The sequence below is a fragment of the Somniosus microcephalus genome, chromosome 2, assembly GCF_052327205.1.
Source record: "Somniosus microcephalus isolate GS21.2 chromosome 2, FLI_Smic_1.0, whole genome shotgun sequence".
Classification (NCBI taxonomy): Eukaryota; Metazoa; Chordata; class Chondrichthyes; order Squaliformes; family Somniosidae; genus Somniosus; species Somniosus microcephalus.
In genome coordinates this window covers 391,892,820-391,963,001 of record NC_140988.1, presented here as the reverse complement: position 1 = coordinate 391,963,001, position 70,182 = coordinate 391,892,820, and the positions used below count along the sequence as shown (strand labels likewise).

General features: G+C 54.7%; 2 protein-coding genes and 2 non-coding genes across 5 annotated transcripts; 1 reads left to right on the top strand and 3 right to left on the bottom strand.

Moving 5' to 3' along the window:
* The first annotated feature begins 12,544 nt into the window (after positions 1-12,544).
* Positions 12,545-31,866, top strand: LOC147123881 (isocitrate dehydrogenase [NAD] subunit beta, mitochondrial-like). Of its 2 annotated transcripts, none has more exons than XM_085976479.1 (7): positions 12,545-12,873; positions 12,960-13,093; positions 13,207-13,309; positions 13,802-13,948; positions 21,584-21,678; positions 21,939-21,999; positions 31,624-31,866. In XM_085976479.1, the coding sequence occupies exons 1-7, from the start codon at positions 12,577-12,579 to the stop codon at positions 31,699-31,701; spliced, it is 915 nt and encodes a 304-aa protein (XP_085832605.1). In that variant the 5' UTR covers positions 12,545-12,576; the 3' UTR covers positions 31,702-31,866. The 2 variants fall into 2 exon arrangements, with proteins under 2 accessions (XP_085832605.1, XP_085832600.1); XM_085976474.1 differs by lacking the exon at positions 31,624-31,866 and adding an exon at positions 23,086-23,832.
* A 3,630-nt stretch (positions 31,867-35,496) lies between these two features.
* Positions 35,497-54,397, bottom strand: nop56 (NOP56 ribonucleoprotein homolog). The gene is made up of 12 exons (XM_085976467.1): positions 54,349-54,397; positions 53,309-53,398; positions 49,901-50,015; positions 48,832-48,999; positions 48,332-48,530; positions 47,563-47,750; positions 46,019-46,170; positions 45,008-45,108; positions 44,288-44,436; positions 38,072-38,193; positions 36,304-36,450; positions 35,497-36,223 (listed from the first exon to the last, which is right to left on the bottom strand). Exons 1-12 carry the CDS (start codon positions 54,349-54,351, stop codon positions 36,038-36,040), a joined length of 1,620 nt encoding a protein of 539 aa, XP_085832593.1. The 5' UTR covers positions 54,352-54,397; the 3' UTR covers positions 35,497-36,037.
* On the bottom strand, positions 42,030-42,103 carry LOC147123880 (small nucleolar RNA SNORD56). Its single transcript, XR_015075152.1, has one exon. It is a non-coding gene; the product is annotated as a small nucleolar RNA SNORD56 (small nucleolar RNA).
* Positions 47,901-48,037, bottom strand: LOC147123879 (small nucleolar RNA SNORA51). Its single transcript, XR_015075159.1, has one exon. It is a non-coding gene; the product is annotated as a small nucleolar RNA SNORA51 (small nucleolar RNA).
* Positions 54,398-70,182: the final 15,785 nt, after the last annotated feature.

Here is a 70,182-nt window from a genome sequence, read left to right as displayed (position 1 = left end):
TGGTGAATGGGGACAGGGCGGGAGGAGGTCTGTCGGTGCGGGGCGATGGTGAATGGGGACAGGGCGGGAGGAGGTCTGTCGGTGCGGGGCGATGGTGAATGGGGACAGGGCGGGAGGAGGTCTGTCGGGGTGCGGGGCGATGGTGAATGGGGACAGGGCGGGAGGAGGTCTGTCGGTGCGGGGCGATGGTGAATGGGGACAGGGTGGGAGGAGGTCTGTCAGGGTGCGGGGCGATCGTGAATGGGGACAGGGCGGGAGGAGGTCTGACAGGGTGCGGGGCGATGGTGAATGGGGACAGGGCGGGAGGAGGTCTGTCGGGGTGCGGGGCGATGGTGAATGGGGACAGGGCGGGAGGAGGTCTGTCGGTGCGGGGCGATGGTGAATGGGGACAGGGTGCGAGGCGGTCTGTCAGAGGGTGCGGGGCGATGGGTGAATGGGGACAGGGCGGGAGGAGGTCTCGGTGCGGGGCGATGGTGAATGGGGACAGGGCGGGAGGAGGTCTGTCGGTGCGGGGCGATGGTGAATGGGGTCCGGGCGGGAGGAGGTCTGTCGGTGAGGGGCGATGGTGAATGGGGACAGAGCGGGAGGAGGTCTGTCGGTGCGGGGCGATGGTGAATGGGGACAGGGCGGGAGGAGGTCTGTCGGTGCGGGGCGATGGGTGAATGGGGACAGGGCGGGAGGAGGTCTGTCAGGGTGCTGGGCGATGGTGAATGGGGACAGAGCGGGAGGAGGTCTGTCGGTGCGGGGCGATGGTGAATGGGGTCAGGGCGGGAGGAGGTCTGTCGGTGCGGGGCGATGGTGAATGGGGACAGGGCGGGAGGAGCTCTGTCAGGGTGCGGGGCGATGGGTGAATGGGGACAGGGCGGGAGGAGGTCTGTCGGTGCGGGGCGATGGGTGAATAGGGACAGGGCGGCAGGAGGTCTGTCAGGGTGCGGGGCGATGGTGAATGGGGACAGGGCGGGAGGAGGTCTGTCAGAGGGTGCGGTGCGATGGGTGAATGGGGACAGGGCGGGAGGAGGCCTGTCAGGGTGCGGGGCGATGGGTGAATGGGGACAAGGCGGGAGGAGGTCTGTCAGGGTGTGGGGCGATGGGTGAATGGGGACAGGGTGGGAGGAGGTCTGTCAGAGGGTGTGGGGCGATGGGTGAATGGGGACAGGGCGGGAGGAGGTCTGTCAGGGTGCGGTGCGATGGGTGAATGGGGACAGGGCGGGAGGAGGTCTGTCGGTGCGGGGCGATGGGTGAATAGGGACAGGGCGGGAGGAGGTCTGTCGGGGTGCGGGGCGATGGTGAATGGGGACAGGGCGGGAGGAGGTCTGTCAGAGGGTGCGGTGCGATGGGTGAATGGGGACAGGGCGGGAGGAGGCCTGTCGGTGCGGGGCGATGGTGAATGGGGAGAGGGCGGGAGGAGGTCTGTCGGGGTGCGGGGCGATGGTGAATGGGGACAGGGCGGGAGGAGGTCTGTCAGAGGGTGCGGTGCGATGGGTGAATGGGGACAGGGCGGGAGGAGGCCTGTCAGGGTGCGGGGCGATGGTGAATGGGGACAGGGCGGGAGGAGGTCTGTCAGGGTGCGGGGCGATGGTGAATGGGGACAGGGCGGGAGGAGGTCTGACAGGGTGCGGGGCGATGGTGAATGGGGACAGGGCGGGAGGAGGTCTGTCGGTGCGGGGCGATGGGTGAATGGGGACAGGGCGGGAGGAGGTCTGTCAGGGTGCTGGGCGATGGTGAATGGGGACAGAGCGGGAGGAGGTCTGTCGGGGCGATGGTGAATGGGGTCAGGGCGGGAGGAGGTCTGTCGGTGCGGGGCGATGGTGAATGGGGACAGGGCGGGAGGAGCTCTGTCAGGGTGCGGGGCGATGGGTGAATGGGGACAGGGCGGGAGGAGGTCTGTCGGTGCGGGGCGATGGGTGAATAGGGACAGGGCGGCAGGAGGTCTGTCAGGGTGCGGGGCGATGGTGAATGGGGACAGGGCGGGAGGAGGTCTGTCAGAGGGTGCGGTGCGATGGGTGAATGGGGACAGGGCGGGAGGAGGCCTGTCAGGGTGCGGGGCGATGGGTGAATGGGGACAAGGCGGGAGGAGGTCTGTCAGGGTGTGGGGCGATGGGTGAATGGGGACAGGGTGGGAGGAGGTCTGTCAGAGGGTGTGGGGCGATGGGTGAATGGGGACAGGGCGGGAGGAGGTCTGTCAGGGTGCGGTGCGATGGGTGAATGGGGACAGGGCGGGAGGAGGTCTGTCAGGGTGTGGGGTGATGGGTGAATGGGGACAGGGCGGGAGGAGGTCTCGGTGCGGGGCGATGGTGAATGGGGACAGGGCGGGAGGAGGTCTGTCAGAGGGTGCGGGGCGATGGTGAATGGGGACAGGGCGGGAGGAGGTCTGTCAGGGTGCGGGGCGATGGTGAATGGGGACAGAGCGGGAGGAGGTCTGTCGGTGCGGGGCGATGGTGAATGGGGTCAGGGCGGGAGGAGGTCTGTCGGTGCGGGGCGATGGTGAATGGGGACAGAGCGGGAGGAGGTCGGTGGGTGCGGGGCGATGGGTGAATGGGGACAGGCGGGAGGAGGTCTGTCAGGGTGCGGGTCGATGGTGAATGGGGACGGCGGGAGGAGGTCCGTCGGTGCGGGGCGATGGTGAATGGGGTCAGGGCGGGAGGAGGTCTGTCAGAGGGTGCGGTGCGATGGGTGAATGGGGACAGGGCGGGAGGAGGTCTGTCAGGGTGATGGGTGAATGGGGACAGGGCGGGAGGAGGTCTGTCAGAGGGTGCGGGGCGATGGTGAATGGGGACAGGGCGGGAGGAGGTCTGTCAGGGTGTGGGGTGATGGGTGAATGGGGACAGTGCGGGAGGAGGTCTGTCAGAGGGTGCGGGGCGATGGTGAATGGGGACAGGGCGGGAGGAGGTCTGTCAGAGGGTGCGGGGCGATGGTGAATGGGGACAGTGCGGGAGGAGGTCTGTCGGTGCGGGGCGATGGGTGAATGGGGACAGGGCGGGAGGAGGTCTGTCGGGGTGCGGGGCGATGGTGAATGGGGACAGGGCGGGAGGAGGTCTGTCAGGGTGCGGGGCGATGGGTGAATGGGGACAGGGCGGGAGGAGGTGTGTCGGGGTGCGCGGCGATGGTGAATGGGGACAGGGCGGGAGGAGGTCTGTCGGGGTGCGGGGCGATGGTGAATGGGGACAGGGCGGGAGGAGGTCTGTCGGTGCGGGGCGATGGTGAATGGAGACAGGGCGGGAGGAGGTCTGTCAGAGGGTGCGGGGCGATGGTGAATGGGGACAGGGTGGGAGGCGGTCTGTCAGAGGGTGCGGGGCGATGGGTGAATGGGGACAGGGCGGGAGGAGGTCTCGGTGCGGGGCGATGGTGAATGGGGACAGGGCGGGAGGAGGTCTGTCGGTGCGGGGCGATGGTGAATGGGGTCCGGGCGGGAGGAGGTCTGTCGGTGCGGGGCGATGGTGAATGGGGACAGAGCGGGAGGAGGTCTGTCGGTGCGGGGCGATGGGTGAATGGGGACAGGGCGGGAGGAGCTCTGTCAGGGTGCGGGGCGATGGGTGAATGGGGACAGGGCGGGAGGAGGCCTGTCAGGGTGCGGGGCGATGGGTGAATGGGGACAGGGCGGGAGGAGGTCTGTCAGGGTGTGGGGCGATGGTGAATGGCGACAGGGCGGGAGGAGGTCTGTCAGAGAGAGGGTGCGAGGCGATGGGTGAATGGGGACAGGCGGGAGGAGGTCTGTCGGTGCGGGGCGATGGTGAATGGGGTCAGGGCGGGAGGAGGTCTGTCAGAGGGTGCGGTGCGATGGGTGAATGGGGACAGGGCGGGAGGAGGTCTGTCAGGGTGATGGGGACAGGGCGGGAGGAGGTCTGTCAGGGTGATGGGTGAATGGGGACAGGGCGGGAGGAGGTCTGTCAGAGGGTGCGGGGCGATGGGTGAATGGGGACAGGGCGGGAGGAGGTCTGTCAGAGGGTGCGAGGCGATGGGTGAATGGGGACAGGCGGGAGGAGGTCTGTCAGGGTGCGGGGCGATGGTGAATGGGGACAGGGCGGGAGGAGGTCCGTCAGGTTGCGGGGCGATGGTGAATGGAGTCATGGCGGGAGGAGGTCTGTCAGGGTGCGCGGCGATGGGTGAATGGGGTCAGGGCGGGAGGAGGTCTGTCAGAGGGTGCGGTGCGATGGGTGAATGGGGACAGGGCGGGAGGAGGTCTGTCAGGGTGATGGGGACAGGGCGGGAGGAGGTCTGTCAGGGTGAATGGGGACAGGCGGGAGGAGGTCTGTCAGGGTGCGGGGCGATGGTGAATGGGGACAGGGCGGGAGGAGGTCTGACGGTGCGGGGCGATGGTGAATGGGGACGGCGGGAGGAGGTCTGTCGGTGCGGGGCGATGGTGAATGGGGTCAGGGCGGGAGGAGGTCTGTCAGTGCGGGGTGATGGTGAATGGGGACAGAGTGGGCGGTCGGTCGGTGCGGGGCGATGGGTGAATGGGGACAGGGCGGGAGGAGGTCTGTCAGGGTGTGGGGTGATGGGTGAATGGGGACAGGGCGGGAGGAGGTCTGTCAGGGTGCGAGGCGATGGGTGAATGGGGACAGGCGGGAGGAGGTCTGTCAGGGTGCGGGGCGATGGTGAATGGGGACAGGGCAGGAGGAGGTCCGTCAGGGTGCGGGGCGATGGTGAATGGGGTCAGGGCGGGAGGAGGTGTGTCAGGGTGCGGGGCGGTGGAGAATGGGGACAGGGCGGGAGGAGGCCTGTCGGGTGCAGGGCGATGGTGCATGGGGACAGGGCGGGAGGAGGTCTGTCGGGGTGATGGTGAATGGGGACAGGGCAGGAGGAGGTCTGTCGGGGTGCGGGGCGATGGTGAATGGGGACAGGGCGGGAGGAGGTCTGTCTGGGCGCGGGGCGATGGTGAATGGGGACAGGGCGGGAGGAGGTCTGTCAGAGGGTGCGGGGCGATGGTGAATGGGGACAGGGCGGGAGGAGGTCTGTCAGGGTGCGGGGCGATGGTGAATGTGGACAGGGCGGGAGGAGGTGTGACTGGGCACGGGGCGATGGTGAATGGGGACAGGGCGGGAGGAGGTCTGTCAGGGTGCGGGGCGATGGGTGAATGGGGACAGGGCGGGAGGAGGTCTGTCAGAGGGTGCGGGGTGATGGGTGAATGGGGACAGGGCGGGAGGAGGTCTGTCAGAGGGTGTGGGGTGATGGGTGAATGGGGACAGGGCGTGAGGAGGTCGGTCGGTGCGGGGCGATGGTGAATGGGGACAGGGCGGGAGGAGGTCCGTCAGGGTGCGGGGCGATGGTGAATGGGGACAGGGCGGGAGGAGGTCCGTCAGGGTGCGGGGCGATGGTGAATGGGGTCAGGGCGGGAGGAGGTCTGTCAGGGTGCGGGGCGATGGTGAATGGGGACAGTGCGGGAGGAGGTCTGTCAGAGGGTGCAGGGCGATAGTGAATGGGCACAGGGCGGGAGGAGGTCTGTCAGAGGGTGCGGGGCGATGGTGAATAGGGACAGGGCGGGAGGAGGTCGGTCAGAGGGTGCGGGGCGATGGTGAATGGGGACAGGGCGGGAGGAGGTCTGTCGGTGCGGGGCGATGGTGAATGGGGACAGGGCGGGAGGAGGTCTGTCGGTGCGGGGCGATGGTGAATGGGGACAGGGCGGGAGGAGGTCTGTCGGGGTGCGGGGCGATGGTGAATGGGGACAGGGCGGGAGGAGGTCTGTCGGTGCGGGGCGATGGTGAATGGGGACAGGGTGGGAGGAGGTCTGTCAGGGTGCGGGGCGATCGTGAATGGGGACAGGGCGGGAGGAGGTCTGTCGGTGCGGGGCGATGGTGAATGGGGACAGGGCGGGAGGAGGTCTGTCGGTGCGGGGCGATGGTGAATGGGGACAGGGCGGGAGGAGGTCTGTCGGGGTGCGGGGCGATGGTGAATGGGGACAGGGCGGGAGGAGGTCTGTCGGTGCGGGGCGATGGTGAATGGGGACAGGGTGGGAGGAGGTCTGTCAGGGTGCGGGGCGATCGTGAATGGGGACAGGGCGGGAGGAGGTCTGACAGGGTGCGGGGCGATGGTGAATGGGGACAGGGCGGGAGGAGGTCTGTCGGGGTGCGGGGCGATGGTGAATGGGGACAGGGCGGGAGGAGGTCTGTCGGTGCGGGGCGATGGTGAATGGGGACAGGGTGGGAGGCGGTCTGTCAGAGGGTGCGGGGCGATGGGTGAATGGGGACAGGGCGGGAGGAGGTCTCGGTGCGGGGCGATGGTGAATGGGGACAGGGCGGGAGGAGGTCTGTCGGTGCGGGGCGATGGTGAATGGGGTCCGGGCGGGAGGAGGTCTGTCGGTGAGGGGCGATGGTGAATGGGGACAGAGCGGGAGGAGGTCTGTCGGTGCGGGGCGATGGGTGAATGGGGACAGGGCGGGAGGAGCTCTGTCGGTGCGTGGCGATGGGTGAATAGGGACAGGGCGGGAGGAGGTCTGTCGGGGTGCGGGGCGATGGTGAATGGGGACAGGGCGGGAGGAGGTCTGTCGGGGTGCGGGGCGATGGTGAATGGGGACAGGGTGGGAGGAGGTCTGCCGGTGCGGGGCGATGGGTGAATGGGGACAGGGCGGGAGGAGGTCTGTCAGAGGGTGCGGGGCGATGGTGAATGGGGACAGGGTGGGAGGAGGTCTGTCAGAGGGTGCGGGGCGATGGTGAATGGGGACAGGGCGGGAGGAGGTCTGACCGGGTGCGGGGCGATGGTGAATGGGGACAGGGCGGGAGGAGGTCTGACAGGGTGCGGGGCGATGGGTGAATGGGGACAGGGCGGGAGGAGGTCTGTCAGGGTGCGGGGCGATGGGTGAATGGGGACAGGGCGGGAGGAGGTCTGTCAGGGTGCTGGGCGATGGTGAATGGGGACAGAGCGGGAGGAGGTCTGTCGGTGCGGGGCGATGGTGAATGGGGTCAGGGCGGGAGGAGGTCTGTCGGTGCGGGGCGATGGTGAATGGGGACAGAGTGGGCGGTCGGTCGGTGCGGGGCGATGGGTGAATGGGGACAGGGCGGGAGGAGTTTTGTCGGGGTGCGGGGCGATGGTGAATGGGGACAGGGCGGGAGGAGGTCTGTCAGGGTGTGGGGCGATGGTGAATGGGGACAGGGCGGGAGGAGGTCTGACAGGGTGCGGGGCGATGGTGAATGGGGACAGGGCGGGAGGAGGTCTGTCGGTGCGGGGCGATGGGTGAATGGGGACAGGGCGGGAGGAGGTCTGTCAGGGTGCTGGGCGATGGTGAATGGGGACAGAGCGGGAGGAGGTCTGTCGGTGCGGGGCGATGGTGAATGGGGTCAGGGCGGGAGGAGGTCTGTCGGTGCGGGGCGATGGTGAATGGGGACAGGGCGGGAGGAGCTCTGTCAGGGTGCGGGGCGATGGGTGAATGGGGACAGGGCGGGAGGAGGTCTGTCGGTGCGGGGCGATGGGTGAATAGGGACAGGGCGGCAGGAGGTCTGTCAGGGTGCGGGGCGATGGTGAATGGGGACAGGGCGGGAGGAGGTCTGTCAGAGGGTGCGGTGCGATGGGTGAATGGGGACAGGGCGGGAGGAGGCCTGTCAGGGTGCGGGGCGATGGGTGAATGGGGACAAGGCGGGAGGAGGTCTGTCAGGGTGTGGGGCGATGGGTGAATGGGGACAGGGTGGGAGGAGGTCTGTCAGAGGGTGTGGGGCGATGGGTGAATGGGGACAGGGCGGGAGGAGGTCTGTCAGGGTGCGGTGCGATGGGTGAATGGGGACAGGGCGGGAGGAGGTCTGTCAGGGTGTGGGGTGATGGGTGAATGGGGACAGGGCGGGAGGAGGTCTGTCAGAGGGTGCGGTGCGATGGGTGAATGGGGACAGGGCGGGAGGAGGCCTGTCAGGGTGCGGGGCGATGGTGAATGGGGAGAGGGCGGGAGGAGGTCTGTCGGGGTGCGGGGCGATGGTGAATGGGGACAGGGCGGGAGGAGGTCTGTCAGAGGGTGCGGTGCGATGGGTGAATGGGGACAGGGCGGGAGGAGGCCTGTCAGGGTGCGGGGCGATGGTGAATGGGGAGAGGGCGGGAGGAGGTCTGTCGGGGTGCGGGGCGATGGTGAATGGGGACAGGGCGGGAGGAGGTCTGTCAGAGGGTGCGGTGCGATGGGTGAATGGGGACAGGGCGGGAGGAGGCCTGTCAGGGTGCGGGGCGATGGTGAATGGGGACAGGGCGGGAGGAGGTCTGTCGGGGTGCGGGGCGATGGTGAATGGGGACAGGGCGGGAGGAGGTCTGTCAGGGTGCGGGGCGATGGTGAATGGGGACAGGGCGGGAGGAGGTCTGACAGGGTGCGGGGCGATGGTGAATGGGGACAGGGCGGGAGGAGGTCTGTCGGTGCGGGGCGATGGGTGAATGGGGACAGGGCGGGAGGAGGTCTGTCAGGGTGCTGGGCGATGGTGAATGGGGACAGAGCGGGAGGAGGTCTGTCGGGGCGATGGTGAATGGGGTCAGGGCGGGAGGAGGTCTGTCGGTGCGGGGCGATGGTGAATGGGGACAGGGCGGGAGGAGCTCTGTCAGGGTGCGGGGCGATGGGTGAATGGGGACAGGGCGGGAGGAGGTCTGTCGGTGCGGGGCGATGGGTGAATAGGGACAGGGCGGCAGGAGGTCTGTCAGGGTGTGGGGCGATGGGTGAATGGGGACAGGGTGGGAGGAGGTCTGTCAGAGGGTGTGGGGCGATGGGTGAATGGGGACAGGGCGGGAGGAGGTCTGTCAGGGTGCGGTGCGATGGGTGAATGGGGACAGGGCGGGAGGAGGTCTGTCAGGGTGTGGGGTGATGGGTGAATGGGGACAGGGCGGGAGGAGGTCTGTCAGTGCAGGGCGATGGTGAATGGGGACAGGGCGGGAGGAGGTCTCGGTGCGGGGCGATGGTGAATGGGGACAGGGCGGGAGGAGGTCTGTCAGAGGGTGCGGGGCGATGGTGAATGGGGACAGGGCGGGAGGAGGTCTGTCAGGGTGCGGGGCGATGGTGAATGGGGACAGAGCGGGAGGAGGTCTGTCGGTGCGGGGCGATGGTGAATGGGGTCAGGGCGGGAGGAGGTCTGTCGGTGCGGGGCGATGGTGAATGGGGGCAGAGCGGGAGGAGGTCGGTGGGTGCGGGGCGATGGGTGAATGGGGACAGGGCGGGAGGAGGTCTGTCAGGGTGCGGGGTGATGGGTGAATGGGGACAGGGCGGGAGGAGGTCTGTCAGAGGGTGTGGCGTGATGGGTGAATGGGGACAGGGCGGGAGGAGGTCGGTCGGTGCGGGGCGATGGTGAATGGGGACAGGGCGGGAGGAGATCTGTCAGAGAGAGGGTGCGAGGCGATGGGTGAATGGGGACAGGCGGGAGGAGGTCTGTCAGGGTGCGGGTCGATGGTGAATGGGGACAGGGCGGGAGGAGGTCCGTCGGTGCGGGGCGATGGTGAATGGGGTCAGGGCGGGAGGAGGTCTGTCAGAGGGTGCGGTGCGATGGGTGAATGGGGACAGGGCGGGAGGAGGTCTGTCAGGGTGATGGGTGAATGGGGACAGGGCGGGAGGAGGTCTGTCAGAGGGTGCGGGGCGATGGTGAATGGGGACAGGGCGGGAGGAGGTCTGTCAGGGTGTGGGGTGATGGGTGAATGGGGACAGTGCGGGAGGAGGTCTGTCAGAGGGTGCGGGGCGATGGTGAATGGGGACAGGGCGGGAGGAGGTCTGTCAGAGGGTGCGGGGCGATGGTGAATGGGGACAGTGCGGGAGGAGGTCTGTCGGTGCGGGGCGATGGGTGAATGGGGACAGGGCGGGAGGAGGTCTGTCGGGGTGCGGGGCGATGGTGAATGGGGACAGGGCGGGAGGAGGTCTGTCAGGGTGCGGGGCGATGGGTGAATGGGGACAGGGCGGGAGGAGGTGTGTCGGGGTGCGCGGCGATGGTGAATGGGGACAGGGCGGGAGGAGGTCTGTCGGGGTGCGGGGCGATGGTGAATGGGGACAGGGCGGGAGGAGGTCTGTCGGTGCGGGGCGATGGTGAATGGAGACAGGGCGGGAGGAGGTCTGTCAGAGGGTGCGGGGCGATGGTAAATGGGGACAGGGTGGGAGGCGGTCTGTCAGAGGGTGCGGGGCGATGGGTGAATGGGGACAGGGCGGGAGGAGGTCTCGGTGCGGGGCGATGGTGAATGGGGACAGGGCGGGAGGAGGTCTGTCGGTGCGGGGCGATGGTGAATGGGGTCCGGGCGGGAGGAGGTCTGTCGGTGCGGGGCGATGGTGAATGGGGACAGAGCGGGAGGAGGTCTGTCGGTGCGGGGCGATGGGTGAATGGGGACAGGGCGGGAGGAGCTCTGTCAGGGTGCGGGGCGATGGGTGAATGGGGACAGGGCGGGAGGAGGCCTGTCAGGGTGCGGGGCGATGGGTGAATGGGGACAGGGCGGGAGGAGGTCTGTCAGGGTGTGGGGCGATGGTGAATGGGGACAGGGCGGGAGGAGGTCTGTCAGAGAGAGGGTGCGAGGCGATGGGTGAATGGGGACAGGCGGGAGGAGGTCTGTCGGTGCGGGGCGATGGTGAATGGGGTCAGGGCGGGAGGAGGTCTGTCAGAGGGTGCGGTGCGATGGGTGAATGGGGACAGGGCGGGAGGAGGTCTGTCAGGGTGATGGGGACAGGGCGGGAGGAGGTCTGTCAGGGTGATGGGTGAATGGGGACAGGGCGGGAGGAGGTCTGTCAGAGGGTGCGGGGCGATGGGTGAATGGGGACAGGGCGGGAGGAGGTCTGTCAGAGGGTGCGAGGCGATGGGTGAATGGGGACAGGCGGGAGGAGGTCTGTCAGGGTGCGGGGCGATGGTGAATGGGGACAGGGCGGGAGGAGGTCCGTCAGGTTGCGGGGCGATGGTGAATGGAGTCATGGCGGGAGGAGGTCTGTCAGGGTGCGCGGCGATGGGTGAATGGGGTCAGGGCGGGAGGAGGTCTGTCAGAGGGTGCGGTGCGATGGGTGAATGGGGACAGGGCGGGAGGAGGTCTGTCAGGGTGATGGGGACAGGGCGGGAGGAGGTCTGTCGGTGCGGGGCGATGGTGAATGGGGACAGAGCGGGAGGAGGTCTGTCGGTGCGGGGCGATGGGTGAATGGGGACAGGGCGGGAGGAGCTCTGTCAGGGTGCGGGGCGATGGGTGAATGGGGACAGGGCGGGAGGAGGCCTGTCAGGGTGCGGGGCGATGGGTGAATGGGGACAGGGCGGGAGGAGGTCTGTCAGGGTGTGGGGCGATGGTGAATGGGGACAGGGCGGGAGGAGGTCTGTCAGAGAGAGGGTGCGAGGCGATGGGTGAATGGGGACAGGCGGGAGGAGGTCTGTCGGTGCGGGGCGATGGTGAATGGGGTCAGGGCGGGAGGAGGTCTGTCAGAGGGTGCGGTGCGATGGGTGAATGGGGACAGGGCGGGAGGAGGTCTGTCAGGGTGATGGGGACAGGGCGGGAGGAGGTCTGTCAGGGTGATGGGTGAATGGGGACAGGGCGGGAGGAGGTCTGTCAGAGGGTGCGGGGCGATGGGTGAATGGGGACAGGGCGGGAGGAGGTCTGTCAGAGGGTGCGAGGCGATGGGTGAATGGGGACAGGCGGGAGGAGGTCTGTCAGGGTGCGGGGCGATGGTGAATGGGGACAGGGCGGGAGGAGGTCTGTCAGGGTGCGCGGCGATGGGTGAATGGGGTCAGGGCGGGAGGAGGTCTGTCAGAGGGTGCGGTGCGATGGGTGAATGGGGACAGGGCGGGAGGAGGTCTGTCAGGGTGATGGGGACAGGGCGGGAGGAGGTCTGTCAGGGTGAATGGGGACAGGCGGGAGGAGGTCTGTCAGGGTGCGGGGCGATGGTGAATGGGGACAGGGCGGGAGGAGGTCTGACAGGGTGCGGGGCGATGGTGAATGGGGACGGCGGGAGGAGGTCTGTCGGTGCGGGGCGATGGTGAATGGGGTCAGGGCGGGAGGAGGTCTGTCGGTGCGGGGTGATGGTGAATGGGGACAGAGTGGGCGGTCGGTCGGTGCGGGGCGATGGGTGAATGGGGACAGGGCGGGAGGAGGTCTGTCAGGGTGTGGGGTGATGGGTGAATGGGGACAGGGCGGGAGGAGGTCTGTCAGGGTGCGAGGCGATGGTGAATGGGGTCAGGGCGGGAGGAGGTGTGTCAGGGTGCGGGGCGGTGGAGAATGGGGACAGGGCGGGAGTAGGCCTGTCAGAGAGTGCGGGGTGATGGTGAAAGGGCGGGAGGAGGTCTGTCAGAGGGTGCGGGGCGATGGGTGAATGGGGACAGGGCGGGAGGAGGTCTGTCGGGTGCAGGGCGATGGTGCATGGGGACAGGGCGGGAGGAGGTCTGTTGGGGTGATGGTGAATGGGGACAGGGCAGGAGGAGGTCTGTCGGGGTGCGGGGCGATGGTGAATGGGGACAGGGCGGGAGGAGGTCTGTCTGGGCGCGGGGCGATGGTGAATGGGGACAGGGCGGGAGGAGGTCTGTCAGAGGGTGCGGGGCGATGGTGAATGGGGACAGGGCGGGAGGAGGTCTGTCAGGGTGCGGGGCGATGGTGAATGTGGACAGGGCGGGAGGAGGTGTGACTGGGCACGGGGCGATGGTGAATGGGGACAGGGCGGGAGGAGGTCTGTCAGGGTGCGGGGCGATGGTGAATGGGGACAGGATGGAGGAGGTCTGTCAGGGAAGAGGGTCATGGGGTGAATGGGGCTTGGACTGTGGGCAGTGGGATCTTTCTATGGTAGAAGGTGCTGTGATTGGACAAGGTGCTGCTGAGTCTCTCTGGCTCATTCCGCACCGGTTTCTCCGCAGAAAGAAGCTCGACCTTTTTGCAAACGTGGTCCATGTCAACAGTTTGCCGGGTTACTCCACGCGGCATAACAACCTGGACCTGGTTATCATCCGCGAGCAGACTGAGGGCGAGTACAGCTCGCTGGAGTACGAGGTAAGGTGGCCACCAGACCCCCGGGGCACGGGCCCAGACCCCCGTTTGATCGGCCCAGCTCTGACTCTTCCTTTCTCTTGGGTTAGAGTGCTCGTGGAGTCATCGAGTGCCTGAAGATCATCACGAGGGAGAAATCCCGGCGGATCGCCAAGTTCGCCTTTGACTATGCCACGAAGAAAGGTCGCTCGAAGGTCACAGCTGTGCACAAGGCCAACATCATGTGAGTGTTGGGAAGTCCTGTGACTCTGTCACTAACTCTATCTCCCTCGCCCCTCCCCCCCCACTCCAGTTTCCCCCTCACTGTGTTCCTGTGTTTCTGCTTGTCACTGACAGGAAGTTGGGGGATGGGTTGTTCCTGCAGTGCTGTAAGGAGATGGCCGAACTCTACCCCAGTATCAAATACGAATCGGTGATCATCGACAACTGCTGCATGCAGGTAAATACCGTGTTCCGCGGGCCGGCGGCTAAATACCGTGTTCCGCGGGCCGGCGGCTAAATACCGTGTTCCGCGGGCCGGCGGGTAAATACCGTGTTCCGCGGGCCGGCGGGTAAATACCGAGTTCCGCGGGCCGGCAGCTAAATACCGCGGGCCGGCGGCTAAATACCGCGGGCCGGCGGCTAAATACCGCGGGCCGGCGGCTAAATACCGCGGGCCGGCGGCTAAATACCGCGGGCCGGCGGCTAAATACCGCGGGCCGGCGGCTAAATACCGCGGGCCGGCGGCTAAATACCGCGGGCCGGCGGCTAAATACCGCGTTCCGCGGGCTAAATACCGCGTTCTGCCGGCTAAATACCGCGGTCCGCGGGCCGCCACCGGGCAAGGGACGAACACTGCGCTCTGGTTCCCCGCTCTCTCTCCCAGCCCTTCCTGTTCATCTCTACCCTTCCCTGGTCAATCAGCACTGACTCTCTGCCCTCTGACCCACAGCTCGTGTCCAATCCCTATCAGTTCGATGTGCTGGTCATGCCGAATCTCTATGGAAACATCATTGACAACCTCGCGGCCGGTCTGGTGGGCGGAGCCGGGGTTGTCCCAGGAGAGAGCTTCAGTGCCGAGTACGCAGTCTTCGAAACGGTAAAGGACCAGGAGCAGTGCCTGTGTGTCACCTTTAAACAGGGAGCACCAGCAAAGGGGGGCTTCTGATCCTGAGCGGGTCACACACTGTCCTTTCACACTCTGGGACAGTGGGTCACACACTGTCCTTTCACACTCTGGGACAGTGGGTCACACACTGTCCTTTCACACTCTGGGACAGTGGGTCACACGCTGTCCTCTCACTCTGGGACAGTGGGTCACACACTGTCCTTTCACACTCTGGGACAGTGGGTCACACACTGTCCTTTCACACTCTGGGACAGTGGGTCACACACTGTCCTTTCACACTCTGGGACAGTGGGTCACACACTGTCCTTTCACACTCTGGGACAGTGGGTCACACGCTGTCCTCTCTCACTCTGGGACAGTGGGTCACACACTGTCCTTTCACACTCTGGGACAGTGGGTCACACACTGTCCTTTCACACTCTGGGACAGTGGGTCACACACTGTCCTTTCACACTCTGGGACAGTGGGTCACACACTGTCCTTTCACACTCGGACAGTGGGTCACACACTGTCCTTTCACACTCTGGGACAGTGGGTCACACGCTGTCCTCTCTCACTCTGGGACAGTGGGTCACACACTGTCCTTTCACACTCTGGGACAGTGGGTCACACACTGTCCTTTCACACTCTGGGACAGTGGGTCACACACTGTCCTTTCACACTCTGGGACAGTGGGTCACACACTGTCCTTTCACACTCGGACAGTGGGTCACACACTGTCCTTTCACACTCTGGGACAGTGGGTCACACGCTGTCCTCTCTCACTCTGGGACAGTGGGTCACACACTGTCCTTTCACACTCGGACAGTGGGTCACACACTGTCCTTTCACACTCTGGGACAGTGGGTCACACACTGTCCTTTCACACTCGGACAGTGGGTCACACACTTTAAGGGAACGGTAGCATAGTGGTTATGTTACTGGAGTAATAATCCAGAGGCCTCGTCTAATAATCCCACCATGAGTTCAATTCCCACCACAGCTGGGGAATTTAAATTTAGTTAATTAAATAAATCTGGAATGAAAAACTAGCATCAGTAATGGTGTCCATGAACTACAGGATTATTGTAAACACCCATCTGGTTCACCAATGTGCTTTAGGGAAGGAAATCTGTTGTCCTGTCCCACCAGCAGAACAGACCCATCAGAGGTGGTGGCACAGTGGTATATAGTTGGGAGGGAGTGGTCCTGGGAGTCCTCAACATTGACTCCGGACCTTATGAAGTCTCATGGCTGCCAATTATAGAGAAAAAAACAAGTCTGCTTGGTAGACAGGGCAAATATATAAGGGCAAGGCTGGATGGCATCTATTTTAATGCAAGGAGTCTTGCAAGTAAGGTGGATGAACTGAAGGTGTTGATAAACACATGGGAGTATGATATTGTTGCTATCACGGAGACATGGTTGAGGGAGGGGCAAGACTGGCAGCTCAATATTCCGGGGTACAGAATCTTCAGGCAAGACAGAGGGGGAGGTATATGAGGAGGGGGTGTCGCAATATTAATTAAGGAGTCAATTACTGCAGTAAGGAGGGATGATATATTAGCAGGTTCCTCAATTGAGGCCATATGGGTGGAGCTTAAAAACAAAAAGGGGGCAAGCACTTTGCTGGGAGTGTACTATAGGCCTCCAAACAGTCAGGGGGAGATAGAGGAACAGATATGTAGGCAAATAGAGTCATAGAGTTATACAGCACGGATAGAGGCCCTTCGGCCCATCGTGTCCGCGCCGGCCATCAAGCCCTGTCTGATCTAATCCCATATTCCAGCATTTGGTCCGTAGCCTTGTATGCTATGGCATTTCAAGTGCTCATCCAAATGCTTCTTAAATGTTGTGAGGGTTCCTGCCTCCACAACCCTTCCAGGCAGTGAGTTCCAGACTCCAACCACCCTCTGGGTGAAAAAGTTCTTCCTCAAATCCCCTCTAAACCTCCCGCCCTTTACCTTGAATCTATGCCCCCTAGTTATTGACCCCTCTACTAAGGGAAAAAGCTCCTCAGCATCCATCCTATCTATGCCCCTCATAATTTTGTACACCTCAATCATGTCCCCCCTCAGCCCCCTCTGTTCCAAGGAAAACCCAATCTCAGAGGAATGTGCAAATAATAGGGTAATAATAATGGGGGATTTCAACTTCCCCAATATTAACTGGGATAGTCAGAGTGTGAAAGGCTCAGAGGGTGTAGAATTCTTAAAGTGCATCCAGGAGAGCTTTTTGAGCCAGCATGTAGAAAGTCCTACAAGAGAGGGGGCGGTACTGGACCTAATTCTAGGGAATGTGGCCGGCCAAGTGGACAAAGTGCTAGTAGGTGAGCACTTTGGTGACAGTGACCATAATATGGTAAGATTTAAGGTGGTCATGGAAAAGGACAGGGATGGGCCGGAAATAAAGGTTCTAAATTGGGGGAAGGCCGATTTTAATAGGATAAGGCAGGATCTGGCCAAAATGGACTGGGATCAGCTACTTGTAGGAAAATCCGCATCAGAGCAATGGGAGGCTTTCAGAAGGGAGATTGGGATCATACAATGGCAACATGTTCCCGTAAAGGTCAAGGGTGGTTCCAAAAACCACAGGGAACCTTGGATGTCAGGGGATATACGAGAATGGATTAGGAAAAAAAGGAGGGCTTTTGGCAGATACAAAAGGCTAAAGACGGAGGAAGCCCTAGAGGAGTACAAAGTGCAGGGGGATACTTAAAAAAGAAATTAGGAGATCAAGGAGGGGCCATGAAATAACACTGGCGAGCAAAATAAAGGAAAATCCTAAGATGTTTTATAAGTATATTAAGGGTAAGAGGATAACTAGGGAAAAAATAGGGCCCATTAGGGACAAAAGTGGCAATCTGTGTGTGGAGCCGGAAGTTGTAGGAGGGGTTCTAAATGAATTTTTTGCATCTGTTTTCACTATGGAGAAGGACGATGTAGACATAGAAATAGGGCGGGGGGACTGTGAAATGCTCGAACATATTCACATCGAGAGGGAGGAGGTATTGGCGGTTTTAGCTGGCCTAAAAATGGATAAATCCCCAGGCCCGGATGAAATGTATCCCAGGCTGCTGTGTGAGGCAAAGGAAGAGATTGCGGGGGCTCTAACACATATATTCAGGACCTCTCTGGCCACAGGGGATGTGCCAGAGGACTGGAGAACCGCTAATGTAGTACCATTATTCAAGAAGGGAAGTAGGGAAAAACCGGGGAACTACAGGCCAGTGAGCCTAACATCAGTGGTAGGAAAATTATTGGAAAAAATTCTGAGGGACAAAATTTGTCTCCACTTGGAGAGGCAAGGATTAATCAGGGATAGTCAACATGGCTTTGTCAAGGGAAGATCATGTCTGACTAATTTGATTGAATTTTTTGAGGGGGTGACTAGGTGTGTGGATGAGGGTAACGCAGTGGATGTGGTATATATGGATTTCAGTAAGGCCTTCGATAAAGTCCCGCACAGGAGACTGGTCAAGAAGGTAAGAGCCCATGGAATCCAGGGTGCCTTGGCACATTGGATACAAAACTGGCTTAGTGACAAGGCAGAGGGTGATGGTCGAAGGTTGTTTTTGTGACTGGAAGCCTGTGGCCAGTGGGGTACCACAGGGATCGGTGCTGGGTCCCTTGCTGTTTGTGGTCTACATTAATGACTTGGATATGAATGTAAAAGGTATGATCAGTAAGTTCGCGGATGATACAAAAATTGGTAGGGTGGTAAATAGCGAGGAGGGTAGCCTCAGTCTGCAGAACGATATAGATGGGTTGGTCAGATGGGCGGAACAGTGACAAATGGAATTTAACCCGGAAAAGTGCGAGGTGATGCACTTTGGGGGGGACTAACAAGGCAAGGGAATACACAATGAATGGTAAGACCCTAGGCAAGACGGAGGGTCAGAGGGATCTGGGTGTGCAAGTACACAGATCCCTGAAGGCGGCGGAACAGGTGGATAAGGTGATAAAAAAGGCATATGGGATACTTGCCTTCATTAGCCGAGGCATTGAATATAAGAGCAAGGAGGTTATGATGGAACTGTATAAAACACTGGTTAGGCCACAGCTGGAATACTGTGTGCAGTTCTGGTCGCCACACTACAGGAAGGATGTGATCGCGTTGGAGAGGGTGCAGAGGAGGTTCACCAGGATGTTACCGGGGCTGGAACGCTTCAGCTATGAAGAGAGACTGGACAGATTGGGTTTGTTTTCCTTGGAACAGAGGAGGCTGAGGGGGGACATGATTGAGGCGTACAAAATTATGAGGGGCATAGATAGGATGGATGCTGAGGAGCTTTTTCCCTTAGTAGAAGGGTCAATAACTAGGGGGCATAGATTCAAGGTAAAGGGCGGGAGGTTTAGAGGGGATTTGAGGAAGAACTTTTTCACCCAGAGGGTGGTTGGAGTCTGGAACTCACTGCCTGAAAGGGTTGTGGAGGCAGGAACCCTCACAACATTGAAGAAGCATTTGGATGAGCACTTGAAATGCCATAGCATACAAGGCTACGGACCAAATGCTGGAATATGGGATTAGATCAGACAGGGCTTGATGGCCGGCGCGGACACGATGGGCCGAAGGGCCTCTATCCGTGCTGTATAACTCTATGGCATCAGGTCAAACATAGGCAAGGAAACCTCCTGCTGATTACCACCTACTGCTCTCCCTCAGCTGATGAATCAGTACTCCTCCATGTTGAACACCACTTGGAAGAAGCACTGAGGGTAGCAAGGGCACAGAATGTACTCTGGGTGGGGGACTTCAATGTCCATCACCAAGAGTGGCTCGGTAGCACAACTACTGACCGAGCTGACCGAGTCCTGAAGGACATAACTGCCAGTCTGGGCCTGCGACAGGTGGTGAGTGAACCAACACGAGGGAAAAACCTACTTGACCTCCTCCTCACCAATCTACCTGTCGCAGATGCATTTGTCCATGACAGCACTGGTAGCAGTGACCACCGCACAGTCATTGTGGAGACAAAGTCCCATCTTCACACTGAGGACACCCTCCATCGTGTGATGTGGCACTACAACCGTGCTAAATGGGATAGATTCAGAACAGATCTAGCAGCTCAAAACTGGACATTCATGAGGCGCTGTGGGCCATCAGCAGCAGCAGAATTGTATTCCACCACAATCTGTAACCTCATGGCCCGGCATATCCCTCACTCTACCATTACCACCAAGCCAGGGGACCAACCCTGGTTCAATAAGGAGTGTAGAAGAGCATGCCAGGAGCAGCACCAGGTGTACCTAAAAATGAGGTGCCAACCTGGGGAAGCTGCAACACAGGACTGCATGCATGCTAAACAACGGTAGCAGCGTGCTATAGGCAGTGCTAAGCGATCCCACACCCAACAGATCAGATCAGATCAAAGCTCTGCAGTCACACACACACACACACACACACACACACACACACACACACACACACACACAGAAACCCCACAATGCAGATAGAGGCCATTTCGGCCCATCGAGCCTGCACCGACACATATCCCACCCGATCCCCGTAACCCCTACACCAACACATATCCCACCCTATCCCCGTAACCCCACGTATTTAATCCCCCTAACACTAAGGGTCAATTTATCATAGCCAATCAACCTAACCCGCACATCTTTGGACTGTGGGAGGAAACCGGAGCACCCGGAGGAAACCCACGCAAACACGGGGCGAATGTGCAAACTCCACACAGACAGTCACCCGAGACCGGATTTGAACCCGGGTCCCTGGCGCTGTGAGGCAACAGTGCTGCCACATCCAGTCATGAATGGTGGTGGACCATTAAACAACTGATGGGAGGAGGAGACTTCATGAATGTCCCCATCCTCAATGATGGCGGAGCCCAGCATGTGAGTGCAAAAGACAAGGCTGAAGTGTTTGCAACCATCTTTAGCCAGAAGTGCCAAGTGGATGATCTATCTTGGCCTCCTCTTGATGTCCCCACCATCACAGAAGCCAGTCTTCCGCCAATTCAATTCACTCCACGTGATATCAAGAAATGGCTGAGTGCACTGGATACAGCAAAGGCTGTGGGCCACGACAACATCCCGGCTGTCGTGCTGAAGACTTGTGCTCCAGAACTAGCCGCGCCTCTAGCCAAGCTGTTCCAGTACAGCTACAACACTGGCATCTACCCGACAATGTGGAAAACTGCCCAGTTATGTCCTGTCCACAAAAAGCAGGACAAATCCAATCCGGCCAATCACCGCCCCATCAGTCTACTCTCAATCATCAGCAAAGTGATGGAAGGTGTTGTCGACAGTGCTATCAAGCGGCACTTACTCACCAATAACCTGCTCACTGATGCCCAGTTTGGGTTCCACCAAGATCACTCAGCTCCCGACCTCATTACAGCCTTGGTCCAAACATGGGCAAAAGAGCTGAATTCCAGAGATGAGGTGAGAGTGACTGCCCTTGACATCAAGGCAGCATTTGACCGAGTGTGGCATCAAGGAGCCCTAGTAAAATTGAAATCACTGGGAATCAGGGGAAAAACGCTCCACTGGCTGGAGTCATACCTAGCACAAAGGAAGATGGTTGAGGTGGTTGAAGGTCAATCATCACAGCCCCAGGACATCGCTGCAGGAGTTCCTCAGGGCAGTGTCCTAGGCCCAATCATCTTTCAGCTGCTTCATTATTGACCATACCTCCATCATTAGGTCAGAAATAGGGATGTTCGCTAAATTGCAGTGTTCAGTTCCACTTGCAACTCCTCAGATAATGAAGCAGTCCATGCCCGCAAGCAGCAAGACCTAGATGACATTCAGGCTTGGGCTGGTAAGTGGCAAGTAACATTCGCGCCACACAAGTGCCAAGCAATGACTATCTCCAACAAGTGAGCGTCTTATCACCGCCTCTTGACATTCAACAGCATTACCACCACCGAATTCTCCAACATCAACATCCTGGGGGGTCACCATTGACCAGAAACTTAACTGGACCAGCCATATAAATACTGTGGCTACAAGAGCAGGTCAGAGGCTGGGTATTCTGCAGCAAGTGACTCACCACCTGACTCCCCAAAGCCTTTCCACCATCTACAAGGCACAAGTAAGGAGTGTGATGGAATACTGTCCACTTGCCTGGATGAGTGCAGCTCCAACAACAACACGAAGCTCGACACCATCCAGGACAAAGCAGCCCGCTTGATTGGCACCCCATCCACCACCTTAAACATTCACTCCCTCCACCACCGGCGTACCGTGGCTGCAGTGTGTACCATCTACAAGATGCACTGCAGCAACTCGCCAAGGCTTCTTCGACAGCGCCTCCCAGAAGATCAAGGACAGCAGGCGCATGGGAACACCACCAAGTCCCCCTCCAAGTCACACAACATCCTGACTTGGAAGTATATCGGCCGTTCCTTCATCGTCGCTGGGTCAAAATTCTGGAACTCCCTCCCTAACAGCACTGTGGGAGCACCTTCACCACACGGACTGCAGCGGTTCAAGAAGGCGGCTCACCACCACCTTCTCAAGGGCAGTTAGGGATGGGCAATAAGTGCTGGCCTTGCCAGCGACACCCACATCCCAAGAACAAATAAAAAAACTCCTTTCACACTCTGGGACAGGGGATCAGATTGTTCCTCTCCCCCGGTTACTGACACTTCCTGTTTTGTTTCAGGGCGCTCGACACCCCTTTTCACAGGCCATGGGCAGGAACATTGCGAATCCCACTGCCATGTTACTGAGTGCCGCCAATATGCTGAAGCACCTGAAGTAAGTTCCACTGCTCCTCCATCCTGCACGTTCTCCAATCTCTCTCCACCCTTCAGATTGAAAGCCAGAGACATCTTCCATTCCCGACCCCCCACTCTGCCCTTTCTCTCTCTGGCCCTCCGATGCATGCGCACGCTCTCCCTCCGCCCGCCACACTCTGGCTTGTTGATAGTTCTCACTCTGCGTATTTTTACTTTAAATTGTTGAAAATGACTATATTAACTCCATACGAGGCTGAAATCTCTTGTTTTCTGCTGCAGCCTGGAATTTCACTGCACCCTGGTCTCTGAGGCGGTGAAGAAAGTGATCAAACTGGGCAAGGTAGGTGGGGAAACTCACGGCAGACGGGATGTCGGAGGGCTGGCGTCAGACGGAGTGCTGTGTGGTTTGTCGGTGCCCGGGCTGCTCTCTCTGCTGGATAGAGGCTGGCCTGTATTGTGAGGGTCTCCATGAACTGGCCTTGGATACACGGCTGGTCAGCAAGTGAAAGAGGGGGGGGTGGGGGGGGGGGAGAGGAGGAGTGGGGGGAGCGGAAGGTGCTGGAACCAGTAAACTGACTGGAGGGTTGGACAAAGGCACACATTCTATAATACCGGATCCCGTGGGGAGTCGGGGAGCATTGTGTATTATTCCCATTATGTGAATTCCTGAAATAGTTACAGGCTGGTTTCCCTCCGCAGATTGGGAACAGTAGCATAGCGGTTATGTTACTAGTAGTAATCCCGAGGCCTGGACTAATGATCCAGAGACAGGAGTTCAAGTCCCACCATGGCAGCTGGGAATTTAAATTCAGTTAATAAAAGAAATCTGGAATAAAAAAACTAGTGACCATGAAACTATCGGATTGTTGTAAAAACCCATCTGGTTCACTAATGTCCTTTAGGGAAGGAAATCTACCGTCCTTACCTGGTCTGGCCTATATGTGACTCCAGACCCACAGCAATGTGATTGACTGACTCTTAACTGCCCGCTGGCTTACCATCTTCTCGAGGAATTGGGGATGGACAATAAATGCTGGCTTTGCCAGCGACGCCCACGTCCCATGAATAAATAAAAAGATTCCCGGTTTGAGTAGAGATCAGTTTGTGCAATTGGTATTTCTGTTTGAGGCTAGATATTCTGGCTCCTTCGTAAGAGGGTCTTCTGGACACCGAACTTGTCATTAAAGACAAGCGCGCGAGAGACGGCGAGCGTGGCGACCACTCCTGGTTTAAAAGCTATCGCTCCTGTGTGTGTGACGCGTGTGTGTGAGACAGGGAGTGAGTGTGTGCACCAGACTTTTTAATTTATTTTTCCTGATTTTTGGAATCATTTTGTGTTAATTCATCCACAATGATTATTTTAATTAAATTTTTATGTTTTACTTAAATTTTTTCCATTTGATTATTTCTCCCTTCCCTGGATTAGGTTCGGACCCGAGACATGGGCGGTTACTGCACCACCAGTGATTTCCTCAAGAGCATCATCGACAACCTGCACCCTCCTCGCCTTCGCTAGTCGGGGCTCTGGGTGGGGGGCCCTTAGGTTCCTGTTAGAAGCAACTCCTCCCACCTTGAGTTTGGACTTAACGGTGTCATTGGATCCTGGTAACTCCCTCTCGTGCTCCCAGTGGCACCCCTACCAACCCCGGTAACTCCGTCTCGTGCTCCCAGTGGCACCCCTACCAACCCCGGTAACTCCCTCTCGTGCTCCCAGTGGCACCCCTACCAACCCCGGTAACTCCCCCTCGTGCTCCCAGTGGCACCCCTACCAACCCCGGTAACTCCGTCTCGTGCTCCCAGTGGCACCCCTACCAACCCCGGTAACTCCCTCTCGTGCTCCCAGTGGCACCCCTACCAACCCCGGTAACTCCCTCTCGTGCTCCCAGTGGCACCCCTACCAACCCCGGTAACTCCCTCTCGTGCTCCCAGTGGCACCCCTACCAACCCCGGTAACTCCCTCTCGTGCTCCCAGTGGCACCCCTACCAACCCCGGTAACTCCCTCTCGTGCTCCCAGTGGCACCCCTACCAACCCCGGTAACTCCCCCTCGTGCTCCCAGTGGCACCCCTACCAACCCCGGTAACTCCCTCTCGTGCTCCCAGTGGCACCCCTACCAACCCCGGTAACTCCCTCTCGTGCTCCCAGTGGCACCCCTACCAGCAAAGGAGGAACTGACGCAAATCAATATCTCTAAGGATATGGTGTTAAGGAAGCTAAAGGGATTGAAGGTGGACAAATCCCCAGGGCCTGATAACATGCATCCTAGGGTACTGAAGGAGGTGGCCCTAGAGATAGCGGATGCACTAAGGATGATTTTTCAGAATTCATTAGACTCGGGAACAGTGCCGATGGATTGGAGGGTAGCTAACGTTACCCCACTATTCAAAAAGGGGGGTAGGGAAAAAGCAGGTAATTACAGACCTGTAAGCCTTACATCAGTTGTGGGCAAAATGCTGGAGTCCATCATTAAGGATGAAATAGCGGAGCACTTAGCAAATGGGGACAGGATAGGACAGAGTCAACATGGATTTACAAAGGGTAAATCGTGCTTGACTAATCTATTGGAATTTTTTGAGGGAGTAACTGGTAGAATAGATGGGGGAGAGCCAGTAGATGTGGTGTACCTGGACTTCCAAAAGGCCTTCGATAAGGTCCCACATAAAAGATTAGCATGGAAAATTGAGGCTCATGGGATAAAGGGGAAAGTTTTGGCGTGGATAGGGAACTGGCTGTCAGATAGAAAACAGAGAGTTGGAATAAACGGCTCATTTTCTGAATGGCAGGCAGTAACAAGTGGGGTACCACAGGGATCTGTCCTGGGCCCCCAGCTGTTCACAATTTACATTAATGACCTGGATCAGGGAGTCGGATGCAGCATTTCCAAATTTGCAGACGACACTAAACTAGGAGGGGGGGTGGGCTCAGAGGAAGAGACCAGGAAGCTCCAGAGCGATTTGGACAGACTGGGCGATTGGGCGGATAAATGGCAGATGCACTATAATGTGGACAAGTGCGAAGTTATCCACCTTGGGTGCAGGAACGGGAGGGCAAATTATTATTTAAATGGCAATAGATTGGGAGAGGGGGAAGTACAGAGAGACCTGGGTGTTCTTGTACACCAGTCACTGAAGGCGAGCATGCAGGTGCAACAGGCGGTCAAGAAGGCAAACGGTATGCTGGCCTTCATAGCAAAAGGGTTAGAATACAGGAACAGGGATACCTTGCTGCAGCTGTACAGGGCACTGGTGAGACCACACCTCGAGTACTGTGTACAGTTTTGGTCGCCTCATCTGAGGAAGGATGTTCTTGCCATGGAGGGGGTGCAGCGGCGATTCACCAGGCTGATACCAGGAATGGCGGGAATGACCTATGAGGAGAGACTATGTAGTTTAGGGATGTACACACTGGAGTTTAGAAGATTGAGAGGGGACCTCATAGAAGTGTATAAAATTCTGACAGGTCTAGACAGACTGGATGCAGAAGGAATGTTTCCCTTGGCGGGTGAGAACAGAACTAGAGGACATAATTTAAGGATAAGGGCTAAACCATTTAGGACAGAGATGAGGGGGAATTTCTTCACTCAGAGAGTGGTGAACCTGTGGAACTCATTGCCACAGAGGGCAGTGTACGCCAGCTCATTAAATATATTTAAGAGGGAATTAGATATATTTCTACGGGCAAAAGGGGTTAAGGGTTACGGAGAGAAGGCGGGGACGGGATACTGAATTAAAGGATCAGCCATGATCTCATTAAATGGCGGAGCAGGCACGAAGGGCCAAATGGCCTACTCCTGCTCCTATCTTCTATATGTATCTATATGTAACCCCGGTAACTCCCTCTCGTGCTCCCAGTGGCACCCCTACCAACCCCGGTAACTCCCTCTCGTGCTCCCAGTGGCACCCCTACCAACCCCGGTAACTCCCTCTCGTGCTCCCAGTGGCACCCCTACCAACCCCGGTAACTCCCTCTCGTGCTCCCAGTGGCACCCCTACCAACCCCGGTAACTCCCTCTCGTGCTCCCAGTGGCACCCCTACCAACCCCGGTAACTCCCTCTCGTGCTCCCAGTGGCACCCCTACCAACCCCGGTAACTCCCTCTCGTGCTCCCAGTGGCACCCCTACCAACCCCGGTAACTCCCTCTCGTGCTCCCAGTGGCACCCCTACCAACCCCGGTAACTCCCTCTCGTGCTCCCAGTGGCACCCCTACCAACCCCGGTAACTCCCCCTCGTGCTCCCAGTGGCACCCTTACCAACCCCGGTAACTCCCCCTCGTGCTCCCAGTGGCACCCCTACCAACCCCGGTAACTCCCTCTCGTGCTCCCAGTGGCACCCCTACCAACCCCGGTAACTCCCCCTCGTGCTCCCAGTGGCACCCCTACCAACCCCGGTAACTCCCTCTCGTGCTCCCAGTGGCACCCCTACCAACCCCGGTAACTCCCTGAAAGACCCCGTCCTGTCAGAAACTCTTTGGAAGGCGCGGTGTTCGAGTTTATATCCACGCTCTGGGTCCCGGCCATGTGGGGGTTATAGAAAGTAGGGTCACCGATGGCTACATCTGAATGGGTAGTGGATGCAGTGCTTCGAGTCTCTCCCAGTGACCTGGTCCGGTATTGGTGTTTAATCTTTAACCCGCCCTATCCTGTGCTCTTCATTCATTGGCCGATTCCCTTGTCGGGAGAGCAACGTGTAGGAAGGAGCCACGGCATTGACTGGAGGGTTTCAATAATATTCAGGATCGCCTGCACGGGTCACATGATGGACAGTGGACCACCTCACTCCCTCCTACTCTTATTATTCCTGATTTATGGATCATCTCTTTTTTATTGAGATTATTTTTGAAGATTTTCAGACTGACTCCTCTTCCCAGAGTGGAAAAACGTGTGAATTAACAAGAATTGTGATGTAAACAAATGACATTTACAGATCAGATGACAGTCACCAGAGGTGAATTGCTAAGATTATTAGCGTCTGAATCACTGACACTGAAATACGCGGAGCATCGCACTCCAGGGGGATCTGCCCCAGCCCCCTCCCTGTGGACTGTCTGTTACAATGCCTGTTCAATCCTGGACTCCTAAATTGCTTGGGACGGTCCTGTTGGTAATAAATAAAACATTCCATCACTGGCAACTTCCTGTCTCCATCACTTTGTTTTACTCAGGGTAGTAATCTCCAAAATACTTCCTGTGCCAGGATAAGAATTATTATTTCCAAAAGGCATTCGATAATGTGCCACATAAAAGGTTAATACACAACCTTAGTGCTCATGGGGTTGAGGGTAATAATAGTAGCATGGATAGAGGATTGGTTAATGGACAGAAAACAGAGTAGGGATAGAGTCATAGAGTTTTACAGCACAGAAAGAGGCCCTTCGGCCCATCGTGTCTGCGCCGTCCATCAATCCCTGTCCAGTCTAATCCCATTTTCCAGCATTTGGTCCATAGCCTCGTATGCAATGGCATTTCAAGTGCTCATCCAAATGCTTCTTGAATGTTGTGAGGGTTCCTGCCTCTACCACCCTTTCAGGCAGAGAGTTCCAGATTCCAACCACCCTCTGGGTGAAAAAGTTCCTCCTCAAATCCCCTCTAAATCTCCTGCCCCTTACCTTGAATCTATGCCCCCTTGTTATTGACCCCCCTACTAAGGGGAAAAGTTCCTCTTTATCTACCCTATCTATGCCCCTCATCATTTTGTACACCTCAATCAGGTCCCCCCTCAGCCTTCTTTGCTCCAATGAAAACAACCCCAGCCTGTTTAGTCTTTCTTCATAGCTGAGGCGCTCCATCCCAGGTAACATCCTGGTGAATCTTCTCTGCACCCTCTCCAAAGCAATCACATCCTTCCTATAGTGAGGCGACCAGAACTGCACACAGTACTCCAGCTGTGGCCTCACCAGCGTTTTGTACAGCTCCATCATAACCTCCCTGCTCTTATATTCTATGCCTCGGCTAATGAAGGCAAGTATCCCATATGCCTTTTTAACCACCTATCTACCTTTTCCGCTGCCTTCAGGGATCTATGTACATGAACACCAAGGTCCCTCTGTATTTCCTAGGGTTCTACCACTCATTGTGTACTCCCTTGCCTTATTTGTCCGTCCAAAATGCATCACCTCGCACTTTTCAGGGTTAAATTCCATTTGCCACTTTTCCGCCCATCTGACCAACTTGTTTATATCTTCCTGTAGCCTGAGGCTTTCCTCCTCACAATTTACCACCCCACCAATTTTCGTGTCATCTGCAAACTTACTGATCATACCTTTTACATTCTCATCCAAATCATTTATGTAGATCACAAACAGCAAGGGACCCAGCACCGATCCCTGAGGTACCCCACTAGACACAGGCTTCCAGTCACAAAAGCAACCTTCGACCATCACCCTCTGCCTCCTGCCACTCAGCCAGTTTAGGATCCAACGCGCCAAGGCACCCTGGATCCCATGGGCTCTTCTTGACCAGTCTCCTATGTGGGACTTTGTCAAAAGCTTTACTGAAGTCCATGTAAACCACATCCACAGCATTTCCCTCATCCACACACCTAGTCACCCCCTCGAAAAATTCAATCAGATTTGTCAGACATGACTTACCCTTGACAAAGCCATGCTGACTATCCCTGATTAAGCCTTGCCTCTCCAAGTGGAGACTAATTTTGTCCCTCAGAATTTTTTCCAATAATTTCCCTACCACAGATGTTAGGCTCACTGGCCTGTAATTCCCTGGTTTATCCCTGCTACCCTTCTTGAATAATGGTACTACATTAGCTGTTCTCCAGTCCTCTGGTACATCCCCTGTGGCCAGAGAGGTTCTGAAAATTTGTGTCAGAGCCCCTGCAATCTCCTCCCTTGCCTCACACAACAGCCTGGGATACATCTCGTCTGGGCCTGGGGATTTATCCACTTTTTGGCCTGCTAAAACCGCTAGTACCTCCTCCCTCCCGATGCTAATATGTTCAAGTATGTCACAGTCCCCTTGCCCGATTTCTATGTCTACATCATCTTTCTCCATAGTGAACACAGATGCAAAAAATTCATTTAAAACCCCGCCTACATCATCTGGCTCTACACACAGATTGCCACTTTGGTCCCTAATGGGCCCTACCCTTTCCCTGGTTATCCTCTTGCCCTTAATATACTTATAAAACATCTTAGGATTTTCCTTTATTTTGCTCGCCAGTGTTATTTCATGGCCCCTCCTCGCCCTCCTAATTTCTTTTTTAAGTATGCCCCTGCACTTTTTATACTCCTCTAGGGCTTCTTCCGTCTTTAGTCTTTTGTAACTGCCAAAAGCCCCCCTTTTTTTCCTAATGCATTTTTGTATATCCCTTGTCATCCAAGGTTCCCTTTGCTTGTTGGTCCCACCCTTGACCTTTACAGGAACATGTTGGCGTTGTACTCTCTCTATTTCCCTTCTGAAAGCCTCCCACTGCTTTGATGTGGATTTTCCTATAAGTAGCTGCTCCCAGTCCACTTTGGCCAGATCCTGCCTTATCATATTAAAATCGGCCATCCCCCAATTTAGAACCCTTATTTCCGGGCCGTCATTGTCTTTTTCCATGACCACCTTAAATCCCACCGAATTATGGTCACTGTCGCCAAAATGCTCTCCTACTGACACTTCCACCACTTGCCCGGCTACATTCCCTAGAATTAGGTCCAGTACCGCCCCCTCTCGTAGGACTTTCTACATGTTGGCTCAAAAAGCTCTCCTGGATGCACTTTAAGAATTCTGCACCCTCTAAGCCTTTCACACTCTGACTATCCCAATTAATATTGGGGAAGTTGAAATCCCCCACTATTATTACCCTATTATTTTCGCACTTCTCTGAGATTTGCCTACATATCTGTTCCTCTATCTCCCCCTGACTGTTTGGGGGCCTATAGTACACTCCCAGCAAGGTGCTTGCCCCCTTTTTGTTTTTAATTTCTACCCATATGGCCTCATTAGAGGAACCCGCTAATATATCGTCCCTCCTTACAGCAGTAATTGACTCCTTAATTAATATTGCAACACCCCCTCCCCTTTTACACCCCCCTCTGTCTCGCCTGAAGATTCTATACCCCGGAATATTGAGCTGCCAGTCCTGACCCTCCCTCAACCATGTCTCCGTGATAGCAACAATATCGTACTCCCATGTGTTCAACAACAACTTCAGTTCATCCACCTTATTTGCAAGACTCCTTGCATTAAAATAAATGCCTTCCAGCCTTGCCATATTCCCTTTTGCCCTCACATATTTTCTCTGCCTTCCCAGCTGACTTGTTTTTTCCTCTGTATTTGGCTGTAAATCACCCCCTACTATAGCTCCACTCTGTATCCCATCCCCCTGATAAACGGATCTTTTTTCAGGTTGGCAGGTTGTAACTAGTGGGGTGCTGCAAGGATCAGTGTTGGGGCCTCAGCTATTCACAATCTATATTAATGACCTAGATGAAGGGACCGGGTGTAATGTATCCAAGTTTGCTGCTGATACAAAGCTAGGTGGGACAGTAAGCTGTGAGGAGAATGCAAAGGGATATGGACAGATTAAGTGAGTGGGCAATAAGGTGGCAGATGGAGTATAATGTAGGGAAATGTGAGGTTATTCACTTTGGTAGAAAGAATAGAAAAACAATATTTTTTAAATGGTGAGAAACTTTTAAATATTGGTGTGCAGAGAGATTTGGATGTCCTCATGCAAGAAACACAGAAAGCTAGTACGCAGGTACAGGAAGGCAAATGGCATGTTGGTCTTTATTGCAAGGGGGTTGGAGTATAAGAGTAAGGAAGTTTTTCACAAGTGTACAGGGCCTTGGTGAGACCACACCTGGAGTACTGGGCACAGTTTTGGTCTCCTTATCTAAGGAAGGATATACTTGCCTTGGAGGCGGTGCAACGAAGGTTCACTAGATTGATTCCTGGGATGAGAGATTGTGTAGAATGGGCCGATACTCTCTGGAGTTTAGAAGAATGAGAGGTGATCTTATTGAAACATACAAGATTCTGAAGGGGATTGACAGGGTAGATGCTGAGAGGTTGTTTCCCCTGGCTGGAGAGTCTAGAACTAGGGGACATAGTCTCAGGATAAGGGGTTGTCCATTTAAGACTGAGCTGAGGAATTTCTTCACTCAGAGGGTTGTGAATCTTTGGAATTCTCTGCCCCAGAGGGCTGTGAATGCTGAGTCTTTGAGTATATTCAAGGCTGAGATTGATACATTTTTGGACTCTAGGGGAATCAAGGGATAGGGAGGTCGGGCGGAAAAGTGGAGTTGAGGTCGATGATCAGCCGTGATCTTATTGAACGGCGGAGCAGGCTCGAGGGGCTGAATGGTCGTCTACTATTTTTCTATGTTTCTATGAAACAATAAGGGTGAGCAAGGAGTCAGAATTGAGTGGTAAGTCTATGAATGCAGAGAGCATTCAAAATAAAACGAATTAGACTCTACTCACTAGAGGGATACAAGAGTCTCTATAATGGAGATATGGATTGGGTTTGGACAGGCCTGGGAACTTAATCCTGGTTATAACATGTCAGGAGAAATAGAGAGGGTAAAGAAGGGGCTGGGTGGCAGTGTTGGTAAAGGATTCTGTCTGCTAGAATGTATGTCCAGGGTGGGTTTGCATTCAGATAGAATCCATGTGGAGAGTTAAGAAATAGGAAGGGAAATGGTACAATTCTCATGTGAATTATAGGCCAAACAGTGGAGATGGGATCGAGGGGGAGATCTGCAGACAGATCAGAGAGGCAATAAAACTGGTTGATTTAGACTAGCTCAAGATAGATTATATTCACAAAGCGCACCAAAGACATCTAGAGGAAGTAGTGCTGGAACCCCACCAACATTCACTGTCTCTTCAGCCCATTGTTGGCTACCTGACAGTCAAGAGTCGATACCGCACCTGCCTACCTCTTACTGAGCACACACCAGCCTCCTTGCCCGCTACCACACCTCCACTATTAAAACCCTCTGATGTTTTTTCCTTCCCCAGATTCGGACCCCGGACATGGGTGGATACTCGACCTCAGCAGAGTTCATGTCGGCTGTGATCGCTAACCTCGGTGCCTAAGCATTGGCAGGACCTGGGTCGCTGTGGGAGGATCCTGCAAGTTCCCTAAAGTTGGCATAGAGCACCCTGCCCAACATTTCATCCTATTAATCCTGCCAAGTCCAGCCCTTCAATCTGTGCTGTTAACCTGGTAAATGTGAATAAAGGCACAAGGAATCGTGGAAACCATGTTGAGTTTTAATATGCAGACAAACTCCCTTAACTGTTCAGAACTAATTCTAGATCTTGCTGTGCACAAATTGGCTGCCGCATTTCCCACATTACAACAGTGACTCCACTTCAAAAGTACTTAATTGGCTGTAAAGCGCTTTGAGACGTCCGGTGGTCATGAAAGGCACCATATAAATGCAAGTCTTTGAACAGTAAGCAATGGAGTGGAGGGAGGTCACAGGTTTAGTTTCTCTGGCATAAGATGAGCTGAAATCCCTCCGCTTAACTGGGCTGGGTGAATTACTTTAGAATTCTCTTCAGTTTTGTATCTGGAACACTTAAACATAAGACACAGGAGCAGGAGTAGGTCATTTGGCCCCTCGAGCCTGCTCCGCTATTCAATAAGATCATGGCCGATCTGATCTTGGCCGCAACTCCACTTCCCTGCCTGGTCCCCATAACCCTCGACTCCCTTACTATTCAAAAATCTGTCTATCTCCACCTTAAATGTATTCAATGACCCAGCCTCCACAGCTCTCTGGGGAAGAGAATTCCAGCCTCCACAGCTCTCTGGGGAAGAGAATGCCAAAGATTCACGACTCAGAGAAGAAATTCCTCATTTCCGATTTAAAAGGGTGCCTCCTTACTCTGAAATTATGCCTCCTAGTTCTAGATTCCCCCACGAGGGGAAACATCTCTGCAGCTACCGTTATACTCCATTCCCTTTGCAATAAAGGCCAACACTCCTAATTACTTGCCGTACCTGCATGCTAACCCTTTGTGATTCATGTACAAGGACCCGCAGATCCCTCTGTACTTCAGCATTTTGTAATCGCTCCCCATTTAAATAATTTGCTTTTTTATTTTTCCTACCAAAGTGGATAACCTCACATTAAACAGAGGACATTAGGGGTGAAAGGGATAGTTACCAGGGAAGAACGTGTTCAAAAGGAGAATGGGATGTGTTGCTGCAGTAGGAAGGCATTTGGTATAGATGTCTTTCCATTATGTGTTTCCTCCCATCACAGCCGAGCTTCACCAGGATGATGCTACGGATGGGAAACTAGTTACGAGATATTTAGCCTTATTAATAGAGGCAGAGTACAAAAGCAAGGAACTTATGCTAAACCAGAAATCACTGGTTAGGTCTCAGCTGGAGTGTTGTGACCAATTCTGAGCACCACACTTTAGGAAAGATGTCAAGGCCTCGGGGGGGGGGGGGGGGGGGGCAGAAGAGATTTACCAGAATGGCAGCAGGGATGAGGGACTTCAGTTATAGAGAAGCTGGGTTGTTCTTAGACCACTGAGGGTTAAGAGATTTGAGGTGTTCAAAATTATGAAGTTTTTATTTACTCTTATCAAAACCAACTTCCCAGTTGCATAGGGACAAAAGAATCAGAGGCACCATGAAGAAACTTTACACAGCAAGTTATTGTGATCAGAAATGCACTGCCTGAAAGGTGGAATTCAGAGAATTGCAAATACTTGGGAGGGGAAAAAATACAGGACTACAGGGAGAGTGGGACTAATCAGATAGCTAGGCCAAAGAGCTGGCAGACAATAGGCCGAATGGCGGCCTTCTGTGCCGTATCATTCTATACTGGGACTATTTACACTGGAACACTAGAAATAAGAGTAGGCCATACGTATGTCCCCTCGAGGCTGCTCTGCCCTTCAAGATCATGGCTGAACTTCTACATCAACTCCTTTCCTGCCCTATCCCTAGATCCCCTTAGTGTCCAAAATATCTAGAGAATGATAGCACTAGAGCCAAGAAATAGTACGGTATTAGGTGGGGTCAGACTAAGAATACAAGGTCTAAGGTGCAGGTGTGTGAATGAACGAAGCATGTTTAATAAGGTTGGTGCGCTGCAGGTGCAAATTGCCACATGGGAATATGATGTTGTGCTGATAACAGACCTGGCTCAAAAAGGGCAGGATTGGGTAAATATTCCTGGATATATGGTGTTCAGGAAAGAAAGATGGGGTGGCAGTATTGATCAAGGAGAATATTATAGTGCTGGAGAGGATGTCCTGGAGGGGTCAAGGACAGAATCTATTTGGTGAGTTAATAATAGGTGTCGTTACACTACTAGGTGTATTCTATTGGCCACAGACTAGTGGGAAAGATAGAGGAACAAATTTGCAAGGAAATTACAGGGAGAGGTGCAAGAGAACTATATATAGTAATAATAGGGGACTTGAATTATCCTTATATACAGACTGGGATAGTAATAATGTAAAGGGCAAAGAATTTAAGCGTGTTCAGGGGAACTTTCTTGATCAGTAGGTTTCTAGCCCGACAAGGGGGAGGCATTGCTGGATCCGGGGAATGAGGTGGGTCAAATGTCACTGGGGAAAGTGAACATAGTATAAGGCTTAGATTAGCTATGGAAAAGGACGGAGCAATCGGAAGTAAAAATACTTATGGAGGAAAGCCCATTTCAGTGGGTTGAGGATGGATCTATCCCGGGTAAATTGGAATCAAAGATCGGTATGCTAAACTGTAATCGAACAATGGCTGCCTTTAGAGATGGTTCAGGTGCAGTCCAGGTACATTCTCCTAAGAGGGAAAGGTGGGGCAAACAAAGCCAGAGCTCCCTGGATGACGAAAGAGATAGAAGAGGAAGCAGAAAAAAAGGGGCATATGACAGATTGAGAATACAAGCGAGAACCAAGCTGAATATACGAAGTTCAGTGGGGAATAGAGAACAGAAAGAGGGAGTCAGAGAATAGATTGGCAGCTAACAAAGGGATTCCAAAAGTCTTATATAGGCATAAATAATAAACGGGTAGCAAGGAGGGGTGGGGCCAATTAGGGACCAAGAAGACCCACACATGGAAGCAGAGAACAGGGCTGAGGTACTAAATTAGTACTTTGCATTTGTCTTTACCAAGAAAGATACTGCCAAAGTCAGCAAGAGGTAGTGGAGTTACTGGATGAGAAAAATTGATGAGGTACTAGAAAGGCTGGCTGTACTTAAAGTAGGTAAGTCACCAGGACCAGATGGGATGCTGAGGGAGGCAAGGGGGATACTGGCCACAATCTTCCAATCCTCCTTAGATTATGGGGGTGGTGCCAGAGGACTGGAGAATTGCAAATGTTACACCCTTGTTCAAAAAAGTGAGAAAGAATAAACCCAGCAACTACAGGCCCGTCAGTTTCTCAGTAGTAGGGAAACTTTTAGAAATGATTATCCAGGATGTGGAGTATATGGATTTCTACAAGGTGTTCGACAAAGTGCCACATAATAGGCTTGCCAGCAAATTTGAAGCCCATGTAATAAAAGGGACAGTGGCAGCATGGATATGGTATTGGCTCAGTGACAGGAAACAGTAACTGACCCGTTGTTTCAGACTGGAGGAAGGTGTTCCCCAGGGGTCGGTTGCAGGACCACTGCTTTTCTTGATATAATGATTTGGACTTAGGTGTACAGGGCACAATTTCAAAATTTGCAGATGACTAAACTTGGAAGTAGTGAACAGTGAGGAGGATAGTGATAGACTTGAAGAGGACATGGGCAGGCTGATGAAACAGGCAGACACGTGGCTGATGAAATTTAACACAGAAAAGTGCAGTGTGATACATTCTGGTAGGAAGAACGAGGAGAGGCAATATAAACGCAAATATTACTGACAAGCCTGCATGGTATTGCATTTTATTGACTGTACATATTTACAAGCTCAAAGATGGACGGGTCACTGACTTTCACAGCTTTGTCACCCCCTCCCTGGGCCTGTGTCAGTGATAGGCTGGGGTCAGGCCAATGATTAGCAGGGACCCTCTATTGGTGCTGACCGGCTTAATGCTGGCACTGTACCAGGCACATTAGGGCTGCCACTGTGGATACAGCACCAGGCCCCAGTAAAGCTGTCGTCAACCAGTCCTGTAAGCTCACTTGCACCAGCACAGGGCAAACATAAACCTTCCACACAGCTACTGAGCTGAAGGCACTTCCACCCAGGACCCCAGGTATGTCAGACCCCCAGCACTGGGGCCCCAGGTGTGACAGACCCTCAAGGCAAGAGGAAGCTCATGCACAACTCCAGACCAAACAAAATAAGCTACTTATATAAAAATTGTCTGACGGAGGGACAGTCTAGCCTGTCTGACCCGTGTATGGAGGGACAGTCTAGCCAGTCTGACCCGTGTAACAGTCCGCACTCAGTGCAGTGCTGGCCTCTCCTAGTTGGATTTGTTTTTTTTCTTCTTTTTCTTCTTGTCCAATACAGGGGTCGCTGGCTCCTCGGCCACCAGCCGCTGCTTCCTCTTCTTCTGAACAGGCGTTTCCTGGACACCATTTGACACATCGTCCACCGTCACTTGCTCCTCCTTTTTCTCCTCCTCCACCACCACTTCCACATCTCCATTCTACAGAAACAAGAGATGCAGTGAGTGTGGAAGTTATACAGGGACCCATCAGCCCAGAGATACTCTCTCTCCCCCCTCACCTCACTCGCAGTTTTGACTCTCTTTTCAGCAGGTTCCTCTGCCCCTTCCTCAGCAGCCAGGGCCTCCAGCTTCCTCTTCTCTCTCTTCTTCCTCCTTTTCTCTTTCTTTTCCATTTTTCTCTTCAATACTGCTGTCAATTCAGCCGCCTGGGAACAGAACAGAAACAATTAAAAGTCAGAGCCCTGCCACATATTTACACAGGGTTGACTTCGCAAGCCTTGCACACCAAAGGGTAATGGCGATACCGTCACACACACACGTCGTCATGTAGTCATGACTGGGCTGGATCAGCCTCATTAAACCAATTTCTTCCCGCCGTGATACCGAGTCAGAGCTTTGCATCGTCTCCAACAGGTCCTGCCCAGTCGGCAGTGTCATAGGCCATGGTAACATAGTGGTTATGTTACTGGATTAGTAATCCAGAGAACGAGAGTTCAAATACAGGAAACTCTGCGATATCCGGCACCGAGCTGTTGCCGATCTATCAAAACTGCCGGCCATACCAGCGTTAATGTTGAAGCATACGGAGGTTTTCATCTCCGTATCTGACAACGAACACGGTTGCTTAGCAACAGCTTCAAAACAGTCGGCCCGTACCGTGGCAGCGTCTCTGTAGCTTAGCAACAGCTTCAGAGACTTTCCAGAGCCTGACTGTTGGAAAAAAAAAGCCACGAGAAGAAAAAAACCTAACAAAACAGCTCCTGATTTCTGCCAGTAGATCGAGGTTTCCGGACATACAACCTCCGGATAAACCCTGTAGCAGTTTTGAGAATTTGAATTCAGTAAGAAGTAAATCTGGAATAAAAAGCTGGTGTCCATGAAGCTGGTGGATTGTGGCAAAAACCCAACTGATTCACGAGTGTCCTTAAAGGATGGAAACCTGCCATCCTTACCCACTCTGGTCCATCGGCAGCTTCAGTCCCACACCTCATCTTTCGATTAGACACTTTACAGCCTTCTGGACTCAGTTCAACAATTTCAGACCATAACCTCGGCCTATCTTTTTTCTCCTCACACGGCAGCTGTCAATCATTCTGCCATTGCCAGTTACACTTCATCTGAAGTCATTTTTGTTTCTTAACTTGTCCCATTCCCATCACATCATCTTCTGTTCTGGCGAAGGGTCATCAGCCTGAAACGGTAACTGTTTCTCTCTCCACAGATGCTACCTGACCTGCTGAGTATTTCCAGCATTTTCTGTTTCTATTTCATATTTCCAGCATCCACAGTATTTTGCTTTTGTGCCATTTCCTTCTGCCTTGCACCATCATCCCTTTTGTCTCAATCTCTCCTGCCTTCCGTCCTATCGCAGGCCTTCCCTTTTGGTCTTTCCTCCCCTCCCGCCTTTCGCTGCCCCTACACTTGCTTAAAAACCTGTTACATCTCCCAACTTTTTCTAGTTCTGACAGAAGGTCATCGACCTGAAACGTTAACTGTTTCTTGCGCTCTACAGACACTGCCTGACCGGTTAAGTATTTCCAGCAGTTTGTTTTTATTTCAGTCCCACAACTTGCATTATATTACACCTTTAATATAGTAAAAGGTCCCCAAGGTGCCTCACAGGAGCATTATCAGACAAAATGTGACACTGGGACACAAGGAGATATTAAGACAGGCGACCAAAACCTTGGTCAAAGAGATAGGAGCATCGTACAGGAGGGGCAGCTGGGAACTGGAGCCCGTCTCCGTGAAACACTGCCCGCTCCACACACCCACCTCAGTCTCAGTGAGAAACACTGCCCGCTCCACACACACACACCCACCCACCTCAGTGGCAGCCTCCTTCATCACATCGACATTTTTGCGAGGGGCCTCGCCAGTCTCGTAGAATGCCAACCGCTCTTCAACCTGGTCTCGCAGTTTGTCTCCAAACACACTGGTGAGTATGTCTGAAAAGGACAATTGGACGGGTGAGGGTCTGATGAGTAATTGGCCAACTGGAAAATGATCAACCCCAGCAATGCACAGTACTTACACACCCGACCCCAGAAAAACTCACTCACCCCCAGGGAGCAGCACATTCCCCACTCACCCCCAGGGAGCAGCACATTCCCCCACTCACCCCCAGGGAGCAGCACATCCCCCACTCACCCCCAGGGAGCAGCACATCCCCCCACTCACCCCCAGGAAGCAGCACATCCCCCACTCACCCCCAAGGAGCACATTCCCCCACTCACCCCCAGGGAGCAGCACATCCCCCACTCACCCCCAGGGAGCAGCACATCCCCCCACTCACCCCCAGGGAGCAGCACATCCCCCCACTCACCCCCAGGGAGCAGCACATCCCCCCACTCACCCCCAGGGAGCAGCAAATCCCCCACTCACCCCCAGGGAGCAGTACATCCCCCCACTCACCCCCAGGGAGCAGCACATTCCCCACTCACCCCCAGGGAGCAGCACATTCCCCACTCACCCCCAGGGAGCACATTCCCCACTCACCCCCAGGGAGCAGCACATCCCCCCACTCACCCCCAGGGAGCACATTCCCCACTCACCCCCAGGGAGCAGCACATCCCCCACTCACCCCCAGGGAGCAGCACATCCCCCCACTCACCCCCAGGGAGCAGCACATTCCCCACTCACCCCCAGGGAGCAGCACATTCCCCACTCACCCCCAGGGAGCAGCACATTCCCCCACTCACCCCCAGGGAGCACATTCCCCACTCACCCCCAGGGAGCACATTCCCCACTCACCCCCAGGGAGCACATTCCCCACTCACCCCCAGGGAGCAGCACATTCCCCACTCACCCCCAGGGAGCAGCACATTCCCCACTCACCCCCAGGGAGCAGCACATTCCCCACTCACCCCCAGGGAGCAGCACATCCCCCCACTCACCCCCAGGGAGCAGCACATCCCCCCACTCACCCCCAGGGAGCACATTCCCCACTCACCCCCAGGGAGCAGCACATTCCCCACTCACCCCCAGGGAGCAGCACATTCCCCCACTCACCCCCAGGGAGCACATTCCCCACTCACCCCCAGGGAGCACATTCCCCACTCACCCCCAGGGAGCACATTCCCCACTCACCCCCAGGGAGCAGCACATTCCCCACTCACCCCCAGGGAGCAGCACATTCCCCACTCACCCCCAGGGAGCAGCACATTCCCCACTCACCCCCAGGGAGCAGCACATCCCCCACTCACCCCCAGGGAGCAGCACATCCCCCCACTCACCCCCAGGGAGCACATTCCCCACTCACCCCCAGGGAGCAGCACATTCCCCACTCACCCCCAGGGAGCAGCACATTCCCCCCACTCACCCCCAGGGAGCAGCACATTCCCCCACTCACCCCCAGGGAGCAGCACATCCCCCACTCACCCCCAGGGAGCAGCACATCCCCCCACTCACCCCCAGGGAGCACATTCCCCACTCACCCCCAGGGAGCAGCACATTCCCCACTCACCCCCAGGGAGCAGCACATTCCCCACTCACCCCCAGGGAGCAGCACATTCCCCACTCACCCCCAGGGAGCAGCACATTCCCCCCACTCACCCCCAGGGAGCAGCACATTCCCCCACTCACCCCCAGGGAGCAGCACATCCCCCACTCACCCCCAGGGAGCAGCACATCCCCCCACTCACCCCCAGGGAGCACATTCCCCACTCACCCCCAGGGAGCAGCACATTCCCCACTCACCCCCAGGGAGCAGCACATTCCCCACTCACCCCCAGGGAGCAGCACATTCCCCACTCACCCCCAGGGAGCACATTCCCCACTCACCCCCAGGGAGCAGCACATCCCCCCACTCACCCCCAGGGAGCACATTCCCCACTCACCCCCAGGGAGCACATTCCCCACTCACCCCCAGGGAGCACATTCCCCACTCACCCCCAGGGAGCAGCACATTCCCCACTCACCCCCAGGGAGCACATTCCCCACTCACCCCCAGGGAGCAGCACATCCCCCCACTCACCCCCAGGGAGCACATTCCCCACTCACCCCCAGGGAGCACATTCCCCACTCACCCCCAGGGAGCACATTCCCCACTCACCCCCAGGGAGCAGCACATTCCCCACTCACCCCCAGGGAGCAGCACATTCCCCACTCACCCCCAGGGAGCAGCACATTCCCCACTCACCCCCAGGGAGCAGCACATCCCCCCCACTCACCCCCAGGGAGCAGCACATCCCCCCCACTCACCCCCAGGGAGCAGCACATCCCCCCCACTCACCCCCAGGGAGCACATTCCCCACTCACCCCCAGGGAGCAGCACATCCCCCCCACTCACCCCCAGGGAGCAGCACATCCCCCCACTCACCCCCAGGGAGCACATTCCCCACCCCCACAAACACTTCCTTCTAAGGTGCGCAACCACATGGCCCAGAACTCATGCTCACTTCAAATTAAAGGCCGCAGAGAGAACCGGACTGCCGGAGCAGGGGGAGGGGCCCAATACACAACAGCCCGGAATGCAGACAGTCATTTGCGAGTCTGGCGACCTCAGCAGATCCCAATTGGAAAGTAACAAGAGTTGGGGCAGCGGCCACATGAGGGAGTGGGCGAGGGGTTGGTTGTGTCGTTCTCTGGGAATCTCCAGGCACAGGATGTAGAGGAGCCGCACTCAGCCAGCTGTCATGGTGATGAGGGCAGTGTCTCCCTCCTCCTCCTCCTTTGGTGCCACAGTTCCAGGGGCCTGAAAGACAAACTCGCGGGGCCATTCCTGAGCAGGGCAAGTTCAGTGCAGCCAGACCCAGCTTTAAAAATCGGTGGGGAGAGGTCAGTAGATAACCACTTGTACCTCACCTGTAACAGGCGGGAGTGTCGTCGAGTTTTACCTGCAACAGGCGAGTAAGAAGGGACTTTGTTGCGGTCAGATGGCAGTAACCGGTTTTAGGAGAGGAAACGGGAAACGCGTTTGTGCAAATTGAGCTGTACATTAATCTGCTTTTTAAAATAAAATGATCCTGCTGCAGATGGGTTTGTAAGGTCAGTCTTTCAATTGTTCGGTGAAGCAAGGAAGCATTTTAGCAGAAGGAAGAAGAGTGATTGACAAGTTTAACTTACTTTTATTTGCTAATTTTGTGTTAATTTTACTGTGAACAAAGTTGCAGAATGGGCGTGTAAATGACAAGTGAATTTCAATATAGATAAGTGAGGTGGGAGGAATAAGGGGGCCACACTCTCCTTGGAAAAGAGTCTAAATGGGGTGGAGGTGCAAACAGATCGAGGGGTATAGATTCACAAATTAAAAGTAGCAACGCAGGTTAAAAAACCCACTTGAAAGCACCAGGGTTCATTTCTAGAAGAACAGAATTCAAAAGCAGAGAAGTGATGTTAAACTTGTACAGAACCATGTCTGATTGCCACATGATTTGAGACAGTGGGGTGGCAATATGCTGCCGTTGTAAAATTTGCCCACGGACGAAAAGGTTGCAAAGGAGTTCATGGCCCACTCAGTACAAAAAAATGAGAGAATATTGCCCACAAACCCCAGGGAGCAGCACATTCTTCACACACAACCCTGAAGGACCCCGGCTTGGCCTATACGTGACTCCAATCCCATACCAGTGGCCGTCTCCTAACCGGGTTTGCCAGCATCACCCTCACAAAGTATTAATTAAAAAAAAAGAGACAGCGTTGCACCAGAACTGTGGACATCAAAGCAACCACCCGAACCAGTAACATGCAAACCTTGTGCAGGTCACGGACCGAGGTCTCGGGGCTAGAGTCAGCACACAGGTCTCCCCACAGCAGGAACAGGAGACGCTCCCTCCGGCAGGCTGTGCTCAGACAGACGTTGTCAACATTCACAGGAGTGAAATGCGGTTGACGAAAAATACTGAAACATCACTGCAGTCGCCTTGTCAGCCGGAGTGGGTTTCTGGCCACCCCACCCCCCCGAGGAGCAGTCAATCCGGGGCACCCCCTAAACCCACCCCACCCGAGGGGCAGTCAATCCTGGGCACCCCCCTAAACCCACCCCACCCCCGAGGGGCAGTCAATCCTGGGCACCCCCTAAACCCACCCCACCCCCGAGGAGCAGTCAATCCTAGGCACCCCTAAACCCACCCCACCCCTCACCCGAGGGGCAGTCAATCCTGGGCACCCCCCTAAACCCACCCCTCACCCGAGGGGCAGTCAATCCTGGGCACCCCCCTAAACCCACCCCTCACCCGAGGGGCAGTCAATCCTGGGCACCCCCCTAAACCCACCCCTCACCCGAGGGGCAGTCAATCCTGGGCACCCCCCTAAACCCACCCCACCCGAGGGGCAGTCAATCCTGGGCACCCCCTAAACCCACCCCACCCGAGGGGCAGTCAATCCTGGGCACCCCCCTAAACCCACCCCTCACCCGAGGGGCAGTCAATCCTGGGCACCCCCTAAACCCACCCCACCCCCGAGGGGCAGTCAATCCTGGGCACCCCCCTAAACCCACCCCACCCCCGAGGGGCAGTCAATCCTGGGCACCCCCTAAACCCACCCCACCCCACCCGAGGGGCAGTCAATCCTGGGCACCCCCTAAACCCACCCCTCACCCGAGGGGCAGTCAATCCTGGGCACCCCCTAAACCCACCCCTCACCCGAGGAGCAGTCAATCCTGGGCACCCCCCTAAACCCACCCCACCCGAGGGGCAGTCAATCCTGGGCACCCCCTAAACCCACCCCACCCCCGAGGGGCAGTCAATCCTGGGCACCCCCTAAACCCACCCCACCCGAGGGGCAGTCAATCCTGGGCACCCCCTAAACCCACCCCACCCCTCACCCGAGGGGCAGTCAATCCTGGGCACCCCCTAAACCCACCCCACCCCCGAGGGGCAGTCAATCCTGGGCACCCCCTAAACCCACCCCTCACCCGAGGGGCAGTCAATCCTGGGCACCCCCTAAACCCACCCCTCACCCGAGGGGCAGTCAATCCTGGGCACCCCCTAAACCCACCCCTCACCCGAGGGGCAGTCAATCCTGGGCACCCCCTAAACCCACCCCACCCCCGAGGGGCAGTCAATCCTGGGCACCCCCTAAACCCACCCCACCCCCGAGGGGCAGTCAATCCTGGGCACCCCCCTAAACCCACCCCACCCGAGGGGCAGTCAATCCTGGGCACCCCCCTAAACCCACCCCACCCCCGAGGGGCAGTCAATCCTGGGCACCCCCTAAACCCACCCCACCCCCGAGGGGCAGTCAATCCTGGGCACCCCCTAAACCCACCCCACCCCTCACCCGAGGGGCAGTCAATCCTGGGCACCCCCTAAACCCACCCCACCCCCGAGGGGCAGTCAATCCTGGGCACCCCCTAAACCCACCCCTCACCCGAGGGGCAGTCAATCCTGGGCACCCCCTAAACCCACCCCTCACCCGAGGGGCAGTCAATCCTGGGCACCCCCTAAACCCACCCCTCACCCGAGGGGCAGTCAATCCTGGGCACCCCCTAAACCCACCCCACCCCCGAGGGGCAGTCAATCCTGGGCACCCCCCTAAACCCACCCCCCACCCGAGGGGCAGTCAATCCTGGGCACCCCCTAAACCCACCCCTCACCCGAGGGGCAGTCAATCCTGGGCACCCCCTAAACCCACCCCTCACCCGAGGGGCAGTCAATCCTGGGCACCCCCTAAACCCACCCCACCCCCGAGGGGCAGTCAATCCTGGGCACCCCCCTAAACCCACCCCACCCGAGGGGCAGTCAATCCTGGGCACCCCCCTAAACCCACCCCACCCCCGAGGGGCAGTCAATCCTGGGCACCCCCTAAACCCACCCCACCCCCGAGGGGCAGTCAATCCTGGGCACCCCCCTAAACCCACCCCACCCGAGGGGCAGTCAATCCTGGGCACCCCTAAACCCACCCCACTCACCCGAGAAGCAGTCAATCCTGGGCACCCCCCCTAAACCCACCCCACCACTCACCCGAGAAGCAGTCAATCCTGGGCACCCCTAAACCCACCCCACCCGAGGGGCAGTCAATCCTGGGCACCCCTAAACCCACCCCACTCACCCGAGAAGCAGTCAATCCTGGGCACCCCCCTAAACCCACCCCACCACTCACCCGAGAAGCAGTCAATCCTGGACGCTAACGTGCACTTGTTGGCCAGGTAACGGGAAATCCTGCCCTTGTTCTTAGCAGCAGCTCTGCCGATGAAGGTCGAGTGGAAGATCAGGCCATACTTGGGGGTGTTCCCTTTGGTCTTTAGAGCTCTACAGTCAGACAGGGAAGGAAGCTGAGGTTATAAGCACACTCCCAACCCACTGGCAGCCAGACAACAGCCTATTCACCACCTTAAGCATTCACTGCCTCCACCACCAGTCCAACCTGTCAGCAGTGTGCACCATCTGTACACTATGCTATGCTTCCTTCACCACACGGACTGCAGTGGTTCACGGCGGCTGCTCACCACCTCAAGGGCAATAAATGCCAGCCTTGCTAGCAACGCCCACACCCCGAGAATGGAAAAAGATTATCGCAAATTATTTAACAGTATACAGTTTGGTCCCCACCCTCAATTACCTCCATTTTGAATCAGTTACAAACTAGAATGTAAACCTCAAGATGAAAGGAGTTGGACGGGAAGACTGAGTAAATACCTAATCCAGGGGTCAAGCTCCAACCTGCACCCCTTTAGACATTAGCACGAGCATCGATATGAGGTAAAACAGTGGCTGCTCAGAGCATGGGATCGGTTATCACTCGCTGCCTGCAAACGCATTGGCAGCGCATCAAACCGACTCCCAGTAACCTGCCATCACTACAGCCACCCAGCAGCTATACCTGAACAAAGCCTTCTCTGCACCCAGGATCTGCACCGTCGAGGCTGGGTACTTTGCCAGATTCGTCAGACTGCCTGCGTGAGAGATCAGGCGGGCACCCACCTAGAGGGAACAAAGAACAGTCAGTCTCTCAGGCTCAGCATTTACTACAAGTCTACACCTAAAGGACTGACCCCCCCCCGCCAAATCATCACAAGCCACCAGGCCCCCAACGCCAAAGGAAACAGCAGCCAGGGCCCGACTGCAAAGTGCCTTCAGACAGGATAGTATGTGACGTTTATCCAAACCGGGCAAGTTCCCAAGTGAGCAGGGCTTCCAGTTACAGAGGGCAGGCTACGATTAGCTGGTCCCCAGGCACCATGCTCGGCTGCCTTAGGGAACTGCAGACGAGTTTCTCTGGAATTGACGGCAGGATTTCCCCACCTCTCCCAGGGATGGTGTGCTCGATGTGGCTGCACTGGGCAGGTTTACTTTGCCATATGTACATACAATCAGTTATGGACAAGCTCCTTTTGTAAGCTGACCCCAACACAGAAATACACAGTAAACCCACTTTGTAACTATTTCCGAACTCCTGACATGGGGGCCAATGCTTTCAAATAACAGCTCCCTTCATTTTAAATAGCAAAGCAGACAATATTTAGCCACATCTCTACTCACATACATGGGGGTGGCTGGAAGAATGACCCAGCACCTGGGGAATGAGTGAGTAGGATCACAAGGCAGAATGGGGACACCCCTGCTCCCCCACCCCCAAACAGCCGGTTACCAGGGTTGGCGAGAACACGCTCAGAACATGGATCTTCCTCACAGTGTATCAGAGGATTGACAGATTTAACAGATCATCACAGCGTGTCTCTCACTGACAGTATCTAAACCCGGCAACGATCACACACTGGAACCCGGCGGCCTGGAACTAGGTCACTGTACTGCCTCAGGGAAGATTCCGAGCCCGTCGGTTGGTTAACTACCACTAAGACCCCCACAGACCAGGGCAACACACGACACTCACCACCTCCCCAATGAGTGCGGCCAGGTTGGGAGCCACCTGACCCATCTTGGAGCGCAGATAGTCCTGCAGGGTCTTCCTGTATTCAGCCAGAGACACCACTCTGTTCGAGAAGCTTTCAATGTTAATAAGATCAATGGGAGAGATATCCATACCTGTCGGAACAAGAGACAGAGTTTAGTTTGTTATAGAGGGGTGTGGGCAAGGCTGGCCCGGCAAGTTTCTGCACACCCCTCACGGTACGGAAATAACAGAAAATGCTGCAAATACTCAGGTCAGACAGCACGGTTAACATTTTAGATCAAAGACCTTTCAACAGGACTGGGACCAATCTGAAACATTAACTGTTACTCATTATCCCTGCTCTATCTCCTAATCAATTCCCTACCCATGTCAATAGGTTGTCTCCAATTCCATGTGCTCTTGTTTGTGTGAACAGTTTCTTACTGCAATGCAATTATATAGGGCCCTGGTGAGACCACACCTGGAGTATTGTGTACAGTTTTGGTCTCCTTACCCAAGGAAGGATACATTTGCTATAGAGGGAGTGTAACAAAGGTTCACCAGACTGGTCCTTGGGATGGGGGGGATTGTCCTATGAAGAGAGATTGAGTAGACTAGGCCTATATTCCCTAGAGTTTAGAAGAATGAGAGGTGATCTCATTGAAACATACAAAATTCTTACAGGGCTTGACAGGGTAGATGCAGGGAGGATGTTTCCCCTGGCTGGGGAGTCTAGAACCAGGGGTCACAGTCTCAGAATAAGGGGTCGGCCATTTAGGACTGAGATGAGGAGAAATTTCTTCACAGAGGGTGGTGAATCTTTGGAATTCTCTCCCCCAGAGGGCTGCGGAGGCTCAGTCGTTGAGTATATTCAAGATAGAGATCGATAGATTTTTGAATATTAAGGGAATCAAGGGATATGGGGAAAGTGGAGATGAGGTAGAAGATCAGTCATGATCTTACTGAATGGCAGAGCAGGCTCGAAGGGCCAAATGGCCGACTCCAGCTCCTATTTCTGATGTGGAACCATACTGAATACCTTCCCGAAGTCCCTATAAATCACATTCCTAGACAATCCCTTATCTACCACTTTAATTACTGCCTCAAAAATCTAACTAGGTTCATTAGACATGACTTACCCTTTACAAATCCACACTGGCCCTCTGGTCAGCTCATAGCACTCACCCTGCCCCTAACAACTGCCAATGCTCTCAAATGGCTCCCTTCATTTTAAATAGCAAAGCAGACAATATTTAGCTACATCTCCACTCACATACACAGGGGTGGCTGGGAAAATGACCACTTGGGGAATGAGGGAGTAGGATCAAGGCAAAATGCCACCCCACCCCCACAGCCAGTTACCAGAGCTGGAGAGAACAAACACGCTCAGAACATGGATCTTCCTCACAGTGAATCAGAGGATTGACAGATTTAACAGATCATCACAGCGTGTTTCGCACTTGGACTCCAGCATGGGTAGAAGTGGCTGCAAATCTCAGTGCCAGGGTCAACATAACTCCCACCCAAAAACACCCCAGACTGACCCATAGAGCTGCGAGAGGCATCCAGGATCGCCTGGGCTTTAGCGCTGTCCATCACAATCTCCTCCAGTGCCTCCAGACTCTCCTCGGACAGCTCCTTGCGGTTCCCAATCAGCTTGGTCAGCCGACAATAAGAGTAATTCTCAGCAACAATCTTGATGAGCTCTGGGAAGTGGTATCCATACCACTCTCTGGAGAGAAGGAAAAGTGGGTCACAGCTGCTACTGAGACACAGCCCTCAATAAAACTGGCCGAGTTACTCCAAATCCAGCAGTTAAACCACATTAACTTAGTTATTAACTCACAACCACTGCACGTAGCCCCTCCAAGGCCAGAATTATTAGTGTCTCCCTGCCAACAATACAGCCCGAGCCACAAGAGGAGCAGGGCTGTGGTGTAACAGGGAATCCTGCTCTACCTCCTCTTCCTATACAGTCAGTGCTGAGGGAGGGCACTGCCTGTGAAAAGGACGGAGGCTCCAGCATCACATTCCAGGCCCAGCCACGTGTCTCGATTCGGGAGCCTGAACCCCAAGTCCCTCCTCTTCGTTTTAAATGTTTTATCATGTTTAATTCTTCTCCACCCCCTCCCAAAGTGCTTCATCCTTGCGTCGCTCCATATTAAAACAAACTTTGTATGTTGATGTTGTGCTCATTACATCAGTTTACAGATCAGTATTATAGATTAAGAACAATGGTCCCAACACTGACACACCCCCCCCCCAAGGACACCATTGCCTTTAGTGAGCAGACCCTGCCTGGCCCCAGTTTACCTGACTCTCATGGAGAAGGTGTTGATGTCCTTGTCCAGCTGGTCCAACAAGCTGATGGACTGGATGATCATGTTGTCAGCCCTATTCACATTGAACTTGACTTTGGCCCGGGAGTAGCTGTGGCCCAGACCCAGCTGGGCCTTGGCAGCCGAGAGCGCAGTCAGACCCTGCACCAGGGAGTGGAAGTGAAGCCGCACCCCTAGAGCACAACAAAGAACCCTTCAATACACCGGGAGAGGGGAAAGGGATATGACCCACAGAACAGAGCACACGGGAACAGGACAGCCTCACGAGGACCAGTGTGTATGTCCCATTACTGCAGAAACCTCCTCACAACAGTAGCAGTTATCAGCAACAGAAGACACAAAGCAGTAACACTCGAACCGCACCACTGTCCCATAAGCCCAGACTCCCTCACTAACCAGCCCAATGGCACTGCAAGCAGAATCTCAGCTCCCCACTCCCACCAGTTACTGCCCATTCTCTAGCCACTTTCTTACCTCGAAGGATTTCTGCCACCACCCCTCCAGTCTGGCACTGAATTCCAAGCTCCTCCTGAAGTGCTGCTCCGATTTTTGGATCCGCCACCCCCAGGATTATCACCTTTTTCTTGCTGGAAGCAGGCATGTTGGTCTCCAGCAGTAGCCTCATATCCTCGTGAACAATACCTGGGGCACAGTCAACAGTTAGCAGTCTGAAAGTAGCCACGGGTGGGACACTGATGCAGCCCCATCGCCAGTGCTCAGCTCAATTAGTTCACTTCACCGCAAGTCAGTGGATTGACAGATAGGAGACATCATCGCACAACCGGGCAGCCCGCGGCCCCGGGCTAACCCCAGGTAAACCCCCCCCCCCCCCCCAAAAAGACAAACCCCAGACAACCCCCCCCGACAAACCCCAGGGAACAACCTGTCCATCAGTCCCTTCCCTCCCAGATGGAGAGAATACCACTATCCCTCAAAAGTTTTAGAAATACTGCACCCAAACTCCAATTAGCATCCCGATAGGCCTTGTGGACAGTGCAACTACTTGGCACAGTGCTACAGGCCAGCTTGTTGGGCTGTGTAGTGGGATGGGGGTTTCCACAACAGCCAGTGCACCACGTTGAGGAAGGGGGAAGCGCTAGACAGGATACTGATTCCCCACCAGTACCCTGCCACCCCCAACTGAGCAGGCACAAGAACAGTCAAACTGACAAATCGCCGTATTGCTGCCCGGCACCCTACCCACGCCAGCACCCCCAGGAGACACCAAGTCCCGGCACAGTGGGTGTTCACTGTGTACTCTTCTGGTTTTGGGTGGTTAAACAAATAATCTGTAACTAATAAAACTTTACTTAAATTAAAATTTGATTGGCCGGGGTGATGCACTCCAGTCCCTGCTTGCTCCATCTCCAGGGCCACCCGGGCGCGAACATGGCCGTGGAAGAGAGGCAGGTAATCGGGCTGAACGACCCCCTCGACCGCCCGCTGCCTGGAGCAGTTAATGGCTATTTTGGCCAGGCCCAGGAGCAGTCCTATGGGGAGTCCTCCGATCTGGTGTTCACTGTAGTGAGACAACAAAACTCACCTTCAGAAATAGCATTGATGTTTTCCAGGGCACTCTGGGCAGATTTAAATGGTGAAAATGCCACTAGTTTAACAATGTTGTTGAACTTCCCAATGGTCAGCACACTCTCCTCCACCTGGAACAGGAAGGGACAGTCACATTAAGCAGCGGAGAGGACAGATCCAGTCTAGGAAATGGGACTGAGAAACCAGCCAGCACAGAACACAGTGCTGCTCCCTCTCACACCAACACAACCCAATCTTCACCAAACACGAACTGATACGGACAGACCACAGGAGTAATCCACGATGATCAGTGGTTACTGCTGCAGCAAGCTCAGCCTGACTCGCTGGAAGAACGAATTTGGTCAAAAGCATCTGATCAGATCCTCAGGACACCCAATGCTCGAAGCCCATTTCCACACTGCAAGGTTCTATAAAAAGCAATTGAACGAGCGATATTGGTTCAAGGGTGACTCCAGCAGAACCATGGGAACTGGAGCCCTGACGAAAGGTCATCGACCCAAAACATTAACACCTTTCTCTCTCTCTCCAGAATCTGCCTGATCTGTGTACTCCAGCATTTTGTTTTTATTTCAACAGTTATACCAACTAAGTCACGTATTGACAGAAGGAAAAGCCACAAATATACAGGCCAGTCAGCATCTGTACAGAAAGGATGAGCTATCAGAATCAAACATCCAAAATATGAAGCCGCCGTTTCTCTTTACAGACCGAGGTGTTAACACCTCGACAGAGGGCTCAGGCTCTGCAGTAGGGCCTGAATCACAATCTGGGCGGACACATCAGTCCAATACCGTGCAAGTGTTGCATGGTCAGAGGTGCCATATTCGGACGAGACATTAAACTAAGATCTCAACTGGCTATTTTGATAAGATTCCTATGACACAATTCAAAGAGCAGGAGCTCCCCATGTCCTGGGGAACATCCAGCATTCCCTACAGAGCGGCCAATCACCTCACCGCAGTGTGGGCCACAGAACAGCCACTTATGTCCACCCACATAAGCCACTGCACTTCAGAAAAGCACCGAGAAATTTTGTGCTGAAAGTTAGTGAAGCATCAATGTTATGCACACTCTCCTAGTAAAGGATCCCCTTGGAATGACTGACCATAATATGGTTGAATTCCAAATTCAGTTGGAGGGTGAGAGTTGGATCTCAAACCAGCGTACTGAGCTTAAATAAAGGAGACTATGAAGGTATGAGAGTAGAATTGACTAAAGTGGACTGGGAAAACAGATTAAAGTGTAAGACGGTACAAGAGCAGTGGTCTACATTCAAGGAGATATTTCACATCTTTCAAGATAAATATATTCCACTGAGGAAAAAGGGGAGTAAAAGAAAAGACAGCCATCCGTGGCTTAGTAAAGTAATAAAGGATAGTATCCAACTGAAAACAAGGGCAAATAAAGTAGCCAAATCTAGTGGGAGGATAGAAGATTGGGAAGCATTTAAAAGCCAGCAAACAATAACTAAAAGTTAAAGAAAGGGAAGATAGATTATGAAAGTAAACTAGCAAAAAATATAAAAACAGATAGCAAGAGTTTCTACAGCTATATAAAAAGAAAACGGGTGGCTAAAGTGAACGTTGGTCCCTTAGAGGATGGGACCGGGAAACTAGTGGTGGGGAACATGGAGAAGGCAAAGACGCTGAACAAATATTTTGTATCAGTCTTTACAGTAGAGGACACTAAAAATATCCCAACACTGGACAAACAGGGGGCAATTGGGGGGGGGGGGGGGGGGGGGGGGGGGGGGGGAGGAGCTAAAGACAATTAAAATCACTAAGAAGATGGTACTCAGTAAAATAATGGGACTGAAGGCGGATAAATCCCCCGGACCTGATGGCCTACATCCTAGGGTCTTGAGAGAAGTGGCAGTAGGGATTGTGGATGCATTGGTGATTATTTTCCAGAACTCCCTGGACTCAAGAAAGGTCCCAGCAGATTGGAAAACTGCTAATGTAACACCCTTATTTAAGAAGGGAAGTAGACAAAAAGCTGGAAACTATAGACCAGTTAGCCTAACATCTGTGGTTGGCAAAATGTTGGAGTCCATTATTAAGGAAACAGTAACAGAGCATTTGGATAAACATAATTTAAGAGTCAGCATGGTTTTATGAAGGGGAAGTCATGTTTGACAAATTTGCTCAAATTCTTTGAGGATGTAACATACAGGGTGGATAAAGGGGAACCAGTGGATGTAGTGTATTTGGACTTCCAAAAGTCTTTTGACAAGGTTCCACACAAAAGATTACTGATCAAGATAAGAAATCACAGAATTGGGGGTAATATACTGGCATGGGTGGAAGATTGGCTATCTAACAGAAAACAAAGAGTTGGGATAAATGGTTCGTTATCGGGCTGGCAATCAGTAACTAGTGGTGTTCCGCAGGGGTCAGTGCTGGGACCCCACTGTTTACAATCTATATTAACGATTTGGAGGAAGGGACCAAGTGCAACATATCCAAGTTTGCCGACGATACAAAGATGGGAGGGAAAGCAGTGAGTGAGGAGGACATAAAAAACCTGCAAAAGGACATAGACAGGCTAAGTGAGTGGGCAGAGATTTGGCAGATGCAATATAATGTTGGAAAGTGTGAGGTTATGCACTTTGGCAGAAAAAAATCAAAGAGCAAGTTATTATCTAAATGGAGAGAAACTGCAAAGTGCTACAGTACAAAGGGATCTGGGGGTCCTGGTGCATGAAACACAGAAGGTTAGTATGCAGGTGCAGCAGGTGATCAGGAAGGCCAATGGAATCTTGGCTTTTATTGCGAGGGGGATGGAGTATAAAAACAGGGAAGTCTTGCTTCAGTTATACAGGGTATTGGTGAGGCCACACCTGGAATACTGCGTGCAGTTTTGGTTTCCATATTTAAGAAAAGATATACTTGCTCTCGAGGCAGTTCAGAGAAGGTTCACTCGGTTGATTCCAGATATGAGGGGGTTGACGTATGAGGAAAGGTCGAGTAGGTTGGGCCTCTACTCATTGGAATTCAGAAGAATGAGAGGCGATCTTATCGAAACATATAAGATTGTGAGGGGGCTTGATCGGGTGGATGCGGTGAGGATGTTTCCACTGATGGGTGAGACTAGAACTAGGGGGCATAATTTAAGAATAAGGGGCTGCCCTTTCAAAACTGAGATGAGGAGAAACTTCTTCACTCAGAGGGTAGTAAATCTATGGAATTTGCTACCCCAGAGTGTTGCGGAAGCTGCGACATTAAATACATTTAAAATGGAGACAGACAGTTTCCTAGCAGATAAGGGAATTAGGGGTTACGGGGAGAGGGCAGGGAAGTGGACGTGAGTCTAGGTTCGGATCAGCCATGACCCTACTGAATGGCGGAGCAGGCCCGAGGGGCCGTACGGCCTACTCCTCCTACTTATGTTCTTACAAGCTCACCTGAGGCAGAAGCAGGCCGATCTCCTCAACTTCTTTAACTGCCAGCAGTGCATAGCCAGCAGCATGCTCAAAGAGCACATGTAACAGCACCTGGACAGGAGAACACAGGGTCAGCATCACGGAATTCCTGCAGCAGATTCCTTACTAACCCCTCAAGAACATACATTTACAAAGCACCTTTCATGTAGGAACAATTTGAGGCATAAACAAAATGGATGCTGAGTATTGGAGGCAGCAGCTTAGCAAAGGGTTGGTCAGGGGGCGGAATGTTCCAGAGTGCGTGAGGGCTGGAGAGTAAAGCTCCCTCTACACTGCCCCATCAAACACTCCCGGGGCAGGTACAGCACGGGTTAGATACAGAGTAAAGCTCCCTCTACACGGCCGGAGATTGATAGATTTTTGTTGACCAAAGATATTGCGGAATATGGGGAAAAGGCGGGTGTGTGGAGTTAGGTCGCAGAACAGCCAGGAACGGCCTCCTCCTGTTCCTAGACTGACTCCCTCTGCCAGTGGGCCGAGAATTCAGGCCTCGCTCCTCAGTGCCGATGGAAGCGCTGGGGATGACCGGGGTCCCGCAGGCTGTGGGCCGGAGATCGTCCTGTTTGGGTCAGCCCGCGGCCTCCACCACGTGGTCAAGCACCGGGCCTCGCTCTCCGTAGCGCCTCTGCCGGTCACAGCAACCCGCCCGGGGCCCGGCCATCACCCGGGACCACCGCCACCCGCCCGGGGCCATCACCCGGGACCACCGCCCCCCGCCCGGCCATCACCCGGGACCACCGCCCCCCGCCCGGCCATCACCCGGGCCCACCGCCCCCCGCCCGGCCAGCCTCGGGCTCACCGCCCCCGCCCGGCCAGCCCCGGGCCCACCGCCCCCCGCCCGGCCAGCCTCGGGCTCACCGCCCCCGCCCGGCCAGCCCCGGGCCCACCGCCCCCGCCCGGCCAGCCCCGGGCCCACCGCCCCCCGCCCGGCCAGCCCTGGGCCCCCCCGCCCGGGCCGCGGTGAGCACGCTCCAAGACCGCCCTCCCCCCACTCCTCTCACCATCCCGGCAGCTCCGACTGAGAGTGGCGATCACGTGACGTCACCACTTATACCCGCCACCTCCCAGCAAGCCCAGCTGTGATTGGCTGCCCAGCACCCAATCAGTACACGGTTGACTCTCGCGCCCGCCAAATCAGTTCAAAAGTCGTCAAATGGAAAACTGACCGAACCACCCCTCCGACAGTGCAGCACACCCTCAGTACCGCCCCTCCGACAGTGCGGCGCTCCCTCAGTACCGCCCCTCCCACAGTGCGGCGCTCCCTCAGTACCGGCCATCCGACAGTGCGGCGCTCCCTCAGTACCGCCCCTCCGACAGTGCAGCACACCCTCAGTACCGCCCCTCCGACAGTGCGGCGCTCCCTCAGTACCGCCCCTCCCACAGTGCGGCGCTCCCTCAGTACCGGCCATCCGACAGTGCGGCGCTCCCTCAGTACTGCCCCTCCGACAGTGCGGCGCTCCCTCAGTACCGGCCCTCCGACAGTGCAGCACACCCTCAGTACCGCCCCTCCGACAGTGCGGCGCTCCCTCAGTACCGCCCCTCCCATAGTGCGGCGCTCCCTCAGTATCGGCCCTCCGACAGTGCGGCGCTCCCTCAGTACCGCCCCTCCGACAGTGCGGCGCTCCCTCAGTACCGCCCCTCCCACAGTGCGGCGCTCCCTCAGTACCGGCCCTCCGACAGTGCGGCGCTCCCTCAGTACCGCCCCTCCGACAGTGCAGCACACCCTCAGTACCGCCCCTCCGACAGTGCGGCGCTCCCTCAGTACCGCCCCTCCCACAGTGCGGCGCTCCCTCAGTATCGGCCCTCCGACAGTGCGGCGCTCCCTCAGTACTGCCCCTCCGACAGTGCGGCGCTCCCTCAGTACTGCCCCTCCGACAGTGCGGCGCTCCCTCAGTACCGCCGCTCCCACAGTGCGGCGCTCCCTCAGTACTGCCCCTCCGACAGTGCGACGCTCTCTCAGTACTGACCCTCCGACAGTGCGGCGCTCCCTCAGTACTGCCCCTCCGACAGTGCGGCACTCCCTCAGTACCGCCCCTCTGACAGTGCGGCGCTCCCTCAGTACCGCCCCTCCGACAGTGCGGCGCTCCCTCAGTACCGCCCCTCCCACAGTGCGGCGCTCCCTCAGTACCGGCCCTCCGACAGTGCGGCGCTCCCTCAGTACCGCCCCTCCCACAGTGCGGCGCTCCCTCAGTATCGGCCCTCCGACAGTGCGGCGCTCCCTCAGTACTGCCCCTCCGACAGTGCGGCGCTCCCTCAGTACTGCCCCTCCGACAGTGCGGCGCTCCCTCAGTACCGCCGCTCCCACAGTGCGGCGCTCCCTCAGTACTGCCCCTCCGACAGTGCGACGCTCTCTCAGTACTGACCCTCCGACAGTGCGGCGCTCCCTCAGTACTGCCCCTCCGACAGTGCGGCACTCCCTCAGTACCGCCCCTCTGACAGTGCGGCGCTCCCTCAGTACCGCCCCTCCGACAGTGCGGCGCTCCCTCAGTACCGCCCCTCCCACAGTGCGGCGCTCCCTCAGTACCGGCCCTCCGACAGTGCGGCGCTCCCTCAGTACCGCCCCTCCGACAGTGCGGCACTCCCTCAGTACCGCCCCTCCGACAGTGCGGCGCTCCCTCAGTACTGCCCCTTCGACAGTGCCGCACTCCCTCAGTACCGCCCCTCCGACAGTGCCGCGCTCCCTCAGTACCGCCCCTCCGACAGTGCCGCACTCCCTCAGTACCGCCCCTCCGACAGTGCGGCGCTCTCTCAGTACTGACCCTCCGACAGTGCGGCGCTCCCTCAGTACTGCCCCTCCGACAGTGCGGCGCTCCCTCAGTACTGACCCTCCGACAGTGCGGCGCTCCCTCAGTACCGGCGGTAGCAGAGCGAGAGCGCCAAAACCGGGGAGAGTTCCAAAGCAGCGGGAGCAGAGCGAGATACAAAGGATCGGTGAGTGTAAAGAAGTAAAAAGTAATGGCCCAGAAATTCGGGTCCCAACACATGAGTACGCACTGCGCATGCACGGCAAACCGGCACTTCCGTTCCCCTGAAAGAAAGGGTTCAGAAGTCGAACGCGTGCGCGGGAGAGGCAGCGCGTGCGCATCGAACTTGCGTTTTTTTTCCAGGTTTCTCGTGGAGGGTAAGTCTCCAGAAGTTAGACATATAAAAAGCAGTCGCAAGGCCTGCTTTTAACAGGGTAAGTGGTGAATTAATTAAAATTAGAACATTTTTTCCACAGGTTTATCATTTTTAAATACTTTAAAGAAAGGTAAGTTTATTTTTAGCCCCGTTAGAAAATGTAATTAATTTTTTCCAAAATTTAAATTATTCTTTAAAATAGTTATTTCATGTAATTTATAGTTTATTTTAAAAATGTGATGTTTTTAAAAAAAATTATTTGAGGTTTTAGTGATGTTTTGGGGCTTATAGTATTTATAGGTTTGACAGCTCTTCCTGTCAATTTTATGAATGAAGCATTCCCTGCTACCATTGGCTCTCCATGGCCCACCTGATCCCAGGGGACACATCGAACTAACTGCGCCCCTGGGATACGCAAGCACTGCGCGCCGGCAGCTGGAGCAGGCCCAGGATCGGAATCCCACGTGGGCCCACAGCTCAACGGCCGGCGCGCTAGGTAAGTGCAGGTCGGGGGCTTGCACCCGCGGGAAGCCCCCGTCCCGAATTTCTGGGCCACTGAAAGTGTGACGTCCCCAGAAATCAGGTAAGTGATTGGTTGGTGACTATTTCTCTATTTCTCGCTTTTTTTCCAAACTTGAGTGTCTAAATTTAATTGCCTTGGTGTAGATTAAAAGATATAAGTGTTCCAAATTTTAAAACTAATTAATGAATTGAGATGGGAAACCAGGCAATGTGTTGTTGTTGTTGAATGTGGGAGCTCGTGGACACCATTGAGGTCCAGGACGACCACATCTGCAGTAAGTGTTGGCGGCTCGAGGAACTTCGGCTCAGAGTTGATGAGTTGGAGTCCGAGCTTCGGACACTGCGATACATTAGGGAAGGGGAGCGTTACCTGGACACTATGTTCCAGGAGGCAGTCACACCCACTAGAATAATTACTTCCAATTTGGCCCATGGTCAGGGACAGGAGGGTGTGACTACAAGCGAGGCAGGTATTGGGATCCTGGAGGTAGTGGTGGAGGAGCCTCAGCCCTTGGCCTTGTCCAACAGGTATGAGATTCTTGCTCATGTGTGGACGAGGCCAGGGACTGCAGGGATGATGAGCAATCTGACCACAGCACCATGGTGCAGGGAGCCATTCAAGTGGGGGGAGCAAAAAGAAATATTGTAGTGATTGGGGACAGTATAGTGAGGGGGATAGACACTGTTCTCTGCAGCTGAGACCGTGAGTCCCAAAGGCTGTGTTGCCTGCACGGTGCCAGGGTTAAGGACATCTCTGGGCTGGAGAGAAACTTGGAGTGGGAGTGGGAGGGGGAAGATCCAGTTGTCACGGTCCACTTAGGTACCAATGACATAGGTCGGACAAAGAAAGAGGTTCTGCTGAGAGAGTATGAGCAGCTAGGGGCTAAATTAAAAAGCAGAACCACAAAGGTAATAATCTCTGGGTTACTACCTGAGCCACGAGCGAATTTGCATAGGGCAAATAAGATCAGAGAGATGAACGAGTGGCTCAAAGACTGGTGTGGGAGAAATGGGTTTCGGTTTGTGGGGCACTGGCACCAGTACTGGGATAAGAGGGAGCTGTTCCGTTTGGACGGGCTTCACTGGAACCATGCTGGGGCTAGAGTCCTGGAAAATCGAATAGCTAGGGCTGTAGAGAGGGCTTTAAACTAAATAGTGGGGGGGAAGGTCCAGGTGAGCGGGAAAATAAAAAGTCAATGAGAAATGAGAAAGCAATAGAGCAGGCTAGAGATGGGGGAAATAATAACCAGAGTGTGACAGGAAGGGACAGAGGGCTAGATTTTCAGTTGCTTGCGCCAGCAGTTAGCGCCTTAAGAGAAGTGATTTCCGGGCGCTATGCGTGTAGCGCCCGGGCGCAGCGCAGTTTGCGCCCCGCCCCAAATTAAGTTGCCCGTTAGCGCCGGCGCAAAGTTTAGCGCCCGCCCGGATGCGCGCGCAGAAAATGACGTCACATCCTCGTGCAACGCCCTTTGGCCGCCCCGATTGCAAACTTCAGTCGGACCGCCCCATTGTGCGGCGGGCGGCCGGAGCGTTTGGAAAAAGGAATGCAACACAACCAGCGCGGGCCCCGGGGGGCGCTAATTAAAGGGAACGTCCTCTCCAGTATAAAGGCCATCCATTATTTCAGAAAACAGTCTTGTGCAACGCATTTCTGGAGACACAACAAGGAGGATAGCTAACTGGTTTCAAGCAGCAAGAGCCAGGTATTTTTGGACTCAGGCAACAGCGCTGCAAGTGGCCATTTGGAAATTAGAGTGTTTGCCAGGATTTGATGGGGGTTGCATGGGGTGCCAACGCGGAGCTGCAGCTCCATGTCCGTAGGGCTCGCAGACGCATTGTGAGAGGGGCAGCCCTGGCTAGAGGCAGAGGGGGCTACAGGCGTCGGCCACGTAGGCCTTACCCAGTCAGGCTATACCGCCAGCAGCGCTCCTACCTAAACATGAGTGCCGCGCGATGTGTTAAAAGGCTCCGATTCCGGAAGGGGGTGATTGCAGAGATCTGCCACCTGCTTCGCCGAGATCTGCGGCCAAAGCTCAGGTGCAGGACGTCTCTGTCGGTGGAAGTGAAGGTGACAGTGGCATTGAACTTCTATGCCACCGGCTCCTTCCAATACGCTGCTGGGGACATAGCAAACATCTCCCAGTACGGCGCGCATCGCTGCATCCGCCAGGTGACCGAAGCACTGTTCAGAAGGAGAAGCCAATTCATCTCCTTCCCCATGGCCCTGGAGAGCCAGCATCAGCGCGCATTGGGATTTTCCAGACTCGGGGAATTCCCCTTGGTGCAGGGCGCCATTGACTGTACGCATGTGGCTTTGCGGGCCCCTCTGGAGCATGGCGAGCAGTATCGCAACAGGAAGGGCTACCATTCTCTGAATGTGCAGCTGGTCTGTGACCACAAGCAGCGCATCATGGCAGTCAATGCCAGCTTCCCAGGCAGCAGCCACGATGCCTTTATCCTGCGGCAGAGTACTGTGCATGACATGTTCCAGGCACAGCCTCCCCCAAGAGGATGGCTACTCGGGGACAAAGGCTATCCTTTGTGCACCTGGCTCATGACCCCGCTCCGCGCGCCCAGGACCGCTGCTGAAGAGGCCTACAACGAGAGCCATCAAACCACCCGCAACATCATCGAGCTAACTATTGGGGTCCTCAAGCAGCGGTTCCGCTGCCTTGATCGCTCCGGAGGAGCTCTCCAGTATTCGCCGGACCGGGTCTCCCAATTTGTGGTGGTTTGCTGCATGCTACACAACCTGGCTATCCGCAGGACTCAGGCACTGCCACCTGACGTTGGACCAGCACCTCAGGAGGAGGAGCAGGAGGAGCATGAGGAGGAGGAGGAGGAGGAGGAGGAGCAGGAGTACGTTCCCAGGAGGGAGCGACCAGGGCCAAGGGCCGCACGACGCCACCTTATTACACGGTACTTCTAAGCCCCCTGTCAGGGAATGGCCAGGGGCCATGAGGGAAGATGAATGCAGCCGCTCCGCAAGCCCTCAGCCGGCGAAGCCAACAAACACTAAGAAGAACAACCATGGAGACTGCATGAATAAAGATAATTTTTTATTAAACAAAAATGAAAAGCCCTTCCCACATGAATCCCCAAAAACAATAAACGGGCCCCACAAAAAGCCCAACAAACGACTCACTCCCACAAACTGGGGAGGAGCCACTCCACCTTTATTGAAACCGGGCCTCAACGTCGGCCTAACGCAAAAAAAAAGCCCTCCAAAAGCACAACCATGGGCAAAATAAAGATGGCCACCGCCATATTAAAGGAAAGCTGGCCACACCCTCTACTGAGTGGCCCGCGAGGGCGAGACCTTGGCCAGCATTTTGCCTCCCCTGCCTGCTGCTCCTTCGCAAGCTCTGCCCAGTGGCTGCTGCGAGGCTGGGGGAAGGCGCCTGAGGCTCAGATGCCCTTCCGCCAGATGCCGCTGGGGGGCGGCCTACACGGCGTTTGGGCCTCGAGGGGCCGTCTCCTGAGTGGCGCACCTGAGCCTGGCCACCATCAGCTGCAGCCGCTTGCCCTTGACGGCCCAGAGGGGGAATGGCGGCGACGGATGGCGCAATGTGGGCCAGCAGGCGTCTGGGATGCGCTGGCTGGTGCTGTGGCGCGGTGGCACTCGGCCGGGCCCGCACTGCAGGATCCGCAGCAATCAGCCGACGGCCGGCTTGCTGGGATGGTCCAGCGCGGCGCCTGCCCTGGCGATGCCTGCCTGAGACAGCGCGTGTGGCAGCAGTGAGTGGCCCTGTGGTCCTGGTGTGCGCGCGCATCACATCCGCCAGGGTCTTGACGGCATCAGTTAGCATGCGGCCAGTCGCGGCAGTTGCTGCCCCGAACTCGCGCACACTGGTCGCCAGCGACTCGATGGCCTCAGGCATGCGCCCCACCACGCTCATGAGCTCCGTGTGGCGCCGGTCCGAGTCGTCGGCCATCTGATCGAGCTTCCGCACCTCCTCCGAAGTGAAGGTGTCCGGACTGGAGTCGCGACTCTCCCGCTGGGGAGGAGGGGGCCGAACTAGGGGACCCTTGCCGCGTTGGTGACGGCGAGTGTGCCGAGCAGCAGCACTCCCCTCTGATCCTTCCCCCCTTTGGGGGGAAGGCCGCGGGCCACGCGCACGGCTGCTGGGTGGCTGGACGCCACTGGTCCCAGAAGCTGCATTGCCCTGCGACAGTTCCTCCAGGCACTCGTCCAGTGAGGAGGTGTCGAGCATTTCCTCCTCTCCTGCGGGACGTGACTGTTCCCCCGAAGGTCCGGCTTGCTCCTCCTCCTCCTCCTGGTTGGAGGTGCTGTCACTGGCAGCCTCAGGGTCCTGGTCGTCACCAGCTGAAAGCAGGAATGCACAAGAGTAGCTTCAGAGTGAGGAGACGGCGTCAGCGAGGGAGTTAGGACTGGTGGGATTCAGCGCATTGGTGGGACAGTGGCAAAGGAGGTAGCTCGGATGGGCCAGTGCGACGCGAGAGGGCCAAAAGGCGAGGTCCTTACCATTGCCGGGCAGTGGAGGGTCGGATACACCGCACGCTGTGGGGACAATCACACGTGCTCCCATGAGCACACACACGCGCTCCTCCAGCTGAGTGAGCTTCTGCAGCTTGGCGCGGCCACCCCTGGCACGGGCCTGGCGATTAAACGCTACTTTAGCCTGCAAGAGAAAGGACGGGCTGTAAGTGCGCAGTGAAGCCCTGATGTAGTGTGCACTGCCTCCCATGGTGGAATAGCTTGGACAGAGTGAAGCCCTGATGTAGTGTGCACTGCCTCCCATGGTGGAATAGCTTGGACAGAGTGAAGCCCTGATGTAGTGTGCACTGCCTCCCATGGTGGAATAGCTTGGACAGAGTGAAGCCCTGATGTAGTGTGCACTGCCTCCCATGGTGGAATAGCTTGGACAGAGTGAAGCCCTGATGTAGTGAGCACTGCCTCCCATGGTGGAATAGCTTGGACAGAGTGAAGCCCTGATGTACTGTCCACTGCCTCCCATGGTGGAATAGCTTGGCCAAAGTGTAGAGTGCCGAATGGCCATTTGATGCTCATGACTGTCCCAATGCTGCTGGCTGAGGGCTGGCCAAAAGGACTTTCAGGTCCCTTTGCCCATCATGTCAGGTGTACATGCAAGAATGAGGAGGAGACTGGAAAGGCTACTCACCCTCACAATCCTGGTCAGATCGTTGTATTTCTTACGGCATTGTGTGTGGGTCCTGGGGGCCTCGCCGGTGAATGTCACCCTCTGGGCGATCTGCTTCCAGGCTTTGGTGTAGTCGTGGTGGGTTGGATTCCTCCCACTGTCTGGAAACAAGATCTTGCGCCTCACCTCCAGAGCTGTGACCATGATGTCCAGATCACCCTCTGAGAAGCGCAGGGCATGCTGACGGGCCTTCTCTGGCGTTGCCATGACTCCCTGGGGCTGAGCAGTAGTGTTGAGGCCTCTTTGCAAGGCTGCAGTGTGCAGGGCGTGGCAGCAGACCAATTCGTCCCTTCCCCCTTTAAGAGCTGGTCGGCACCACGGGGTCTGCTGTCAGTGCAAAAATGACCGCACCCGTGCTGCGCCCCGCCTGGGCGCTATCCCTCTGGACCGCCGGCTTAGCGCCTAAAGAGAGTAGTGGAACGCCTCTTTTAGCGCTCCACCAACCTCTTAGGGCGAAGCCACTGAATTCCCGGCAACGGGGCGCTACTTTGGGGCGGGCGCTAACTTCGGGCGGGCGCTAAGGTTAGCGCCCCAAAACTGCCTATACTGAAAATCTAGCCCAGAATGTTTAAAAATAAGAGTGTAACAGAATAAAAGGCCAAAACAAGGAAAAACGGTAAAAAGACAAAGTTAAAAGCTCTGTATCTGAATGCACGCAGCATTCGTAACAAGATAGACGAGTTGATGGCACAAATAGATACAAATGGTTATGATCTGATTGCCATTACAGAGACGTGGTTGAAAGGTGACCAGGGCTGGGAACTGAATATTCCAGGGTATATGATAATTCGGAAGGATAGAAAGAAAGGAAAGGGAGGTGGGGTGGCTTAGAAACATAGAAACATAGAAGATAGGAGCAGGAGTAGGCCATTCGGCCCCTCGCGCCTGCTCCACCATTCAATATAGCGGACCTGATTGGAGCGAGGCACCGGAGGTAAATAAAAGCGACGGCGAGGCTCGAGAGGCCCCATAGCGGACCTGATTGGAGTGAGGCAGCACCGGAGGTAAATAAAAGTGGCGGCGAGGCTCGAGAGGCCCCATCGCGGACCTGATTGGAGCGAGGCAGCACCGGAGGTAAATAAAAGCGGCGGCGAGGCTCGAGAGGCCCCATCGTGGACCTGATTGGAGCGAGGCAGCACCGGAGGTAAATAAAAGTGGCGGCGAGGCTCGAGAGGCCCCATCGTGGACCTGATTGGAGCGAGGCAGCACCAGAGGTAAATAAAAGCGGCGGCGAGGCTCGAGAGGCATACCAGTCTCCGAGCTCAGAGGGAGGGAAGTAAAAAGTAATCAAAGTGTGATGTCACCAGGAAGCAGGTAAGTGATTGGTTGGTGAGTATTTCTCTCTTTAAACTTTAACTCTGTGCTTTATAGTTTTTAAGGTCTCTGTGGTGTAGCGGGGACTGTTGGTAAACCAGGCCCCTTAAGTATATCATTTAACTGTAGTGTAATTGGTGGGATTGATTTGATTTAATTTAATTTCAGTTAATTAAAGGGTAAGTCATGGCAGGAGAGCTCGGCCTCGTGGCATGCTCCTCCTGCGCTATGTGGGAACTCAGGGACACTTCCTGTGTCCCTGACAACCATGTGTGCGGGAAGTGTATCCAGCTGCAGCTACTGGCAGACCGCATTGCGGCGCTGGAGCTGCGAATGGATTCATACTGGACCATTCGCGATGCTGAGGAATTCGTGGATAACACGTTTGAGCAGTTGGTCACACCGCAGGCAAAGGTTGGACAGGCAGAAAGGGAAGGGGTGACCAACAGACAGAGTAGTAGGCGCAGGCAGGTAGTGCAGGGGTCCTCTGTGGACATCCCCCTCTCAAACAGATATACCGCTTTGGATACTGATGGGATAGCTTATCAGAGGAAGGCAGCAGCAGCCAACTTCATGGTACCAGGGGTGTCTCTGCTGCACAGGACGGGAGGAAAGAGCGGGAGAGCTATAGTAATAGGGGATTCAATTGTAAGGGGAATAGATAGGCGTTTCTGCGGCCGCAAACGAGACTCCAGGATGGTGTGTTGCCTCCCTGGTGCAAGGGTCAAGGATGTCTCCAAGCAGCTGCAGAACATCTTGGAAGGGGAGGGTGAACAGCCAGTTGTCGTGGTGCATATAGGCACCAACGATATAGGTAAAAAGCGGGATGAGGTCCTAAAAGCGGAATATAGGGAGTTAGGAGGTAAATTAAAAAACAGGACCTCAAAGGTAGTAATCTCAGGATTGCTACCAGTGCCACGTGCTAGTCAGAGTAGAAATAGAAGGATACTTCAGATGAATACGTGGCTAGCGGAATGGTGCCGGGGGAGGGATTCAAGTTCCTGGGACATTGGAACCGGACGGTCTGCACCTGGGCAGGGCTGGAACCAATGTCCTAGGGGGAGTGTTTGCTAGTGCTGTGGGGGAGGGTTTAAACTAAAATGGAAGGGGGTTGGGAACCTGAGCAGGGAGACAGAGGAAAGGAAAACAAGGATAAAAGCAAAAGATAGGAAGGAGAAAAACAAAAGTGGCAGTCAGAGAAATCAACGGTTTAAATCAAACGTGGCCACAGTAAATAATAATTCTAATAGGTCTAAGAGCGTTAAAAAAACAAGCCTGAAGGCTTTGTGTCTTAATGCGAGGAGCATTTGTAATAAGGTGGATGAATTGGCTGCGCAAATAGAGGTAAACGAATATGATTTGGTTGGGATTACGGAAACGTGGCTCAAGGACGGCCAAGACTGGGAACTCAACATCCAGGGGTATTCGATATTCAGGAAAGATAGGCAAAAAGGAAAGGGAGGAGGGGTAGTATTACTGGTTAAAGAAGGGATTAACACAATTGTAATGAAGGATATTAGCTCTGATGAGGTGGAATCTGTATGGGTAGAATTGAGAAATACTAAGGGGAAAAAAACATTAGTGGGAGTGGTATATAGACCTCCAAACAGTAAGCCGGAGGTTGGGGATGGCATTAAAAGGGAAATTAAAGAAGCGTGTAATAAGGGCACAGCTGTCACCATGGGTGACTTTAATCTACATATAGATTGGGCTAACCAAATTAGTAACAATACTGTGGAGGAGGAATTCCTGGAGTGTTTACGGGATGGTTTCCTGGACCAATATGTCGAGGAACCAACCAGAGATCAGGCCATCTTAGACTGGGTATTATGTAACGAGAAAGGATTAATTAGCAATCTTGTTGTATGAGGCCCCTTGGGTCGGAGCGATCATAATATGATCGAATTCTTCATTAAGATGGAGAATGAAGTAGTTGACTCAGAAACTAGGGTCCTCAATTTAAATAAAGGAAACTACGATGGTCTGAGGAGAGAGTTGGGTAGGATTGATTGGGGAATGGCACTCAAAGGGTTGACGGCGGATAGGCAATGGCAAACATTCAAAGACCGAATGGATGAACTACAGAAGTTGTTCATCCCAGTTTGGCATAAAAATAAAACAAAAAAGGTGACTCAACCGTGGCTATCAAGGGAAATTAGGGCTAGCATAAGATCCAAGGAGAGGACATACAAATTGGCCAGAAAAAGCAATAATCCTGAGGATTGGGAGCAGTTTAGGATTCAACAAAGGAGGACAAAGAGATTAATTAAGAAAGGGAAAATAGAATATGAGAGTAAGCTTGCAGAGAACATAAAAACTGACTGTAAAAGCTTTTATAGATATGTAAAGAGGAAAAGATTGGTGAAGTCAAGCGTAGGTCCCTTGCAGTCAGAATCGGGGGAATTTATAATGGGGAGCAAAGAAATGGCAGACCAACTAAATACATATTTTGGTTCTGTCTTCACAAAGGAGGACATAAATAACCTCCCAGAAATACCGCGGAACATAGGGTCTGATGAAAGGGTGGAACTGAAAGATATCAGTATTTGTAGGGAAATGGTGTTAGGAAAATTGATGGGACTGAAGGCCGATAAATCCCCAGGGCCTGATAATCTACATCCCAGGGTACTTAAGGAAGTGGCCCTAGAAATCGTAGATGCATTGCTGGTCATCTTCCAGAACTCAATAGACTCTGGAACTGTACCCATGGATTGGAGGGTAGCTAATGTTACCCCACTATTCAAAAAAGGTGGCAGAGAAAAAGTGGGGAATTATAGACCGGTAAGCCTGACATCAGTAGTGGGGAAAATGCTAGAGTCCATTATAAAAGATGTAATAGCAGAGCACTTGGAAAGCAGTGACAGGATCGGACAAAGTCAACATGGATTTACAAAAGGTAAATCATGCTTGACTAATCTACTGGAATTTTTTGAGGATGTAACTGGTAAAATAGATAAGGGACAACCAGTGGATGTGGTGTATTTGGACTTTCAGAAGGCTTTTGATAAGGTCCCGCATAAGAGGTTAGCATGCAAAATTAAGGCACATGGGATTCGGGGCAAGGTATTGACTTGGATAGAGAACTGGTTGGAATAAACGGGTCGTTTTCCGAGTGGCAGGCAGTGACTAGTGGGGTACCGCAAGGATCAGTCCTAGGACCCCACCTGTTCACAATATATATTAATGATCTGGACGAGGGAATTGGATGCAATATCTCCAAATTTGCAGATGACACAAAGCTGGGTGGGAGGGTATGCTGTGAGGAGGATGTCATGAAACTCCAGTACGATTTAGACAGGTTGGGTGATTGGGCAGAAACATGGCAAAAGCACTATAATGTGGATAAATGTGAGGTTATCCACTTTGGTGGCAAAAACAGGAAGGCAGATTATTATTTGAATGGCAATAGATTGGGAGAAGGGGAAGTGCAAAGAGACCTAGGTGTTCTTGTGCACCAGTCGCTGAAGGTAAGCATGCAGGTGCAGCAGGCGGTTAAGAAGGCAAATGGTATGTGTTGTGTCTGTGTGTTGATAGAGACACTGAAGACAGAAGTTGGTTTCATAGGTGTTTACTAAACAAAGTCTGGAGGGGAACTAACTGATACAACACAATATACAGGCTTATATAACCCGAGTGGCCATTACCGGCATTACAGTACACATGGGGCTCTTAAAGGCACATACACTACAATTCCTCCCCTTTTAGCCAACCAGTACATAATATTTTAAGTAATTATTAATTACATGTTACAAGAAAAATAATCCACACATTGCTGCTGTTAATTAATTATAAGTCAGTCTCTCTGGAGGCTTCCTGACTCGGTCCGGATAACGCCTCGGTGGTGTAGTAGTTTCTGGTGGTGTAGTACGTTCTTTTGGCAAGGCTGATTCGGCTTGAATGCCAGTGTCGGGTTCATCCGGTTCCAGTATCACCGGATCGGAGGTAGATATGGGTATCTCTACTTCATCGTTAGGCGTATAGAGTTGTGGTGTAGGTTGTCCCTTTTCGGATGACTCTATGATTTGGTCAGCATGGCGCCTTATTATGCTTTCTCCGATGTCCACGGTATACATCAGCGGTCCGAGTCGTGTGCAGATAGTTCCAGGCTGCCATTTGTCGGTACGGTAGTCCTGGGACAAAACTTGTTGACCTATCTGGAAGGTTCTAGTTGGCCTTTCATTCATGCCTTGAAATTGCCGGTTCTCCACGTCCCTTCTGATGTTGGGCTTGATCAAATCCAGCTGGCATCTCAGGCTTCTATTGAAGAACATCATGGCGGGAGTTTGGTTTGTAACCATATGTGTTGCATGCCTGTATGCGAACAAGAAGTTATCCACCTTGTGCTGAAGTTTTATGTCTTCATTACCCATGGCCTTTATGGCCTTCTTGAAGGTCTGGACAAACCTTTCAGCTAATCCATTGGTGGCGGGATGGTATGGGGCGGACGTGTAGTGCTTAACCCCATTGTTTTTTAAGAACTTCCTGAATTCTTCGGACACAAATTGCGGTCCATTATCAGAACAAATCTGTTCCGGCAGCCCATTCCTGGCAAATATGGTCCTTAATACTGTGATGGTTTTTTCCGTGGTGGTGGAGGACATCTTTATTACCTCCGGCCACTTGGAGCGTGCATCAACCGCGATTAAGAACATTGAGTCCATAAATGGACCAGCAAAGTCGATGTGTACCCTTTGCCAGGGCCACTCCCATGGATGTAGAGGGGCTTGGGGTGGAGCGTTTTGGACCTTCTGGCATCCTAGGCAGCTCTTGGTCATTTCTTCGATGCCACCATACAAACGCCCTGGCTAGGTTCTTAATTTTCACTCCACCCAGATGCCCCTCGTGAAGCTCCTTTAGAACTTTATCCTGGAGTTTGGGTGGAATCACCACTCTGGAGCCACACATCAAGGTTCCTCGGCACACTGACAGCTGTTCTCTTCTTTGCGAGAATGCTGGCAACAGTGGTTCACCATGTGCTGGCCATCCCTTCACTGTTAAATCGTAGACTCGTGAGAGAGTCGGGTCATTTCTAGTTTCCCTTTCAATGGCGGAATTTGTTACTGGTAGACATTCGACTATGGTAGAGTGGAAAATCTCCACTGGGTCTACGGTAGGTGCTTCTTCTACCGTTGGCAACGGTAGGCGCGATAACCCGTCAGCATTCCCATGCTGTTTTGATCCTTTGTATTCTATGTTGTATTGGTGTGCCCCTAGAAAAAGGGACCACCTCTGTAGCCTTTGCGCTGTCATAATGGGAACACCCTTTTTAGGGTTGAATATGGAGATGAGGGGCTGATGGTCAGTCAACAAGGTAAATTTTTGTCCGTGTAGGTAATGGTTGAATTTCTTCACTCCCCATACCAGGCTGAGTGCTTCCCTGTCGATTTGGGCATAGTTACGCTCAGCTGAGTTCAATGAGCGTGACGCAAAAGCTATCGGCCGTTCCGAGCCATCAGGGAATTTATGCGATAATACTGCTCCTACGCCGTAAGGGGATGCATCGCACGCCAGTCTGATTGGCAGTGATGGGTTGTAATGAGCCAAAACTTCTTTGGACGTGATTAAGTCTTTGCATTTATGGAAGGCACGTTTACAGTCTTCGCTCCATTTCCAAATTACTCCTGTTTGTAGCAGTTCATTAAGAGGGTGCAGAAGAGTTGATAAGTTCGGTAAAAATTTATGATAGTAATTTATTAATCCCAGGAACTACCTTAATTGTGAAACATTTTCAGGTGCTGGGGCTTTTATGACCGCTTCAATTTTTTCAGGTGACTTATGCAACCCTTCCTTATTAATTATGTGGCCACAATATGATATTTGATTCTGGAAAAATTCGCACTTGGGGCGATTTGCTCGTAGGCCCTGTTCTCTCAGCCTAGTGAGCACCTGCTCCAAATTGGCAAGGTGCTCGTTGTCGTTTTCTCCTGTTACAAGGATGTCGTCTAGGTAGCATTGAGTCCCCGGAATCCCTTGGAGGACTTGCTCCATAGCTCTTTGCCAGATAGCTGGAGCGGATGCTACTCCGAAAACCAGTCGATTGTACTGGTACAGACCTTTGTGTGTATTTATCGTGAGATAATTTTTAGAGGCCTCTTCAACCTCCATCTGTAGATATGCCTGTGCCAAGTCAATTTTGGTGAACCGTTTCCCTCCGGATAGTGAGGCGAAAATATCTTCTATCCTCGGAAGAGGATACTGTACCGTGTGAAGGACCGGGTTTACAGTCACCTTGAAGTCTCCACAGATGCGAATTTTTCTCTGTTCTTCAGATTTATCATTATTCAATGCTTTCTTCATGACTGGAACGATGGGTGTTGCCCACTCGCTCCAATCTATTTTGGATAATACACCTGCCTTTTCCAAATTCTCCAGCTCTGCCTCGACTGCTGGACGAATTGCGTATGGCACCGGTCTTGCCTTTAAAAAACTTGGGAATTGCTGCATCTTCCACTTTTATTGAGGCGGTGATGCCTTTTAAGGTTCCTAGTTTCTCTTGAAACACTTCTTTGGCGTTGGCCAAGATGTCTTTTAATCGTTCAGGTATGACGTCATCATCGTTTTTTTCTTACTGATCACCGTCAGTACCTGAATGGAGTGCCAGTCTAAACGTATTTTCCTGATCCATTCACGTCCCAACAGCGGTGGACCACCATCTTGTAGAATGTATAAATACAACTTTTGTATTTCCTTGCCGTT

Bases quoted from the DNA above. Each gene is read 5' to 3' on its own strand.
- LOC147123881 (XM_085976474.1), top strand. From the start codon at position 12,577: ATGGTGAATGGGGACAGGATGGAGGAGGTCTGTCAGGGAAGAGGGTCA. The intron at 13,949-21,583 runs GTAAAGGACCAG...GTTTTGTTTCAG, and splicing joins AGTACGCAGTCTTCGAAACG to GGCGCTCGACACCCCTTTTC. The intron at 21,679-21,938 runs GTAAGTTCCACT...TTTCTGCTGCAG, and splicing joins AATATGCTGAAGCACCTGAA to CCTGGAATTTCACTGCACCC.
- nop56 (XM_085976467.1), bottom strand. The intron at 49,000-49,900 runs GTGAGTTTTGTT...ACTGTGCCCCAG, and splicing joins CATCAATGCTATTTCTGAAG to GTATTGTTCACGAGGATATG. The intron at 38,194-44,287 runs GTGAGTGGTGGG...TGTCCTTTTCAG, and splicing joins CAGGATTGACTGCTTCTCGG to ACATACTCACCAGTGTGTTT.